We start from the raw sequence: 72,089 nt of genomic DNA, 5'->3' as shown, positions 1-72,089 counted from the left end.
CACAGCTTACTCCTATGTCAGGGGTCCCCAAACTTTTTACATAGGGGACCAGTTCACTGTCCCTCAGACCATTGGAGGGCCAGACTATAAAAAAAACCCAACTATGAACTAATCCCTATGCACACTGCTCATATCTTATTTTAAAGTAAAAAAACAAAACGGGAACAAATACAATATTTAAAATAAAGAACAAGTAAATTTAAATCAACAAACTGACCAGTGTTTCAATGGGAACTATGGGCCTGCTTTTGGCTAATGAGATGGTCAATGTCCGGTTTCATATTTGTCACTGCTAGCCGTAACAAGTGATATGACATGCTTCCGGAGCCGTGATGTGTGCGGCCCATGTCACCAGAGGAAGTAGTACTGTACGTGAGCGACGCTGCACTTTGCGGTGCCGCCACATACAGTACTCCAGGAGTACGGGATGTGGATGCACATCAGTGAGTCATCCTCTCACTGATTACCAATGAAAGAGGTGCCCCTTCTGGAAGTGTGGCGGGGGCCAGATAAATGGCCTCAGGGGCCGCAGTTTGGGGACCCTTGTCCTATATTAACAGTACTCCATTAAAGTAACAGAATACAACTGAAGAGCTCCACTTTTCAGACCCCATTTAGGACGTCTAGAGGGAAACCCAAATACAATAAGGAGACAAAAACAAGCACACAAAAAACTTTAGCCTCTGACACCTGCAGCTACAGCAAACATTGCATACAACTTAACTTCTTGCCACATAAGCATAAAACCTCACACTCAATGACGATGTACCTCTGTTCCTTTAACCCAGCACATCACATCCAGCTTTTGGCAAAATGTGCAAGACGCACTGCATGACAAGGAACCCATTTTGAAGAGACAAAGCTAGCAACAGAACTGGACACAGATATGAGAGAGATTAAATAACTGTGTGCTGTAGTGGAAAAAGTGAACAATGTGCAGGAACAGATGTGTCCTACCAGAAGAAAAAGGGAGATACTAGAGAATCAGAAGAAAATGTTATGAATCAAAAACACTGTATCAATAATAAACATCAATCATTAGGTCAGTGACTTAAGTAACAGGTTTAATTTAAAGTTTTTTGTTTCAAAGTTTGTAAGTGTCCGAGAATTTAATATTTATTCTACTCATTAATTTTGAAGTAAAATCAAAGTTTAGAGTTATAAGAATTTCAACTTTCTTTTATTTTGTTTATAGGTCCTAAAGCTACTAGTTAACATTCTTTCTCTTCCCACATAAACATTTTTTTTTCTATGTCAAGTGTTAATAGTTTGGTTAGGCTTTAATTTTGATTTGAAGTCTTTATCTGGCTCTCTGACTACAAGAAAAAGTTCACCATGCCAAAATTGTGATTAACTTTATGGATGCAAGGGAATTATGGAAATGCATCATGCAAAATGCCTACTTGCCAAAATTATTCTATGACCTTGCGCTTAGGCTGAGCTTTAAATAATTCAGTGATGTATTGAATGAATAAATTTGTATTGCTTGTTACTCTAAACAGTCATGCATTCACTATTCCTTGCCATTTTTAATAAAGCCTACTTTTCTAATATTCATGAAATATTGCATTTCAATTAAATTACATAGGTTTTGAGAAAATAGTTTGCCCTAAGCTGTTTAGTGTTGACACCAACTGTCATTTGCCTTTGCTTTGGTATAATGCCCAAGAAGGCTTTGAGTGCAACTAATGCAAAGCACTGTCACTCTCTAATGAGATACTTTTTGATCATGGATGACACACCACTGTCGGAGAAACAGAATACTGAACTCTAACAATATTTTGTTTATGAAGGATATGACATATCAAAATATGCAGATGTTCAAAATAAACTTTTGATAATTTAGTGAAAATTGTAAGTATATATTGTCCTAATTCTCCTGAATACCAAGCATATGCATGTAAATATATTTTTCTTAAAATATTCCTTTGTCTCTTCCTCACATTTCCTATCATGATAATGCATAAATAAGTGGACAGAGAAAACTAGTGGGTTTTTGGATTACTGTATTAATTATCTTTTAAAAACTACAAACTCACACAGCTTTTACCTTTTACTAACCTGTTGAATCTGCTTAGTATTTTTGTCCTGACATCAATCGATTTCTCAAATAGTTTTTTATCTACTCTGATTATTTGTTACCGAGTCAGGGCATTCACTTGGGGGAAAAATGACATTTTATAACTAGAAATAGTAGCGATAGTCATTCTGGTTCTTAGTTCTGGTGCTTTTAACATATTATTATATATTTAATTATATTACACTTTCTTAATAAACTGGACTTATTTTGACAGTATCATATTTTAGTTACTTTTAAGCCTAGTGGAAATCTAATCACTATTCCCTAAAAAGAAACAATACAAAATTGAAATATATACTTTATACTTAGAATACCATGAATTAACATTACCTACATATTTATAACCACTTTCTTGTTGTCTTTTATTTAAAAAATTCACACTATATACTATATTACCACTAGGCTGATAGCTTTGAATCATTTTACATTGAAATTATTGGCATTTTCATAACAAAGCATTCCTTTCAAGTATCCTCTCATTCACCTAAACTCTATTCTATGAAAGCAGGTGGTTTTAGGCAACTGGGATTTGATGCCACAAAAGAATTTTAAATCTATTCCACTGCAGAGGGCTTAGAAAAAGACAGAATCAGCCCCAGGAATTTTGGAAAGCATTTTCATTTTCTTACAAAAAGCAAAGAAAAATAACCCTATTTATTTATTCTGTTTAATTCATTTGATCTGCCCTGTAGAATCCATGACAAACAGGGTAGCTTCAGGTAGCCCAGACTACCATAATGCCACTCATTTCCTTTTGTGCTAATACACAATCGTGTAGTGAAATATAGTGCAAAATAAGACCTATCGAATGGTGTTTAACTTTTGTTCAGGGAGGTTTTTAAAAATTATCTCATTAACCTAGACAGCCATTTTCCTCAGTTTCTATGAAAAAAAAGACTCATCTCTAATCATACAAAGAGGAAGATGTGAAGGTGGCCTCTGGGATTCTCTCCTCTGGTGTACCTGTGTGTATGACTTCCACTTCTCAAAGATGGAGGGCAACCTGTGAATTGGAATAAAAGCTCCTTCAATTATTACTTTTTATGACAAAAATGCTGATGGAGTCACCCCATGATTAACCATGAAGACTGTACCTCAGACACGGCAGAGGCTGCCCCATAGTGAGAGCAGGAAGCAGCGAGGTTATGAGCTGAGAGCCACCCACAGCAGACACTCGGGAGGAGAACAGAGACTTCATTCCCACAGTTGCTGCGAATTGAGTTTTGTCAACAACTAAATGAGCTTGAGGGACACCAATGTTAGGTGAGATCACTGCCCTATACGATGTATGTCTGGTAAGACTTGGAGCAAAACCCCCAGCCTAATCCATGCCGCTTCCTTACCTTCAAAAGCAATGAGATTAATGTGTGCTTTGAAGTGTGAACTTTGTGGTGATTTGTTATTCTGTGGTAAAAAAAATGAGGAAGTATATGAGGATTTAAATTTGAACATTTAAAAAATGATAAATATTTTTGGATGTATTTATCAATCTATTACATATTTAATATGTACAACATACAGGGTGGGGCAAAAGTAGGTTTACACACTGCTGTATTAAAAACAGTGCCCTTGTTTTCTTTAATCCTATAGCCCTGGAAAATCTCTCATTTTGCTAAGTAAAGACTTTATTACTGTGTCTTTTGAGGAACTAAGAAAAAAAAGATTATATAGATCAATTTTATGAGCCAAACATGAATATTATCACCGTTCTAGCAGCACGGTTTTGAATGATGTGAATTACTGTTAATGATGGTAACATCTTACAATTCAGTTATAAATAGGTAAATGAAGTAAGTTTCCAATGTGAATATTCATACCCCTGTTTGACAGGAACCTTATTCAAGATTTTTAGTTTAATTTTTAACTGCCATATTTCAATAGTTCTAATGGTGAACAACAAAATGGATGGCCACTTGTCCTGTCAAGTAACATAATGAAATGATCCATTCACTCTCGGGCAGTTTCCTGGCAGGAGTGGCGGAGGGCTGAGGTTCCATCCCCTGTGATTTATCAAGTAGTACTTCCCTTCCCACTTCCCACCTCTCTCCTCCCCAGGAAAAAGTGGACTCTGCCAATTGGACACACATACACACACACACACACACACACGCACACACACACACTAACACACATACACACACACGGAAAACAAGGAACAATATGTAATTTAAAAGGAATGTCTTCTAATTATACTGGAATGCAAAACAACTAAATCTACTTTTTTCTTTCTTTTATTTATTTATTTTTTTGTATTTTTTCAAAGTCAGAAGTGGGGAGACAGTCAGACAGAATCCCACATGCCCACCAGGGGGCGATGCTTTGCCCATTTGTGGCATTGCTCCTTTGCAGCTGGAGCCATTCTAGCACCTGAGGCAGAGGCCATGGAGCCATCCTCACTACCCGGGCCAACTTTGCTCCAGTGGAGCCTTGGCTGTGGGAGGGGGAGAGAGAGAGAGAGAGAGAGAGAGAGAGAGAGAGATAAAGGAGAGGGGGAAGGGTGGAGAAGCAGAAGGGAGTTTCTCCTGTGTGCCCTGACCGGGAATCAAACCTGGGACTTACACACACCCAGCCGAAGCTCTACCGCTGAGTCAAACAGCCAGGACTAAAGCTACTTTTATCAACATACTTCTCCCCTTTATATGTTATGGTTGAAATTCCTTATTTCATTAAACACTGGCAACACATTAAACAGTTATTCCTTCCTCTATGTATTTTATGCTCAGGTCTCTGTCAATATGTCTGCTATCTTTTAAACAACAATACACCCAGAGAAGCCCCTTTCTAGGTTAAAATAAAAGAGAATATACCAATGTTTATCTTCTATAGCATTTATTAGTGCTTTTTGATTTGTATAATAATAAAAATTTTTTAAAGTCTTCATAATTTTATTTTCAATTTATGATACATTTAGCTTAGCTATATAAATGAATTTTATAAGACTCGTGTTGGATTTAAGTATGTATTAATTGCAATTCTTATTTTGAAGTAAATTTGACCACTTTTTTTGCTTACATCATCAATAAACTTAACATGTTATTGTTTATTCACATTAAAATTGATATTAAGAATATATATCTAGTAATATAAAATATTTGTATTTATTTAAAATATTCTTTTACCTTTATTTATTGATTTAAGAAAATTAAAGAGCTTGCTTCTTTTTCCTCAAAAGCTGGGTTTTAAACAATGCAGTAAAATAACTTTCTCAGGTAATTATGTAATGCTTGTTTGAGCAACTTGGAAAATGAATAACATAAAGTCTACCTCAACATTTTTGCATGACATTATCCAATATGTTGACTGCCATTCACCAATAATATCACATATAACTCTATTACCTACCACTGGCTTCAATTCCGGCTGTTATTACTTACTCTCACATTCTGCAGTCATCTATTATATAATTCAGTAGATCTCACCCAACACATTTGAAAGATTTCCCTTTCACCCAGGCCCTTGATTGACAATTCCTGGTTTTTATTAGGAATGGACTCATTTGTATGTAAAATATGTATTCTGTAACATCCGATTGCTTGCATGGAAATTTTAAACAAGCAAGAATCGACATAATTTTGTCCCCATTTTGCCTGACAAGTTCTGGATGTTGCACACATTGAGGAAATTTTCAGGGAATTTTTTTGTGAGTATGACTATTTTTAAAGTATTTGGAATTCTGTGTCTTCAACAAAACCCAAAAGAATTAGTTTAAAAGAGAAAATATCAAAGCAGGGGCCCCCTGAATTATTTGATTTTGAGGCTTGAAGGTAAGCGTAAGCAAGGGACGGATGACAAATCTGCTCCCAGCTGTTCCTCTGCACGCTGAGTAGCCCATTTCATAACATGGAAGCGAAAGGTTGGATGCCTTCTGTTGACAGTTAAAAAACACAATCAACAAAGCTTGCAGCTGGGGCAGACAGACTGCAGAAATCACTTACTTTCTAGTATTTTAATGTTTTGTTCTTATAGTCTTCTTATATTGTTACAATTTAGAAAATATGCCTCATTTTTCATTCTAGCAAATGAGAGGTTCATTGGCAATAACTGCAACCTAGACTACATTTCTGAAACAACAGAAGGCAATGCCTAAATCATGAGTATTTTCACCATTTTTGTATGGTTGCAAAAATAAAGATTGTTACTCTGGTCTTTGGGTGATAATTGTATTAACTGAAAAGGTCAGAGCTGGACTTAGTAGCACTAAGTTAACATGGTCTTGAAAGTTCAGAAAGATGATGACTAACTATGAGAATAAAATGAAATTGTGTATGATTTGGGAAGAACACAGTTGATAAATAGCATAATTACGTTAAATGTGTTAAAAATGTAGGATCTGTTACACTTTTAACAGTTTGGACAGGCTTTAAAAATCTGGGGATTCATAGGGGGAAGCAACAATTACAGTTCAACAACTAATTAATTGAACTGCCAAAACTGATGAAGGCTTAACTTCCAATATAATTCTCAAATAGGATATGAAGTAACACAAAGAACAATTGGATAACTTATAGAAACAGTAAAGAAAATAAACTCGAAATGCTTTAAGATTTCATTGATTCCTTCTAAAACTTAAAGACTAATTTCAGAATATTGAATAGGTTACTTTCATGTCAATCAAACCAAGACCCTCTTTCTATCTGTGTGTGTGTGTAAAACAATGAAGGATAATTGTGATGAAGTCATCACAGCCTTCAACTACTGATTATATCCTGAAGAAAGAACTAAAACTGAAATTTTCCATCTGTGGAAGTAAAAAGATATAATCCGTATCACTGACCCATAACCATGTAGGTATTTTTGAGTTGTGTGATCACTATGTTACCTAGAAATGTTTGCAAAATTGCTTTCAATTTGTTACATGTTCTGGAAGCCCTCTGATTACCATGATCATCATGGAAAAGGAGTTCAGGGTTTATAATTCTATCAAATTCTACAGATTAGGTAGAGCTAGGTTGTCAAGTTCCAACTCCTTCATGCTTGAGTATCAAATCAAAATTTATAAACAGCTACTTTATTTTTATTTTATTTTATTTATTTATTTTTTATAAATAAATTTTTATTAATTTTAATGGGGTGACATCAATAAATCAGTGTACATATATTCAAAGAAAACATGTCTAGGTTATCTTGTCATTCAATTATGTTGCATACCCATCACCCAAAGTCAGTTTGTCCTCCGTCACCTTCTATCTAGTTTTCTTTGTGCCCCTCCCCCTCCCCTCTCCCTCCTCCCCTCTCCCTCCTTCCCCCCCCCCAAGCTACTTTATTTTTAAAACAAGAAATCTTAATTAGTCAAAAATATATATGTAAAAATATGTGAAAAATAGAACTAGAGGTCATCACTTTGTTTATTGTTTTAGTAGGAGATCTTCCTTACCAATGAGGTTTTCTTTATTAGACACAAATTATTTGTAAGTTAGTTTTTGTCTGTTTGTTTATTTATTCCTCTTGAATTGTTAAAGGCTTTCATGATGATAAAGATATGTAGATATTCTGTTCAAGTAGTATGCTAATTATAAAACAAAGTGAGTAAAGGTGCAACAGGTTAATTTAGAGAAGAGAAACTGTAATAGTGACATGAAACTTCTCAATTAACAATACATTTCTTCTTAAATTATAGGTAAATGCTTATAATTAAGTTATTATGTAAAGTAAAACTTTGAGTAAACAAATAGTCACTGCCATAGAATATTTCAGTTAGTAAAATTACTCTATTGTCATTAATCAGTTGCTACTAAGTACACTGGAGAATGTGGGGGGCAAAAAAAAGCATAAGCTTTGTGTTTCAAACTCAGAGATTAAAGGGTTGAGTAGCAAAAAAGAGTTTCTATGATTGTGCTAAACAATCAGATTTCCTGTAGCTGCAAGGCTGCTATTTCTGACTATCACACACAGTCTAAATTTGTGAGGGACTGAATCATAATACAAATGTAATTTATAACTTGTTACAGTTTAATATTAGTTTTAATTCCCACAGCTTCTTCCTGCCTCTAGACCTAAAATCAGATTCAAGTACCACCACTGGTACCAGAGGGAAAGGTAAAAAGTGTGACCCATGAGAAGGTACAAATACACACCAAAAATAGAAATATTGTATCAAATTACATCAATAGAAATGTAGAACAAATGCATTGGTGTTCTGGAATAAAGTTTTGAGTTAGAATGAAAGAAACACAATGCTGTCTCAGGCTACAGTCATTAATAGGGAACACTACAAGACATTCTAAGTTTAATATGTCAGCCAGGGTGAATGAGAAATGTTCTAACAATTTGCTTGTCATGTTGAGCAATACCTACACTCAAAGTTAACCTATATTAAGTGAATTAAAAAGCTGTAAATTCCTTGGGATGTCATAAAGATATCCAGAGGATTTGAGATATTTCAGTGTTAGAGTGGATTTATCATTCAATTCTCCTAAATTATGTCCCTTCGAAAACTTCAGAGACTATTGGGTTATGAAGACTTTGGTAAGTATATTTGTAATGGGAGTTCCAACATTCTCAAAAGTCTGTTTTGGCTCTTGTCTGTAGGTCAGAAGTTGTAGTACAAAATTCTGCCATTGAACTACCTGCCTCCTTGAATTTAATTCAGATGATCAGTACCTCGGTGACGAAAGCTGGAGGCAATTTTAACTGTTAAAGGTAAAGGAGTTGTGACTACTTTAAAGATAAGTAAGTACAATAAGTAATAATGACATGTCCTACAGCACTTGGCATTAGTTAACTAATCATGGTGCCCCTAAAATTGAGTTAGATAGCACCTTACTGAAACTTTTCTGATTTTTAAGTGGAAAAGCTCTCATGCTGTTGAACAGGAGAAGTATGGCTAACTCACTGCAATGAAAAGTCACTGTCCCTTAATATTACGAGATTTAAGACAATGCACAGCACAGAGATTCTTGAATAAAGAGAAAGCTTGTCTTCTTGAGGAAGTAACCTTCTACACTGACAAAAATTATGATGTAAATCTTTCCTCTGCCTTCCACTAAGGGACCTGACATTATTAAACAGGATGGTTTTGTGCTGAGGAAGTGGAAAAATTAAAAATATCCATATTTGGGGATACCTGATACTGTTCTAAACTGAGATCCCAAATGTCACTATAATCCACTGGTCAGAATAGAGACTTATAGAAAGTCAGGAAATCAAAAGAGCTTGGTCTGACTCTACCTAATTGTGAGACCAGTGGGACTCTGACTGTAATCTGTGGTCATTTCCTAGTTGTAATGCATAATTAGAATAAATATACCCAGCAGCGAACAGAATTTTCTAATCCACAGAGTAGAGCTGTTATGGCAGTAAAAACCAAATATATCTTATTGTGTATACATATGTACACAAATTTCCCCTTTCCCTCCTATACTACCCCACCATCAACAAATGTATAGAAGTTAAATATGCCATAAATTACTCACTTTGTTAAAATTTGACAATGAATTCCAATGAGAAAAGTGAGAGTTTATAGTTCAGAATCTCAGTTTAAAGCATGGCATTAGTTACTAAAGTTACTAATACAACTTCAGATTTTTTACTCTTGTGGAGGAAGAAATAAAGAGATGTTAGGTTCTGAAATATCTTGTTTTTGTTAATCTTGCAATTTTTATGATCATATGAATATAAGAAAAATGTATGTTAGGCAATCAGATGACTTTTCTTTTTATAATGGACATTTAATTTTCTCTGTGGCCTACCTTGCATTTATTCCCTCTTCCTGATTGACTTATGTGGAATGACATTGGTCTCATTGTCAAGGTTGGTGGGCTACATCATGTTACCTTCTTTCTCGGTGACAAAAAAAAAGCCAGACATATTGCTCAAGCTTGATCAATTAGAGCATTCCCCTGGGATATAAACTCTCTATGAAGTGACAAAAGAAACTGAAAATTAGAAAGTGGCCTTTGGCCTCATGAGAAAGGTTTCCATGCTTCCTGCTTTCTAGCCCATGAAGTTGTTTGTTTTCTGACATACTTCTAAGCTGGGATTTTACATTTTCATAGGTGTGAGCTCACCATATAATTTGTTTGAAAATGACTCCAGTTGGAACCATTGCTTACAACTAACAGAACCTTTTTTGGAATAGATACTCTTTCTTTCCACCCTTAGGAGACTTGTTAGGTCCTCAAGTGACAGAATCAAAGAATAGCACCTTTGCCTAATGATGGAAATACCTTCTCCATTATGTGTATTGGATTGTATGGCCTCTGAGCTTTAATATTTAGCCTTGGAATGTGAGTGCATTTTCATAGAGGCAAACAGACACACATACACACAAAAGGAGATGCAAGGTTATGCTTGTGGGTTCTCTCAAGAATCATGGCAATGTAGTTGGAGGGTTGTCACAGGAAGGGGGATGTCATCATTTTAAACTGATGGAGAATTCACCAGGAGACACAGATACTATGTCAAAAGCTGGTATGGACTATTAATAGAACCTCAATTCCCTATGATTCTCTAGGTGGTATTCTTATTTGTATATGGATAAAAACATTTGGTTCATAGCTAAGAGTTATACAGAAGATACCAGGTTAAGAACAGTCTCTCCTCAGAGATAAAGAAAGGAAGAGGGAAAGAACAAAAAACATCTTGGCAAAGTAATGAAACAGTCAGAGCCCAGGGGAAAACCCAGCTTCCCCAAATGAGACAGCAAGAAAACATGCCAGAGACACAGGGGAAATATGCCAAGATAACATATTTTCTCTGAGGAATAGAGTCTGTAAGGAAACACAAATTTAACTTGGGAAAATAACTGAAAATAAAATCGGAAGCAATAAAGAGACAAAAGATAATGAGAAGAAGGTAGAGAGAAGAGAAAAAAAGGTAAGATTTCATTTATGTATGGATCTTGGCCTTTTTCTGAATATATTTGATACTTTTTGTTCTAAAATCTTAATGTTCACAAAAATTTCAATTATTCATATATATGACTTTAGTATTCTCTTATTATATAGTGAATTACTGATGATGATTAAAAAGTTTATTATTAATCACAAATCTACACTAGAGTCACGACTCAGATAGTAGCAGCGCAAAGTTCCCAAAGTGACTTGAGTGTTATAATGCACTTTTTGTGTACGAAATATGGTCTTATTATGATATCACTGGTTTGTCTTTGTTTAACATGTCATCTCACCACTTAAAAGGCAAACTAGAGAAACAACATTTATAATTAGGAGAAAAAAAACTTACCCCAAAATTCCAATAACAAGATAAAATATAGAGATAAAACTTTAATACCCAGCATGATTTTAAATGTAAAGTTGTATATAGAGTTGCACTTACAAAATAACAAAATTCAATTCCTATAAAGTATTGCAACCTTTTCTTAAAATATTTTAGAACAATCAACCAAAAGAGCAGAGAGCACATTAGTTTTCCCAAAAGGCTCATTACCATTATGGATACTTTATAACGGAGTAGATACTTTGACCAAGATATATTTATTAAGGTAAGCATTAATTTTTTAGTACACTTTTATGAGAATTGGTGAAGTCATTAAAAAAACCATTAAAATATTTAGAAGATCAGGTTTGTATAAATGCAATTTTACTAATGGGTATTGCAGCATTTTAAAAAGGATAACCCAATAAATATTTAGAAAAAGATGGGGAAATGATTCTACTGACATTTAAGTTACTAGCTAATGAATACTATAATAAAATCTGGCAATTACATATTTTCCTATTTAAATAAAATGACATGATCTAAAAGTATTAAATTATAACATTACATTTTCATATTTTTGGAAAATGAGCAAGTATTTTCCAGCTGAAATTCAAAAGTCTTTTCATAATTTTATGTTTATGAATAATCACAATAGTGGGAGAAACAGGAAGCATTCAGATATGAACTCATTTTCATACTGTTCAACCTATTGATCAGATAAATGCAGGATTGCTGCTGAAACATATCAAAAGGCATCCACCTTTAAAAATTATGCTTCTTTTCCAATACATTATCTGAAATGACAAAATGCTTTTGAAACACTAACGTCCTCATGCATTATGATCTGGGCTAGGTCAAGTGGCGGAACAGGGAACAAAGATATCTCTCTAATGCCATATTGAAAAATGTGTGAAAGAAAAGATGATAAAAGTTATTCAGCAACTTCTTTTTTTCCAGTTTCTCGGTCCATTTGTTTGTTCTTTGAAAATATCAGAGGTAAGACAAATATTCATCACTTCTTTTGTTTGTTTGAAAAAATATATAATGTTAAAAATACTTTCTTGTTTAACAGTCTAATTTATATCACAAGTAGTGGTGGAAAATTCCTAAGCCGTTATCATTTTCTACAGGCTTTAACTTTCCGCCACTGAGATGAAGGTAATTGATGGCACACTAGCATTTTCAGGTTAAAAGTTTTGGAAAACAGGTCAGTGATACAAGCATTTTATTTCTGGACTGCCTTTCTTCTTCTTCTACATACCTGCTGTGTTTTTTAACATAAAAGATATATAAAATAAGGTTAACTTAAATTAAAAATAGCCTGGATAAAATTAGCTACCTTATTGTAAATGTTATCATTATTCAAGATATAATTTTTTCTCATACATACTACATAAATAAATCTTGCTGGTTGATACAAACTGATTTATATTCCCAAAATTCGTATATATTGAAACCCTAACTTATAGTACCTTAGAATGTGACTGTATTTGGAGACAGGACATTTAAAAAAGTACTTACGTTAAAATGTGGTCCTTGCCTGACCAAGGGGTGGCACAGTGGATAGCATGTCAGACTGAGATGCGGAGGACCCAGGTTCAAAACCCTGAGGTTGCCGGCTTGAGAGCGGGTTCATCTGGTTTAAGCAAGGCTCACCAGCTTGAGCCTGAGGTCACTGGTTTGAGCAAGGGTTCACTTGTTCTGCTGTAGTCCCTCAGTCAAGGCACGTATGAGAAAGTAATCAATGAACAACTAAGGTGCCACAATGAAGAATTGATGCTTCTCATCTCTCTCCCTTCCTGTCTGTCTGTCCTTATCTGTCCCTCTCTCTTAGACTATTTGACTGGTGTCTTTATAAGCAGAGATTAAGACACACAGAAAGTGACACCAGGAATGCCAAGCACAGAGAAGATCAGTTGAAGACACAGAGAAAAGGAGCCCCATTTGCAAGCCAAGGAGAGAGGCTTCCAGCGAAAACACACCTTCATCTCAAACCTTTAGCCTCCAAAACTGGGAGCAAAATGCTTTTCTATTGTTTAAGCCAACCAGATTGTAACATTTTATTGTGGCAGCTCTATCAAAGTAATATACCCGTGCAAGGAATTTTTCTTGTATTTATCTGTTTTATTTTGCTTTTGTCAGCCATGAAAAAAAAGTTTTTCTTGTAATGAATCAGATATGACCAGTCTCAAAGATTAACTTAATCATGACATCTAATATGTTGAGTCTTATATTTTTTGTAAACGAGCTTGAGGCAATGATATTGCATGAAACTGTGAAAAGTAAGTCTTACGTAAGATTCAATATGGGCAAACAGAATCTTTTGAGTGAGTTTCAATGAGTGTCTTCTAGTTAAGGACACTGGACTAGTTAAGTCCAGTTCTAAAGACTCATTAATTTAGCAGACCTTACAAAATGATATATGTAATAAATATACTTAGTTTCTATTAAATCAGCTTAATAAGATTGTTTTTACACCTTTTAATCTCTTTATGACATAGAAAGTAAGACTGCAGAATGGTACAGGAACATTTATTATACAATTGAAATGCAAACTGTACATAACGGTTACCCACTATTTTGCTCAACCATAATTTTTATATAATTTGTTAGAAAAATCTAGTTTATTTATGTCAAGTTAGAGGTATTTGGGTGATTTTTAATTTTAGAAGATGAAATGAGAACAATGCATTGCTAAGAGCTGCTAAAGAGGTTTGATGTTCAAAGATTATTGGTCAAAGAGCTTGCTTCTAATGAGCTGTATGACCTTGAGCAATTCACTTCATCTTATTGACTTTGTACCTATACAAATGAAGTCGTTAGAATTATTCTGAAATTCATACAGCTCTAAAATTCTATGATGGTTTGATATACAATATTAAAGTTGGGTTAATTATTTTTTAAGTTGAAATTTGAAAGCCATGTGTTTGTGTTGTTTGTATTGTTCAAAATTTAAATTATAATCACTGTTTTCATCACTTGATTATTCTTTTAAAAAGAACATGAGAAGATTTCAATCAATACTGTCTTCAGGTGTGAGGGGGATCACTGTGGCAGTAACTGATGGCCAAGCTAACTCAAGACGGGCGATCAGTTAGAGAATGATGTTAATAATTTTTCACTTCCTAGGGATATATGCTGAGGAAGATCATCTTCAATGACAACACTAATGTTCCTGCAATAGGTTAATCGGGATAACTTTATTTATTTATTTATTTATTTATTTTTATTGTATTTTTCTGAAGTGAGAAGCGGGGAGGCAGAGAGACAAACTCTCTCATGTGCCCGACCGGGATCTTCCATGCATGCCCACCAGGGGGTGATGCTCTTCCCTTTGGGGGCATTGCTCCATTGCAATGGGAGCCATTCTAGTGCCTGAGGCAGAGGCCATGGAGCCATCCTCAGCACCTGGGCCAACTTTTGCTCCAATGGAGCCTTGGCTGGGGGAGGAGAAGAGAGAGACAGAGAGAAAGTAAAGGGGGAAGGGTGGAGAAGCAAATGGGCACTCCTCCTGTGTACCCTGGCTGGGAATTAAACCTGAAACTTCCACATGCTGGGCTGATGCTCTACTGCTGAGCTAGCCAGCCAGGGCTGGGATAACTTGCTTTTTATTAATGTGTTAGGAACCTACTATATATCCTTCAAAAGCAATGAAATAAGAAGACTGGTGAGAGCCAAATGTGGAGGTCCCTGGTAATTCATTTGTTTTCCCCTTTTGATAGTTTAGCCTAACTGAAGATATGGCTTAGATTAACTGACTATACCATTCAGGGTAGTTCTCAGTGCTCTTATGTAGAACTTGTTTGTATTCACTCTCCATAGTGTTTCTTCTTCTTTTTTTATTTTTATTTTTTTTGCATTTTTCCAAAGCTGGAAACGGGGAGGCAGTCAGACGGACTCCCGCATGCACCCGACTGGGATCCACCCGGCATGCCCACCAGGGGGCGATGCTCTGTGGCGACCAAAACCATTCTAGCGCCTGAGGTAGAGGCCATGGAGCCATCCTCAGTGCCCGGGCCAACTTTGCTCCAATGGACCCTTGGCTGTGGGAGGGGAAGAGAGAGACAGAGAGGAAGGAGAGGGGGAGGGGTGGAAAAGCAGATGGGCGCTTCTCTTGTGTGCCCTTGGCCAGGAATCGAACCCGGGACTCCTGCACGCCAGGCCGATGCTCTACCTCTAAGCCAACCAGCCAGGGCCCATAGTGTTTCTTTTATTATTTAATATCCTCTTATATTTTATTTATTACTAGAGAAGCTAGGTTTTCCTTAGTATCTCTTATGTCAACCCTGTGCATGCATGACGTGGTTTGTAAGAAGAACCTGTTCTCTTTGAAAAGACTCTCAGTCCCGAAAAGCCGAAACTCATATTCAAGTTTAATATAGTTTTATTCACAGAGAAGCTCTTATGTGTAATAACTTAAATGATATTATGTGAGTTAATTACATTTAAGTTTCTATAGCCTGTACAGATTTCAGGTTTATGAGAAGAAATAGCACACTACTCTCCACAATTTCTGAAGTTCATTGCCATCCGCAGGAAGAGCTTTATTAAAAGATTACAATCAAAATATTAAAAAATATTTTAGAGAACTAATTTAAAACTCTTGAAAGTACTTTTGTCTCCAAAAAGAATTTATAAAGTGAAAAATTTGAGTTCTTAAATAAATGTAATTAAAAATTACAACTATTGTGTTACAATGTAGGAACATGTCTGACAAATTTTTATGAATTTAGAGCAAAAATCAACTTTGGGCAAGTTTAAAAAATCTCCAGTGTTATTATTTAAAAGGTGTTACAATTTCATTTATAAAGATGAGTTATTGGCCCTGGCCAATTGGCTCAGTGGCAGAGCGTCGGCCTGGCGTGCAGAAGTCACGGGTTCGATTCCCGGCCAGGGCACAGAGGAGAGGCACCCATCTGTTTCTCCACCCCTCCCCCTCTCCACCCCTCCCCCTCTCCTTCCTCTCTGTCTCTCTCTTTCCCTCCCGCAGCCAAGGCTCCATTGGAGCAAAGGTGGCCTGGGCGCTGGGGATGGCTCCTCTGCCTCAGGCGCTAGACTGGCTCTGGTTGCAACAGAGCAATGCCTGGATGGGCAGGGCATCGCCCCCTGTTGGGCGTGCCGGGTGGATCCCGGTCGGGCGCATGCAGGAGTCTGACTGCCTTCCTGTTTCCAGCTTCAGAAAAAAAAAAAAAAAGGATGAGTTATTAAAACTAATATAATATTATCTATGTAGACCTAAAAAAACTTCATTGTAATTACATAATTATTATTTTTTTTTACAGAGATAGGGAGTCAGAGAGAGGGACAGATAGGGACAGACAGACAGACAGGAATGGAGAGAGATGAGAAGCATCAATCATCAGTTTTTTGTTGTGACACCTTAGTTGTTCATTGATTGCTTTCTCATATGTGACTTGACCACAGGCCTTCAGCAGACTGAGTAACCCCTTGTTTGAGCCAGTGATCTTGGGTCCAAGCTGGTGAGCTTTTGCTCAAACCAGGTGAGCCTGTGCTCAAGCTGGCAACCTCGGGGTCTCGAACCTGAGTCTTCCACATCCCAGTCTGATGCTCTATCCACTGCGCCACCACCTGGTCGGGCCTAATTACTTAATTGTTGGGGGACAATTACTTGTATTCATATTTTAATTTGCTTGATCATAGTTAATTTCATCATTATGTTGATCAATTAAAAAGATACAAAGGGCTGATAGAACTATGGAAAATCTTCACCATTGCTATACAGTTTTAAGTATTTAAGATGGCAAAATTCTAATTGAGATAAAAAGTTTTTGACAACTAGGGAAAAACTGATTAATACTCTTTTGTCATTTGCTATCACTTATCTATATACACAGTTTCTTGTCAATTTAGACTCTGGGAATGTGAATGACCTTGTAAAAGCTCAGTAAGCCAGTGGGCGCAACAAATGTAAGCCCAAAACTTATGTTAATGGAAGGAAGCTCTACTTTATCATCATAAGATTTGAATATATTTGTCTTTGAGGTATTTCATAAACTTAATATTTAATATCATCCTTAAGATGTATATATTTAACTAATCTGAATAGAACTATGAAACAATAGAGAACTTTTCTCCTTGCCCTACATTGATGCTTAGATAGCTTTATAATTTAACTAAGGCTGCTATGAAATTACTATATTTTTCTATGTGTGCCCTTGATAAAGATTATCAGGAAATACTAGAGAAATGAAGAGCACTGAAGCTGTGTGCTTATTATTAATATAATAGTATAAAAATTATTATAATCATCATTTTACTGCATTTTATATATTTTAACTATTGTAAGTTCATAAATACACAATAAGAAGGCAGGTTAAAATCAGTAATAATGCTCGTTCTGAAAATGTATTTTGCATATTATCCTCCAGATTTCTTAATAAATAAATAATAAAAATACAGAAACACCATTTTATACATGCTATTTTGTACCTTTTATACATACTGTATCATGGTAATATCTTATGCCAACAAAAGTATTTATACAAAATAAGTTAATGTGATGCCAATTAAATATAAACTATATTTGTATCATATAGGTTTGCTGAAATTCATATGTAATCACTTATTATAAAATATTTTTACTCTTCCCAAATGTGACTTTTATCACTGATGCTATGAAATATCTTAGACTTGTATTTTTTGTGCACAACTGTATTTATTTCTGGGATCAGATAGTGTGCTCATCTTTATGATTTTTTGATACATATTTTGTAAATACCCTCCAGGCTTTATAATGTTTAATTTACTAGAACAATCAGGTTCAACATATGGCCTCCTGTTCACAGATGTATAATAAATGGCATTTATAAGTTCTATTATATCTGAGAATTCTACCATATGTAAGTTGTCATTATAAAGTTAGCATTTCTATGCATTTTTCATGTAACAGTGATTTCCTATAAATAAAAAATTTTCTTCCCCCCCAAATGAGCTTTTACAGAAGAAATCGTCAATTGTTACTTTATCTCATTTAATATTTGTGCTCAGTATAGCGAAATTGCAGTGTACTTTAAAATATTCATTTCAGGTTTAAGGCTGTAATCAGGAGTTTTGATAGCCAGATGTTCTTTCTGTTCAGCAAGAATATAATTGACAGTTAACTTGGAATCTTGCACTTGTGCTAGATTGTTTTTCAAAATCTACAGTGATAATGAGGACAAGCGTAACAATGCCAATTACCTGTTACTTCCAATATCACCAACAGGAAAAAAAAATGTACTAGGAATGTGAAGACTTGAAAAAAATAATAAAGACTTATTGGAGAAAATCCTCACTAAGTGGCTTCCACTTAAAAAAGATTTGTGAGCATCTTAAGTGAGAGTGCATGAAGAAAAGATCCTTGAATCATATCTTTAGGTCAAAATTAATGTTATTTCTCTCTGTGCTGACTAGATAATTGGAAAAAAAATTCCAACTAACAGACCCCTGAAGTTATGTCATTTTCATTTTCTTTAGAAGACATAAGTGAGGTGTAGCCTTGAAAAAAATTGACACATGCTAGAGGGTGCAATAATTTATTAAAATGGTAACTATCTGTAATAATGACAGAACCTTATTATCAGGAAAGCATCAGATAAACTTCTAAAAATTCTTTTGGTTTAATCCTGATCCCCTTGAAAAAGAAAATAATTGTATAGAGGCATCTTCAAAGGACACTACAACAATTGTCTAGACTCTTTACTGCCCAATTCTTCTGACATATGTTATTGTTCATTTACACACATACCTTGTAATTACATCAAAAGTATTGTTTTGCACTTTTTTTCAAGTGAAAAATGAAATAATGCAAGTATGTTTTATCAAAACAATTATTTAAATCAGCAACAGTCTGTTATTAATTTTGAAGATTCGTAAATAAAACCAAAATAAAAACAAAACCATTAAAATTCAAGTTGCTTCCCCAGTAATATTAAACCCATTTCATCCATAAACAGTGGCAGTTGCTTAGGAAGGACTAATGGACACATCCATTTGTATGAATCCCAATTAGATCACTGGTCCTAAGCCCTTTCATTATCCATGAACCCAATTTAGTTCAAAGAAAATAGTTATTCTTAGCAGAAGAAAAAAAACTTAGTTTATTTGCAAATAATCAGAGAAATGGTTACGAGAACAAGCCAGGCTTCTAGTTTCCCATTGCCACGGAGTCAAGGAACCAGAGTCTGAGTGATAAAAAAGTGTCTTTTATTCAGATTACTTGCAACCAGAGAAGGCAGGGGACTTATATCCAAAATAACTGCCTCTCCAGTCTCAGCTGCCTGGTCAGTTTCTATCTGAAGAGGTTAGTGATTTATACAGAGCATGCAGTTGGTCACGTCAGAGTGTGCGGGAGGTGGGAGAAAGGTCTGCTGGAGTACCTCCCTGGAATGTCCTTCTGACGCTTGGCCTTTCACGTTGCTCTGTAATTGCTGGGCTCTTGATGTCTCTGGGAACTTTCTGCAAGAGAACTTCCTGTATTTCTTAGGCACAAAATAAAAATTAAGGTTTATGAACTAAGCTTCTACTTATCTACAGTGTCTTAACTCCTGACAGTAAATTCTGTAACTCAGCCCTTATAAAAATTATTATAATTTAACCCCTTACGAAACCAGGACAGGGGTTTATGTTTACAATTGATGTGTTTTATTCAGGAAAGATATACTTGTCATAGAGCATTGGTAGCAGTCACATAGTGATGAAGTTCTATTCTCACTATTTTATATCACTGCCACAATAAATTAAAAAGCCTACAAATCAAATTTGTTCAGCTGAAAATATTTTGTTTTATAATACCGAAAGAATATTTTAAAGATATAATTACTGAGGTTTAAAAAAATATTCATGTGAGTCTTGTCAATATTTTCCAACTGAAAAAGAACAAAGGCTGACTGGAATTTTTAAAATCTTTCATGACCAAAGTAAATGCCAATTTAAAGTATAAATTAATCATTATAAAAATGATGATGTAAAGAAAATGTCAGAAGGTTTTATAGACTCTTAAAGTTAGTGATGAGTAGCACCTTAGCTTATATCTGCATTTGAAAGAATATATCTCACAAGAGAGATATTAAAATCATTAAGATGACTGACATGTGCTAAATAATGTGCCTTCATTTTTCTGTGCTCAATCGTGGCTCTTCTTTCTCTGCAGGAACCGGAAAAACCTTAGAGGAAGGAATTGTCCTTAAAGAAGACGGGTGCAGCTTTGGCGTCGTGTTCAGGAAGAATAGCATCTCAGAAACCTCTCTTGTATTAATCTTAGGTGAATGTAGGACTCTGTTTATAGATTTTCAGTTACATTTTTCCCCACCTGATTCGGGGGTTCAGGCAAAAAGTTTCCTCCTCATTCCCTTTACTAGGTAAGAATTTATTTATTTATTTATTATTTATTTATTTATTTACTTACTTACTTATTCATTTTAGAGAAGAGAGAGAGACAGAGAGAGAAAGAGAAGGGGGGAGGAGCAGGGAACATCAACTCCCATATGAGCCTTGACCAGGCAAGCCCAGGGTTTTGAACTGGCGATCTCAGCATTCCAGGTCGATACTTTATCCACTGCGCCACCACAGGTCAGGCAAGATGTATGATTTTTATAGCCTAGCTTTATGCAAGAATATCAATGTAAGCCTCCATCATTAACAGACCTGTCTCTGGCCATGCAAACCCAAAATTAAATGTACCAACACTGATTTTTGTTTCTTTTTTATAACTGGCTCTCACGCTGGTCTTCACCATTTTTTTTAACTCAAATATCTCCAGGATGGGGCAAAAGTAGGTTTACTGTTATGAGTACATAAAACATAGAATTTATTAATGATCATATTATTTTCCATACTAACAACTGTAAACCTACTTTTACCCTAACTTGTATTTAATAGGAGCATCTCATCTAGAATTATAGATATTTTATAATAGAATACTTTTCATACAATACACACTTTTTTTTCTTTTGATATAATGCATGTCTTGTTAAATGCAGACTTCCTCTCTTAAAACAGCTTTAAAAAATGAAAATGTCTATTGGATTATTGTTTCCTCTAAAACATTTGTTGCAAAAGTCACTTGCTGCTGCTCATAAGCATGGCCTGTCTTTACTTTTGCTTATGAAGTTTGTAGTAACAGCAGGAGATTTAAATTAAGTTTCAGTGAGTCCTCTTATTATGAGAACTTCACCAGATATTCAATCCTTTTCAATACATTTCAAACTTCCATTTTAGCAGAAAACACATAAAGTTAACATAAAAAAGATGTTTGTTCTTATTCCAGAAGAAATATTTACCACATAGAAAAAAAGCCATTTAGATCACAAAAATGTAAAAATTTTCATAGATAATTTATATTTAATTAACCAACTCATCCAGAAAGGTATTGCAGAAATAATATATGGACATAAATTATATCTGTCTCACTAGAAAGAAAGATGCCTGTAGGATATTCTCAGTTAATTTCCATATCTGATAGCCTATAAATGTAAGATGAATTGCAATAAAAATGCAAGTCATATGGGTGAGCTTTTATATAATATATCAATGATGGATTAAACAAATTTAATACAAAAATAAGACAGCCCCTCCAGGTTTAGAATATGCTATATTAGATTAACCAGGGAACTGCTAGAAATATACATGAAAAATAAGAAGTGTATCTCAAAGGAACTAAGTTGGAAGGTATTTTAAAATTTCCTGAATATTACAAATGAATTAATTTTATAAAAACAGTGAAGCCATGGACAGTTGGCTCAGATGTAGAGCATCAACCTGGGTGTGGAAGTCCCAGGTTCAAAACCCGGTCAGGGAACACAGGAGAAGTGACCATCTGCTTTTCCACCTCTCCCATTTCTCCTCTCTCTCTCTTTCCCTCCTGCAGTCATGGCTCAAATGGTTTGAACATGTTGGCCCCAGGCACTGAGGATGGGTCCATGGCCTCACCTCACATGCTAAAGTAGCTTGGTTGTAGAGCAATGGAGCAAGCCTCAGGTGGGCTAAGCATGCCCCACAGAGAGCTTACCCAGTGGATCCCAGTTGGGATGCTAGCAGGAGTCTGTCTGCTTCCCCACCTCCCACTTAAAAAAAAAGAAATAAATAATTATTACACAGTAGTAGAAAAAAATATTAATAAATTGAATGTTGAATAATAAACTTCAAAGAGAAAGAACTATTGTTAGGGTGAAATAGCAATTAAATAAAACCAAAATCAATACCCAGATTTTCTGCACTTTTCTATCATAATCCGAAATGTCGAGGATACATATTCTCCCATTAATTATATATATATAATATATATATATGTATTTACATAACTATAGAGAAACATGTACACCATTTTTATTTCTAAATTTAAAAATTATTCATATAGTAATTTTTATTACACACATAAATGTAAACCATTTCTAAATCATTTTTACCTCAATCTTAAAAATATAAACATAACAGATTAAAATGGTAATGTAATATCTCCTTGAGTAGTTAAACTGATGCTAAACTGATGTTTTTAAAAGACAGTTTTTTGCAAATTTTAGTTTTAGAAGACAAAAAAATAATAGAAGAAAAATAGAACAGAAAAACAAGAGGAAAATATATGGAATCAATTCTATTTCCATGACAGACTTCCTTTTTCTACTGTCTTGTCTGTCTTTGCATCATTCAGAAGTTCTCAGTACACTTCATAATATTCCCCTCCTGCACACGTAGATGGTACTAAAGCAGGGGATCCTTGGCCTAAGACACAGTTCTGATCATGCGACAGTGATATAGCCCGAATTTGGTGTAAGTCAAAACACATCCTCGCCTAAGTCACTTACCTATCCTAACACAGTTGTAAAATCATAATCTAGAACATAAAAATACAACTAAGCCACAAGAAAAGGAAAAGAACATAAATATACAGCACTATACACAGCACTGTGTATTCTTCCACTGTGTGCAACCAAACTAGTTCACCCACGTAAGTCCGTAAGTACAGCCCTAACGGTGTAAGCCAAAACACTCATGTCTCAATTTTTTAAAAATTTTTATGGGAGTGAGCATTGTAAACTTGAAAAGTCATAAGTCGAGACTGTTATAACCCTAGGACCCCCTGCATAATCCTTAAGAATACAGAACATGTTCTCTTTACTGTAGCTAGCATTAGTAAATAATAATTGATTGGTTGGAGGATCCTGAGCCCCCCGTGAGTTAAGGAATATATCCTCTAAGCCTCTCTTTTGCCAGCCAGGGAACAGCTGCTCCTTTAAATGGCGCTGCAGGCCAGGGTTAGGGAAAGGAAACAGCGCAAGCTACAGTATCTAAAATTTACCCCATTCCACCTTTTTTTTTCTTCGAAATTAGAAGTAGGGTGGCAGTCAGACTCCTCCATGCGCCCAACCGGATCCACCTGGCATGCCCACCAGGGGGCGATACTCTGCCCATATGGGGCTTTGCTCTGTTGTGGCTGGAGCCATTCTAGCTCCTGAGGCGGAGCCATCCTCAGCGCCTGGGCTAACTGCTTCAATAGAGCCTTAGCTGTGGTAGGGGAAGAGAGAGATAGAGAGAAAGGAGAAGAGGAAGGGTGGAGAAGTGAATGGGTGCTTCTCCTATGTGCCCTGGCCGGGAATCAAACCCTGGACTTCCACACTCCAGGCCAACACTCTACCGGTAAGCCAACCGGTCAGGGCCATTTTTTAGAAAAACTATTTTTTTTATTGGTTTTAGAGAGAAAGGAAGAGAAATATAGACTTATTGTTTTATGTGTTTATGCCTTCATTAGTTGATTTCTGTAAAACTCGGTATATAAGAACTATGCTCTAATCAACTGAGCTACCTGGCCAGGGCCAACCCCATGTTATTCTTTACTCTAGTGAAAATAAAATTGTGCACCTGAAACCTATATAATTTTGTTAACCAGTGTCACCTCCATAAGTTTAATAAAAAGGAAAATATATTGTTTCCTCAGGTAGGTTATTTTCATCCTGATTTTTCAACATCTCTTTTGTAAGAATGTCACATGTAGGCTTCTTTCTAGGATCTTTTGCAAAATATTTTTTTAGATATACCAATAGCCTAAACTAGGCTTATTTTTCATCACCCTCAAAGATTTCTAAATATTTTCCCTCAGTGCTACCTTCCACAGCACTGAGTATATTCTTATGGTGCTGGCAATGGGGTAGAGACAGAGGCGGATTTGATGGCGGGCGCACTGAGCGCGCACCCTGAGCCCTGACATCTGAAGGGCCCTGCAAAACCCCGACTTTACACTGTTTTCTAATGACACCAAGTTTGGTTTCATATGGGCAATTTTAACATTAATAGTACATAATATTTTTTATTTATAAAAATGTGCCTAACATGTATTTTTATTTTCCCCGTCTCTCTCTCTCTCTCTCTCTCTCTTTTTTTTTTCTGAAGCTGAAAATGGGGAGAGACAGTCAGACAGACTCCCGCATACGCCCAACCGGGATCCAGCCGGCACGCCCACCAGGGGGCGATGCTCTGCCCCTCCGGGGCGTCGCTCTGTCGCAACCAGAGCCACTCCAGCACCTGGGGCAGAGGCCAAAGAACCATCCCCAGCTCCCGGGCCATCCTTGCTCCAATGGAGCCTCGGCTGCGGGAGGGGAAGAGAGAGACAGAGAGGAAGGAGAGGGGGAGAGGGGGAGGGGTGGAGAAGCAGATGGGCGCATCTCCTGTGTTCCCTGGCCGGGAATCGAACCGGGACTTCTGCATGCCAGGCCGACGCTCTACCACTGAGCCAACGGGCCAGGGCCTCTCTCTCTCTTTTTTTTTTAAGGAGCCCAATATTTCCTTCTGTGCCTGAGGCCTCAACCAACCTTAATCTGCCTCTGGGTAGAGATACACCTGTATCTCCAAGAAGCTCTCTGTATCTCACTATTTTATTCTGTAACATAAGCAAAATTCCCTAGAAAAGGAAAGGTTAAGATTCACTGGGGTCATTTTCTCTCTCTCCCTCCGTCTCTCTCTCTCTCTCTCTCCTTTTTTAAAAAATATTTATTTTATTTATTTTTTATTAAATCAGAAGCCAGGAAGGAGAGACAGACTCCTGCATGTGTCCGATAGGGATCCACCTGGCAAGCCTACTAGGGGGATGCTCTGTCCATATGGGGCGTTGCTCCGTTTCTCAGCAACCAAGTTCTGCTTAGTATCTGAGGTCAAGGCCATGGAGCCATCCTCAATGCCTGGGCCAACTCACTCCAATCCAATCATGGCTGCAAGAGGGGAGAGAGAAAGAGAAGGAGAGAAAAGAGAGGAAGAAGAGTGGAGAAGCAGACAAGCTTTTCTCCTGTGTACCCTGATTGGAAATTGAACCCTGGACATCCCACACTAGGCTGGCACTCTACTGAGCCAGCCAGCCAAGGCCGCCTCTGGGTAGAGATACACCTGTATCTCCAAGAAGCTCTCTGTATCCCACTATTTCATTCTGTAACATAAGCAAAATTCCAGATCTTCTCTTTTAATCCAGATCTAGAGTTGTCAAAATTTGGCCTTCAATGCCTGACCAGGGGGTGGTGCATTGGATAGAGCATCGGACTGGGATGCGGAGGACTGATGTTCAAGACCCAAGGTGCCAGCTTGAGCGTGGGCTCATCTAGTTTGAGCAGAGCTCACCAGCTTGGACCCAAGGTCACTGGCTTGAGCAAGGAGTTACTCGGTCTGCTAAAGGCCGGCGGTCAAGGCACATGTGAGAAAGCAATCAATGAACAACTAAGGTGTCGCAACGAAAAACTGATGATTGATACTTTTCATCTCTCTCCGTTCCTGTCTGTCTGTCCCTATTCATCTCTGTCTCTGTAAAAAAAAAAAAAAAGGAAAAATATAATAAAAATTGTCCTTCATCACATCACCAGGACTGTTAAAGCACAGACTCTTGAACCCCACCTAGAGTTTCTTATTCAGTAGGTCTGTGCTAGGGCTTTAATTTGAATCACTGAAAAGGCCTCAGGCCACGTGGTAATTTTGCGGCTGGTCCAGGGACCACACAGGGAACCATCTTATGTGACTTAATTCACTGCAAGGTTTTTCTACCTCTTTTATCAGTTATATCAGTGATTTTTAACTGGCGCCACAAGGGATTTTAAAACATGCAGTACCTTACTATTTATTTAGTCAGGCGCACTGTCTTCTTTTCCCTTAGATTGTCAAATAAAAAATGAAAACAACCAAGCAACAATAGCTGTCATATATGAATGAATCAAAATTACACCTATTTTTTTTGTCATATCGATACAAAATATATATATATTTGGTGTGCCACAGAATTTTAGTAATTAGTTCATGTGGGCCGTGAGATGGAAAAGGTAGAAAATTGCTGAATTATATAATATAGCAAAAGGAACCACAGGACTGTAAGTTAAATCAGATTTCCCTACAACAAAAATATTTTATGTTGCCTTACTACTTTAACTTTTAACACTTTTAAAATTGTTACTAAGGTAACTCCTTTACACTAAGACCATCATCATTTGTGTTAGTGTAGGCAATTACTGAATCCCATACTCTTAATTCAAGCTTCTTTATTATGAGAAAGTAGACAGTTTTTAATAATGATGCCTAAATTTTTAGTAATAAAGCCTAAATTAATGGGAAATGCATTTTGAGTATAGACTGAGCAAAGTGTGAGCAGTATTCTTAGGAATTAATAGTATCTATTAAGTTCCTATCTAGTACAGCTATTAAGATATCTTTCCATCCTCTCTCCTTATTTCAAAAATAAAGTTGCTATAGAAGTAATTATCTGAGTTTAATAGCTAACATTATTTGCACTACGTACTGAGATAAATATTTCTTGACACACACATAATATGTATAAATAAGATGCTATAATATACTAAAATTATGCTAGTTGGAAAAAATATATTAGGAAACTTAAAGAAAATTCAGCATTGAAAGAAAATTCAGCATTGTATTAATGTATGTCATTACATATTTGCATATTTTTATTAAATATATAGGTGGATAAATAAAATACATCTGGAAGCATATATATGTCAACTTGTTAAATAATGCCAAATGTCCATAAATGTTTTTAAAATACTTGTAACTTTATATTATTTTTGTGTGGGTATGTCTTTAATGAGACCATTGTCATATACATATATTTAATAAAATACTAACATTCAATGTAAGTTTGCAACAGAGCCTATCAATGTTGGCAAGGAGTTATAATAATATTTTGGTATAACTTCCGGTTACTGAATTTGATCTGAGATCTAGTCAATCTAGTTGCCACAAAGCAATTATTGCCTTTAAAAACAGTGAACATATTCAAATTGTTTAAAAATAATTAAGATAGCCTATAAATCCATCAAAGAAAAATGGATTAAAATTTTTTTTATGTCTTGATTGGTTAAAGTGTTTTTATTTCTTTACCCTACATAATGTTATTAAAATTTTCATGTAACAGGAAGAAAATAACATCAATCTATAGAAGAGAGAATTCATATGAATCAATAAAAATTTCATCTTCTCCCTGAGTCATGTCAGTATACAGCGGGCTAAACATCAAAAGCTCACAACAGGGAAAAGTAATTAAACATTTAAGTAAATCTATTGGCTCTTTCTAAGTTAATAATGACTTCATAAATTTAAGGAAATTAAGTAAATATTTTTATTGATATGTATTATTTCATGTCATATATCTTCATATATGTATGTGAGTAGTCCTATTTTAATTGTTTATATATTCATTATCTCTTCACACAATATATAACTTTGTATAAAATATAGAAAAACAGACAGATTAAAATAAAATCATTTGATATAATATAAATTATCAACTGCTATAATTTATTTTTAAACTTATAAGTAAATATTCCAGAGTTCTGTTTTTCACATTTAAGAGTTTAGAAAACGGCAGTTTGTAACTATTGTGGGAGATAATGCAGAGGAGGAAATCAGCTTGAACAGACTGTTGATTTTTACTAAGTCTTTTAAAAAAATGGAAACAAGTGAGTTTTTTGACTTTTTATAAGCTGTGGGGAAAAACAGCATAACTTCATGCTAGTATATTTTGTAATAGCCTGGAGTGACTTTTCTATTTGTATTTTATTATCTTACCTATATTACTAGAAAGAATGTCTCTTTGGTCTTTAAAAGGCGATGTTAAATGCAGTTTCCTTGAAGAAAACTGCTTCTCTTGTTCTTTGGGAGTACTCTGAATATCTCATTTGAGAGGAAAAAAAAATTTATTGAGTCTGTTTTTATTTGTTCAAAAAAACTGTACTGTAATTTTCAGTTTATAAGCTTCTCCAAATAAGTCAGGCTGGCCATAGTCAGTATATGAAATGTTCACCTCAAATATAAAATAGCCACTTATTTTACCAGCAAAATGTGGTTTCATCAGGATTAGCAGAGAATTGCAATCCAGGACAAGCAAGCTATTGCAAACCATAGGCAATATCGAAGTGACAAAGGGAAGGTTAGCTTTTATTAGGTTTTAGGATAAAATTGTGGCAGGTTGTTTTCAAGAAAAGTTCAGCAGAGGCCAAGAGCTTGAGGTTGTGGGTGTTTCTCATTTGCTGCAAGAGGTGGTTGGTGTATTGCTGGGTCAGCGAGGGATCTTCCTTCTTTGCTTAAAAGCAGATGAAATTCCTATGTGAGAAATGTCCTCCTATTAAATAATTCTTCTCTGCTTTCTTCCTGTTGGTTGTGTAAGAGTAGCGAGGAAGGGCAAGTGAAAGAGATCCCCCTTCAGGGTTCCTTGACTCCAATTTAAATGTAGTTTTCTTTGTTTTCACAGGAGACACATCTGAAATTAAATAAAAAAATAAAAATCAACAAACAAGCTCTTAAGATTCCATGTACCGTTAAAAATCAAAATTCAACTAAATGGATTTAAAGCTCTAATTGGCATTACGGAACAATTCAGTGTTTTGATCTGCCGAACCAGGCTGTTGCCTCCCCTTGGACCCTTGGAGCATTTCATCTGGACTCCGAGTAGTTTCTGCCACAACACTCATTATCATAGGAATTTAAATATTTAAATTGATGCTAAAGTAGGACAATATTTGGAAGCTTCCATATTTTGAACAGTCTATGATTTTTGAAACATATAATTAGATTTAATTAAAACACATCTATTTTCAGTAAAATAGCATATAGCATATAACAAATTCTCTGTCAGTGTGATTTGTTTATTTGCATAATTAACTAAAGGAGAAAACTTAGGTATGGAATATTGTATAATTATTTTGAATTTACTCTCAAATATATTTAGGAAATTTTAATCGAGGATATGTTTTTCAATAGAAACCTACCTTTAGAATTATCTGTAATCAAATCACAAAAAGCTCATCACAATTACTAAAGATTAAAATAAATTCTATACAAATGAAATTCTGAAGAATACAGTGAAGAAATAGAGTCACTATAGTCAAGCTGCTACATTACCTCAATTGAATAGGTTGAATTATGAAGGACATATTCTATTCTTGTTTTAACTAGCTTGAGAACCTAACCTTTTTAACTTTCCTCTTCTGCATAAATTCCTGGATCAGACCTCATGATAACTCTCTGATCAACCTCTGAAAAACTCCCAGATCCCAACAACCTGACATCCACTAACCAGACCTCATTGAGCCCATCTTTCAGACCACCTGACATCCATTATCTAGAAATCCTGACATCTGATTGCTAACCATCTGAACCAATCCTAAGGGTAAGAATGCAGGATTGTTTAGTTTTGAGAATTCATCTTTGATTATAAGAAAGTTCTGATTTAATATTCAAAACTTTAGAAAAGTTTCTACATGAAACTTTTCATTCTTCTTCTACATGCCTTGGGGTTTTTGTCTAATTGTCATTCTGGTTTGCAAACCATAAGGCCCTTTACTAAATCTTTATCATTTATTTCTGACCAAAGCCTCCTGGTTCATTTATGCTCAGTTGACAATTCTGACTTTGTGTGTTATTAAGAAACACACACATTTTTGATACAAATGAAATCTAAGTATGATTTATTTTTGTTTTATCCCTACACTATATTTAAGTTACTTTATTCCAGAAGATTGGCTGGCATTAAGTAATAGTCTGAAATAAAATATACTAAGTATCTGTAGCCACGTTTCTCCTTACCATTTCAACATTTTTATTCTGTTTCCTGATCCATTTAACACTCACATGATATATAAGATAATGAAGACTACCTAGAATACATACAGTGTTACCATCAAATCTTTGATTTTGTCCCCGTTAGTGTTTAAGTAAACCTAGATAATCTTGTTTGTATGAGGCAAAGATCAATAAGGAAAATTAATAATTAAATTGCTTATTCAAAGTTAAACAAGATTCTAAACAATGGAAAAAATGGCAATTAATAAATCATATATATTGGTGCTCAGTTAAAAATGAAAATAATGCTACATTGATTTACAAATCTATTATTTCCTAAGATAGCTCATCTTCATATAAACAAATAATTTTAATGTAAAAATCTCTTAAAAATATTTTAGTTCATAAAAAGATTAATGGGAAAACCACCTAATATAAAACTATGAAACAGTGACTAATATGTAAAGGAAGTATAGCTAAATATAGTTTAATTATTAAATTACATGTTCAATATTTAATTTATTTGTTTCATTGTTATTGTTATAAATAAAACTTTTAACTTTATATTTCTAGATTATGGCAGAATAAATATCCAAAGACTTGTAAGGAATTACAAGCCTCTGAATTCAGCAATAATGAGAAAGCTTGAGTTTATAAACATAAGTAAATTTCAGTACATGCCACGACCTTCCTGGTTACATCCTTTATCATGGTGGTTCCCAACCCCCAGGCTACAGACCAGTACTGGTCTGTGGGCCATTTGGTACTGGTCTACAGAAAAAGAATAAATAACTTACATTATTTCCGTTTTATGTATATTTAAGTGTGAATGATGTTTTATTTTTTAAAAATGCCAGATTCCCTCTGTTACATCGATCTAAGACGCACTCTTGACATTTGTCTCGGTCACGCGATACATTTATCCATCCTACCCTAAAGGCCGGTCCGTGAAAATATTTTTTGACATTAAACCGGTCCGTGCCCCCCAAAAAATTGGGGGCCACTGCTTTATCAGATTCACAAATTGCTTGCATTTTAGCTAATTTGCCTTATTTTTCTATTTTTTATCTATCATCGGTCTATAATATCATATATAGCATTTATATAATATATACATATATATAAAAATTATATTTCTAAATATTGAGATCAAGTTGTAGATAACATGATGCTTCAATGTGACCCTTTATCTTAACCCTAAATTTCCCCATGTGAACATTCTAAGAGGACATTCTCATAAATAATTACAAAATAATTAACCACAGGAAACAAATATTTTACATTATTATCGCATCTGTACTCCACCAAATGAGGTAAAATTCAGTATAAAAAAATCAAGAAATTGCGATTTAAACTATGATGAGACTTTAGAATATAAACTTAAAAACTTTCTTACATGAAAATATCATTAAGTATACATTTATCAAGTTTATTCAATTAAAAATGAGAATAAGCAGATTTTTTATTTTTTAATCAGTTCTCAAGTGCGATTTTTTGGCATACTATCAGATAGTTCATAGCTGCTAATATTTCCACTCAAGATAAAAGCCTATTAAATCTGTAAGGTCTCAATTTTCCCATTAACGATTCTTCCTATCCCATGGGTGTGCATAAATCAATAGGTTCTACTTGTTCACAGATGGAAATTTACTAGCCTTTGATAGCTACCAGCAGCTAAAAGAAGAGAGAATACTTGACTGTTAACTCACTTGTATCTTCAAACAAATGGTCTGTCTGTAGTCATTTAAGTATTCTTTATGGTTTTGCTGCTATATTTATTTCACCCCCAAAAATTAATCCCAGAATAACTCCAATGTGCTTTATAGCTGTAGAAAGAACTCAGTCATTTTGCGCTATTTGTACATAATGCAAGAGTATAAAAGCTGTTTACTTTTAATCAATAATGATTATACTGCTTAATTTAAATAACAAAATAAATCATGTCAGTTAACATTTATTCAAAATAATTTGAAAGTCAAATAAGCCTTCAAAAATGTGCATTTAAAGGATTTCATAAATCTGGAGTAATACCCTATCCCTAATATGGATATAATTTTCCCTTACATTTTTAAAAACCACCTCCTCACTAACCAAAACAAAACAAAACTCAAAAATTCATAATCACTCTGTTTTTGTAGAGTCAACAAAAAGATACTTTCTCCCATATGTTCATAAACATATTTTTCTTTCTCAAGATAGCTTATCAATAAAAAATCTTTATTTCCTCCTTTGAGTAAGTTAGAAAGCAAGTTCCCTAACTTAAACCCAATATTGTACAAGCAGCAACTGAAGAATCATATTGTAGACCTCCAAAAAAATATCTTGTTGCTTATAGAAAAAGAAGGAAAAAAAATTTAGAATAAATGGAAACTAGAACATTAACATATCAGTGAGTAACAATTTTTAAAAGCTACCACCATAAAAACCAAGCAAATAAAAATCTCATTTGATTGTCTAGGAATATATTTCTGATTTTTTCAGTGATAACATAAAAATATTAGATACATTTCATGTTCTGATAATGCAAGCTAATCAGGTCTGGCCTAGAATAATGTGAATCATTAATGATTGTGTACAAGCAGCAACTGAAGAATCATATTGCAGACCTCCAAAAGAATATCTTGTTGCTTATAGAAAGGAAAAAAAAATTGAGAATAATGGGAGCAAGAACATTAACATATCAGTGAGTAACAATTTTTAAAAGCTACCACCACAAAAATCAAGCAAATACAAATCTCACTTGATTGTTTTGAAATATATGTCTGATTTTTCCAATTATGACATAAAATATTAGATAGATTTCACATTCTGATAATGCAAGCCAGTCAGGTCTGGCCTAGAGTGATGTGAATCATTAACATGTGAGATTTTCTGAAGGGAGGAACGAGTAAATCGTTCAGCATTCTGGTAGTGTATAAGACAGCAGCCGATCCTAGCTCTCCGCCTTTCATCACCCCAAACCTGAATTCATATGTCAAACACCAAGAAGCTTGTAGACTAAGCTTTAGAAAAGTGTCCCTTTTTTTTTATTTTACCCTTGTAATAACTTTAATAGATAAAATGGCTTCTCAAAAATCTCCACTGAATGTATTCCAACATTAAAATAATTTAATTCCCCTTTAATCTTAGTGTCTTGTTCTGCAAACACCTAGACACACATTCTAACTGCTAACCAACCTAAACTGTAAGTGAAAAATGATCAGGCAATTCAAATTCAGTTATACCAAGGAACTTCGGACAAACCTGGGAAAGAAGAAAAGAAAAATTGTTGGCTGCTTTCCAGTTACAATGCTTCCTTAATCTTTAAACATATGTCCTCGCTAAGCTGTCAGTAGCAGAGCGTGATGAAACAAAGATAATATTGTTCCTTTCCTGTGGAATCACTTATGCAGGTTATAACAAGGAAAATGAACCAACCGTGAAATCTTCTGCAGTCTTAAAACTCATATTGTGTTATGAGAAGTTCTTCAGGCTTTCTGTTTTCTAATGTCATAGAAACTAAGTGCAGAAGGCCATCCATATCAATATTATGAGTGTCAGGACACTTGAAGTGACCCTCTCTTTGACAACCTAAAGGTTTGAGTAAAATGTATTTTTAAATGATAAGTTAGCAAAATAGTATGTAATTTTCAGTCATAAGAAAAAAAAAAGCAAGACCATGAAGTCAAGGATGAGGAAACATAAGCATCAGCCTTTGTTCTGAGGCCATACACAAAATGAGTGAAATTAAAATTTGGCGTTCAAGTTTCCCAAGATGTGAAGAAAAGGAGATGAAGATTAAGGCTTAGGTTAAAAGTCTGATAAAAAGTCCTCCTTCTACAAATCTGTGATCCCAAACAACCTTCTGTCAATGTTCGACAAAACAGAACTGCTCCCTGTCTTAGAGGAAGCCAAGACAAATCAATTATAAACCTAGGTGCTGGGCGGTAAATAAGGTACTTTACTGAGTGAGATTTGGAGACTAGGTCATCTGACAAAGGTCAAGCTGAGAATGTATTTACCTAATTAAAATACCAAGTTGTTTTGAAGCAGAGCCTCTTTAGATTTAAAGCACATTCAAAATCTATTTAAAGGACACATCTGAGAAACATATTTATAAATCAAGCGAATAGTAAATGAACAGATACAGAAGTATTAAAAGCGGTGGTCGGCTGTGGCCTTGAGCCTCACTGCACATCTCTTGAGTGTGCCAGAACGCGTGGTGTGTGTATCTCCTTACACCAAGCTGTTTCTGTAGTGTCACAGGCAATTGGTTATGTCTTGGCGACCACACCAGGATGACCCTGTAAATGCCTACTCCTCAGAGGCAGGAGGGAAGAGGAGGAACTTGTCCTGATTGTTTCTTGCTTATTGGTTTTCTGCTGGTTGCTCAAAAAATGCTTAGCCTTTGGCTACCAGATTTGTAATGCAAATTTCAGCAAGTGCAGTTGTTATCTTAACCTAAAACATGTTGCCCTAGGGAAGGTGGAGCTTGTGAGGATGGAAACATCTCAGACTCCTTCACAGGTCATCTCAATGCTGCTGACAAGAAGTGAAATGGATTTAAAAAAAATAAACTCGATTGCTGTGGAAAAAGGGCACTTTGTGACGAGAAGGTCTTCCCATAGGGCCCGGCCCAATCAAGCTCGAGTCTTCCTGGACGCCCATACCTCTCCTGCGATCCAGTCCTAATTCAGTCTCTGTCCGTAACTGCTGTGAGGACAGCCAGCGAAAGAAGTCTTGTTTTGTGTGACTCAGAGGAGGGTAAATCTTTCCTTTAAGAAAGCAGACGCCACGGTCTGAGGAAGCCCACGTAGGGGAAGAAACAGGCTGACATTGAAGCCACACCGCCACGGACCGCCCAGACCACATTGGGCCAGCACTTGGCTGGTCAGCTTCTGAGTCAGCATCTGAGTCAGCATCCGAGTCAGCGTCCGAGTCACCCACTCCGGCTTCTGCCAAGCTTTACTGACCACCCTGTGACTCCTCCAGTTGACATCACTGAGAACAGAAGTTGACCCTGCTGAATCCTATTTAAATTGTAAAGTTTTTTTGCAAGTGAATGATTGTTATTGTATTATATTAAGCCACTCAATCTTGAGATTTTTTTCTTGCTTTTCTTTTAAACTAAACTTTATTTTTAGATAATTACATATTCACATGGAATTATAAAAACGATATGAAGCGATCTCATCCATCCTTAACACAGTTTCTCCTAAAGGTAGCAGCTGGATAAACTATATCACTTTCACAACCAGTATATTGACCGTGATACAGACGAGAGAGAGAACTTTTCTGAAGAAACTGGTAAGATCTTGTTGAATCATGATTGAAGTTTCAGTCATCATCATGGCAGGTCTTACGGATTCTTACGGAGGAGTCGGAATGAAATGGCCAATCTCTTTAGAAATACTCAGTCTCATGAGTACCACAGGAGGCGGGTGCAGACCTGGATGCAAACTCCTGAACAATGAAGTTGATGTGCGCATCTTTACTGTGAGTGTGAACGCGTATCTCTCAGCACACTAACTTGTTGTATGGCCACTGCTGCTTGCTCCCCTCCCAGCATCAAGGAGATAGGTCTGTGGTCTCCCACCCCAACAGTGCCACAAAGTAAGACACGCCCTTCAGGAAATATGTCTCTACAGGGATGGTGCCAGTTATCCCAGCAACAGATGCTTTATCTTCAGAAAGGCAGCCGATTGCCTGACCAGGCAGTGGTGTAGTGGATAGAGCGTCGGACTGGGATGCGGAGGACCCAGGTTTGAGACCCTGACCTCACCAGCTTGAGCGCAGGCTCATCTGGTGTGTGCAAAGCTCACCAGCTTGAGCCCAAGGATGCTGGCTCCAGCAAGGGGTCACTCAGTCTGCTATAGCCCCCCAGTCAAGGCACATATGAGAAAGCAATCAGTGAACAAACAACTAAGGATCCACAACAAAGAACTGATGCTGCTTATCTCTCTCTCTTCCTGTCTGTATGTCACTCTCTCTGTCTCTGTCAAAAAGAAAGAAAAAAAAGGCAGCCGATTACAGCGTTAAGTATTTATTTCCTGGATTGAACAGGATTTTCTTTCTCTCTCTTGGGAAAAAAAAAAAAAAAAAATTGCTCACTGAAGCCCACACAACCAAAATGGTTAGTGAATACCCACCAACTTTACCATGGGGAATGATGCCTGAGATCCAAGTTCAATGCTTTTCCTGCCTGGACACCCACTGCTTATCTCCAGGGGAGTTCTTACCTTCAATCTCACATTGGAATTTTTTGCAGACGGTACTCCCAATTGTACCAGTTTTGTAGAGATATCCTTCTGGGACGGAACCCCTTGAGTCCAGGGATCTGTAAAGCATTTAACTTCTTTTAACCACTAATTCATTCATTCCCTAAGAGTTAAGCTTAAAGTACAATGCCATAGGTATAGCTAAATTTTAAGAGTTTTTTCTTACTATTTCAACAACTTTTTCCTGGGACTAGGAAATAACCATCAATAGATTCAGTGGTTTATAGTTTTGGTGATTGTTTTACCTTTAGATTAGAAGACAAAGTATACTTTATATAATATGCACTTCATATGGTATATACTGCTTAAAAGATTTAGTAGTAAATGTGGTAATTCATGCATATAATGTGTATTAATAGCTACACACAGAAAATAATATGTTGCTACAGTGAACCATTAATTACTTTATCATTAATAGATAATTTTATAACTGAGAAAAATGAATTTATCTTCCAAAGAATATGGAAATAATCTTGTTCATAAAGAAAATTATTTTAAGATAATATTAATTTTTAATTTTTTTATTAGGTTACTCTACCTTCAATATCTTTTGAACCAATTAACAATAATTTATTCTAAAATTTATTATTGCAATACAAAGCCAAGTATAATAAACAGATTGTTTCATTTGTACTAATTAGGGCAATTTTAACACACTACTGATACTGCTAGATAGCAATTTCATATTAGTAATAATGAGATGCCAAAATTAAGTAGCAGAAGAATTTTAATTCACAATTAGAAGGTAAATGAGCAAAAGTTTACAAATGATTAAAGTTTTTAATTCCTTTTAAAATTTATCTGTTTTAGTTTTGGGATTTTAGTGTTTCAATTTAATGTGCCATGTATTGAAATAATAAGATTATAAAGGATATGTATTATGATTTTTAATAGTTATACTGAAATATATTGCAAAATGAGACGGAATCCAGCTAAACATTAAAATGGTTAACCAGATGAACTATCTGGTTCTCAGAATAAATGACAGTTCATAGATCATTCACTACACTTTCAGAATGACAAACAGAAATTAAAATGATTTCAAACTAAGCAATAATTTGAAAGACTTGGAAGGTGCTATTAGCACTATATGTTGGAAAAGCAACAGAAAAAAATGGTTAATTCAATAGAATTTTACAAGTATTATTTCTACGAGAAAGTAAAATTTTATGAAAAAGTATTTACTGATTTACCTTTCTTTTTATCACTGACTATAATATTTAACATTACATCATGAACTTAAATAAAATAAGAAATATAACAAATGGTACATTCTCTCTCATTTAAAAATATTCTATTTTTCTCTCTATTGTTTAGAACTCGAAACCACTGAAATAGTTGCTTGTCCATGAATTATCCAATGGGCACTCTGAAAAATGTAAAAGTTCCTTTTTTGTGACAGAGACAGAGAGAGACAGAGAGAGGGGACAGACAGACAGGAAGGGAAAGAGAGAAACATCAATTCTTGGTTGTGGCTCCTTAGTCTTCTTAGTTGTTCATTGATTGCTTTCTCATATGTGCCTTGACTGGGTGCTACAGCAGAACAAGTGACCCCTTGCTCAAGCCAGCGACCTTGGGTTCAAGCCAGTGACCATGGGGTCGTGTCTATGATCCTACGCTCAAGCCAGTGACCCTGCGCTAAAGCTGGTGAGCCCGCACTCAAGCTGGATGAGTGAACACTCAAGCCAGAGACCTCGGGGTTTCAAACCTGAGTCCTCTGCATCCCAGTTCAACGCATATCTACTGTGCCACTGCCTGGTCATGCTAACGGCTCTTTTATTTTTACAGTAGTATTCCTGTAAATATTTTCCTCTTTTCTCCTGCTCTCTACCTACCTTCATAACAGTCATTCAGCCATTTATAATCACCATTTGGTGTATAGCACACTGCTACATTGCAAAAACAGTATTGAATACATGAAAGTAGTAATTTATGCTGTAAACTCTACCTATTAATAAGGTATAATTAATGGTGAAAGAAAATATAAAATGCACAGTACAAATAAGAGAATGTAGCCATTCCTCCTGATCCCTAGCCACCTAGCAAAGCTCTCTCCTTGAGAAGATATGCTGGTCTTGCTGGGACTATTGCAGGAGCCTTCTTACTAGTCAACCAACAATATTTCTCTTTTGTAAAGTTTATTTTTATTGATTTTTAGAGAAAGAATGGGAGAGAGTGAGAGAGAAAGGAATATCAGCTCCTGTATGTGCCCTGCTGGGAATCAAACCAGCAACCTCTGCGCTTCTGGACAATGCTCTAAATAATTGAGCTATCCATCCAGAAACAATACTGTCTTTTTAGAAGTTACAGACTGCATAATATATTTTCAAAGCCAAATATTTAGAATAATAAGTAAATTCTTGATAAAAAATATGCTAGTATTTTCAAAAGATGCATCCATTATTTCCCTTGAGCACAGATAGTTCATTATGAATTCTCCACATTTTTAATCTTTGCAAATGCTCAATTTAATTTTGATTAAAGTTCAGAATTCCTCCTGATTTGTATAGCAAATACTCTAATCTTCCAAGTGTTCTTTTCCTTAAAATTTAACAGCCTATTTCAAGCTCTGGTCAACTTCTACTCTGGATCCAAACTGGCCAACTAAGGAAAATGTCTTTTGATAGTTAGCTTCAATACAACTCCAGACTTATTCTTTCACTAGTCTTTTTTATATTAACATGTGTTTTTATATTCCATTTTACTTAATATTTATGCAATATTATAATTTATTTTTTCTAGAATATAATCATGTTCATAATTTGTTTATTCATAGTAGTCAACAATTATTAAACAGAAGTTATAATCTTAATTTATTCAAAATAAGATGACCACTATATTTCTATTGTGTATTCATTGTTTACTTTAAAATTTAATATCATCTATTTTCTCTAAATTTCCAAGTCCACATGGTTTAGTTTCAATATTTATTAATGTATAAATGGATGACTCTTTTGCTGAATCCTATTTGCTTGTTCTACTTTTACATGAATTTTCAGAATCAATAAACTAGTTGTAGTATTATTAAGCAATTTTCTTAACCCAAGCTATTTAGTATAATGTATCATACCTGTAAAAATATTTCTATAGCACTCAATTAAGCCTATTAAATAAATCTATGTTGCTTATCTAGTCAATGCTCTCTATACATGCTTTATTTTTCAAATTAATTAATTAATTAATTTTTTTTTTTTTTTTTTTTTACACAGACAGAGAGAGTCAGAGAGAGGGATAGATAGGGACAGACAGACAGGAATGGAGAGAGATGAGAAGCATAGTTTTTTGTTGCAACACCTTAGTTGTTCATTGATTGCTTTCTCATATGTGCCCTGACCGTGGGCCTTCAATAGACCAAGTGACCCCTTGCTCGAGCTGGTGACCTTAGGTCCAAGCTGGTGAGCTTTGCTCAAACCAGATGAGCCCACACTCAAGCTGGTGACCTCAGGGTCTTGAACCTGGGTCCTCCACATCCCAGTCTGACGCTTTATCCACTGTGCCACCGCCTGGTCAGGCTATACATGCTTTATACATGTTCATCCTCTATACATTCTCCTCCACCTAATAAATTTATATCAAGCATTTAAGGTTCAAATCTTTCTCTTCCACTAATTAGATTTTTTCATGAGCATTGTTGAAGCAAGACAGTACATTGCTCTTCTTATAAGAAAATTGAAATTTAATCATACTTGCAAATCAGTATTTTGATGTCTCTTTTACACATGTGCATTTTTATTTTCCCTTTGTGCACTTTTCTTTCTGGTATATTCTTTGCCCATTTCTCCACATGTCTAAGCCTTGTTAATCATTCTACACAAAGCTTATGGGCTACCTTTTATTCAAAAGATCAAATTAGATATCTTGTCTTTGTACCTCCAGATCATTCTCTGGGTATTTCCTACCTTGTTTGTATAGTGTGTCACTATGGTCTATTTACTGGCTGACCTTTTCTGCTAGAACTAATATTCTAATTACTGGGTACATAGTATCATTTATTGCAGTATTGAGCTTGCTATTCTATATGGGTTAAATAAATGTTTTTTGAATCAAGTCACCTATGGAAATTTCCCAGTCGCTCCATAGCATTTTAAAATCTCAGATGAAAGAAGACTATATCACTGATACACTAAGATATTATAAAGATGTAAGCTTTGGAGTAAGACAGTTTGTGTTAGAAACCTAGTTCTGCTATTTACAAACTGTGTTACCTTTGGCAAGTTATAGCATACTTTGTTATCTTCATTATCCTCATCTTCAACATAAAATTTCTTCTATTCACCCAAATTGCTGTAAGCATGAGAAATAATACAGGTAAAATGCCTAGTATAGTGAAACACATTTTACAATAATATTATTAGGTACAGTAGCTAATGGTAACAACAAGTATAATTTTCTCTCCTACATAATACTTTAAAAAGTCATAAATAGCCCTGGCCGGTTGGCTCAGTGGTAGAGCGTGGGCCTGGCGTGCAGAAGTCCCGGGTTCGATTCCTGGCCAGGGCACACAGGAGAAGCGCCCATCTGCTTCTCCACCCCTCCCCCTCTCCTTCCTCTCTGTCTCTCTCTTCCCCTCCCGCAGCTGAGGCTCCATTGGAGCAAAGATGGCCCGGGAGCTGGGGATGGCTCCTTGGCCTCTGCCCCAGTCGCTAGAGTGGCTCTGGTCACAACAGAGCGATGCCCAGGAGGGGCAGAGCATCGCCCCCTGGTGGGCAGAGCGTTGCTCCCTGGTGGGCGTGCAGGGTGGATCCCGGTTGGGCGCATGCGGGAGTCTGTCTGTCTCTCCCCGCTTCCAGCTTCAGAAAAATACAAAAAAAAAAAAAAGTCACAAATAATGCAAGGATTAGTAAATAATTAGGAATTTGAAATTCAGTTGGGCTAAATAAATAAAAATTCTATGTTTAGATCCAATACAACTTGAAATAGTACAAATAGGACAGAGGCTGATACAGGATATCTATAATTTTTCATAAAGAGGTGGGAAAACTTTTATGAATATATGCTAAATATGCACCATGCAACAGGCTCTGAGTTACGTGCTGGAGAATGTGGTGAAGGTGGCAGTAGGAAGGACAGAGTTACCATATTAATGTTACAGCCCACTGGAAAAGATAGGTATCAATTCATTGCATGTTGTTATGTAAGTGTGATTATGCTTAATGATATGAAGGAAGAGGGAACAATTTTACAATAGATGAAATAAGGAAAATTGGTTCTAGTCAGCAGAGTCAAAGAACTCTTTCCTTAGGGAAGGTGCACTGAAAGGGGAGATTTGATGGCACTGGCTAAGTAAACAGGAGAATTACCACCATGTGGTGGAAACAGTGTAGGGAGGCAGCGCCACCTTTGGAAAGCAGCAACTCATAAAGTTCACCGTGCTCTCCTCAAAACTATTTAAGTTCTTGGGAGACTTCAAGGTCTCCAGTGTGGAGCCTGACACAGGATCTGTGCCTCTTCTCTGACTTTGTTGGCCATGGGTCGCCCAGATGTCCCAAAGAACTGTGGAATTTCCGCCTGTGAGGTTGGTACAGTAGCCCATGGCTTGTCCAGGTTCTAAGAGGCATCTTGAAGAACAATTATTCTGTTGGCCTGGACAAAATTTCTTTCATGAGAAGATGGTGTGATAATGAGTGCCAAAATAGTGCCCCATGATAGTTTGGTGTGGATAAAATTGTTTATAATAGATGAGAGACTCATAAAGAAATATTTTTGTGAGCTTCGTACACACTAGAGACAGCCCTGTGTTGTGGTCTAGTTGTGGGAGTTGGTTTGGTGCACTAAAGGAACTCAAGACAAGTGTGGCTGGAACATGAAATTAAAAAGATCAATGATATATAAATGAATTAGGGATTTAGAATATTTATAGCAATCTATTTAATTAACTTAATTTCAATTGATTTTTATATATTAAAATTTTAATTTCTCAACTAGTAATTATATTACTAAAAGGTGTGATTTGGTGAACATAAATCACTTTATAGTAATTTTGACAAATTTTTAAACTTTAAATTATATGCAGTATTTTATTATAACAAGATTTAAAAGATACAATACATATTTGAGTTTAATTGTACAATATTCTTTTGAACATTAAAAATTTGCCTACTATCAGGTTTTTAATTATATTGAGTTAAATGCGAATAAAATGACCATTTAGAGCAATCCATACTTGTCCAGATATACACTGCCAGAAATCACACTGCTTTAGTTAGGCTTGCACTGCTGGGGCCAGCTGTTTTTAAGAACTCAAAGAAAAATTCACCAAAAGTTTCCTGTCATACATTCCTGAGAAAGCAGTAAAAGTATTTTCATTTGGCTCTAGAGTAAACTTTATTGCCCATAACTAAAGCAAGGTCAAATTAATGCAATGTCTCTAACCTCAGGTAGCAGGGTCTCTTAAGAGTCCTCATTGCCAGCTTCCATTATTTCATGCCAGGTCATTCAGACTGCCATATGCTAGCATGACACTGCTCACTTTAGAGCTCTTCCAACTTGGTAGGCACACTATGGAGAAATCAAGTGATCCAACACTTTCAAAAGGAAAGAAAAAAAAAACACAATAAGTATAGTTTACAATTTATAGCTATTTATTTTTTATTTGTGTAATTTTCATCATTTTAACATGTTTTTTAGCAATGGATAGATAACATGTCTTCCAATAATACATAACAAAAACAATCATGTAAAATTTGAATAACCAATTTGATATAGAATACTTCCCTCAACAGTGGCAGGTAATGCATTTTTGTCAAGTCATCTTGGAGGATATATGCCAAAAGTATCATATATCCTACCATAAAATATCAACAAATTTTATAGAATAAGTATCTAGATAGCTGGTCAAAATATAAACATATAAGATTGAAATAGAAAACAATAAGATAAAATCACTTCAAAATAAAAAATAAAATGGCCATCTCAATATTCGTAAGTCAAAATGTCATAATGACATTTGACAGATAGCAAATAAAGTATATATAAAGTATATGAGATACCTATGAAGTACAGATTAGAAGACATTTTACCTTAAACTTTTACATGAGAAAGTAGTAACACTGAAAATTTATAAGATACACCTTTATGAACTTACTGCATTGCATGTTTATCTGTACAATGCAGTAAGTTCTTAGATATGTATCTTATAAATTCTCAGTGTTGGAGTGGTGGGTACAGAATGCTATATACAGATGATGTATTATAGATCTGTACTCCTGAAAGCTGTATAATTTTATTAACTTATGTCAACCCAATAAAAATAGAAAATTTCTAAAAATTTTCAATAGAAATTTTTTTAAAAAACTTATGAAAGAGGATGGAATTGGTAAGCATGAAATACATGAAATGCAGACAATAGGGTGGCAATAGTCAGAGGGAAAAGGAGTATAGAGGGATTCTATATTATAATTTTTATATCTCTCACTATTTTTATGAGACAAAAATATTAACAATTTAGTTAGAAAATATTAGCAAAACATAACATTAGCATAGCTTTAAAATATCAGAGTAGACTTTGATAAATATGTATTGGAGAGAAACTGTATTCTTTTCTTTTCTAGAAATATATTATTTATTTATATTAATCTACAAAACATTGGACAGATTATATATTCTTTTTTTATTTTTATTTTATTTATTTTTTTGGGGGGGGTGACATCAATAAATCAGGGTACATATATTCAAAGAAAACATTTCCAGGTTATCTTGTTATTTAGCTCTGTTGCATATCCATCACCCAAAGAGAGATCGTCCTCCATCACCCTCTATCCAGTTTTCTTTGTACCCCTCCCTCTCTCCCTCCCCCTCCCCCTCCCCTCTCCCTCCTTCCCTCCCCCCAACCCCTGTAACCACCATATTCCTGTCCATGTCTCTTAGTCTCGCTTTTATGTCCCATCACTGTATGGAATCCTGCAGTTCTTGTTTTTTTCTGATTCACTTATTTCACTCCGCATAATGTTATCAAGATTCCACCATTCTGCAGTAAGTGATCCGATGTCAATTCTTCTAGATGAATAGTATACCATGGTGTATATGTGTCCCATCTTCTTTATCCAGTCTTCTATTTTTTTTTTACAGTGATTAAAAGTCTATAAGCAAACTCTTGGCCAATACATCAAGAATCCATAAAAGAGTAGTGTCCTTAACATGTTCACCAAGTCCAAGTTGGCCTCATCACCAAGCCAAATCCCTGAAAAAATGCAACCCAACCACAGTTCAGTCTGTTAGGAGCTGTCACAGGGAGCAGGAGTCCAGGAAAAGTCCACATCCAGGAAAAGTCCACATGGCACTGGAATTGTTGTCACCATTCTATACTTTGCAGCTCATGTCCAAGTCCCAGTGACCGCTGCTTCTAGCTGGTTATGGTTCAGGTAGACTGGAAAAGCCATTTGCAGCATGTGTGGAGATGGAGCTTCTGTTCTCCTCTGCCTGGATAGATGAGACCAGGTTTCTTTTCCCTGGAGCTTTGCGACAGTCTTGGTGTGGCTTCTTCAGTGTTCCTTGGTTGAAGAGTCCTCTTAGTTTAGTCCAAAGTTGGTTTTTCCAGATGATAGTTCTTAAAATTAGTTTGTAATTCACTTTGGTTCTGGGAGGTAGATGTTGGTACGTCCGCCTACTCCAGCGCCATCTTGTCTCTCTTGAAACTGTATTCTTAAACTACTGCCAAAATGAGTATTTCAACAGAAATGTCTAACACAAAACAAACATGAACATAATGACAAATGCAATCATCAAATCTACAACTGTGCTGGAAAACACATTCTCACAGACAAGCACACAAAGCAGGTATACACATAAGATCAGTGAGTATATAGAATATTTAACAACACAGTGAACATCTATGATCACATATAAAATCCTGAACTCCAAATTTAAAGTTGCGCATCTTTATAAATATACGTCAAATTTTATTTGAAATATATTTATTATGATGATTAACAGATATCACTGCTTATTAGGACTTTTTTGCATCTAGCGGATAAGTACTTTTAAACATGTTTTAATTAAATACATTCACATTGTCATTTGAATACCAACTGTACTCAGTTGTACTTTGTTAGGGAAGAAACAATTCCTCTTTTCTAGCAGAAGAAAGGAAGGACAGGCCAGGGACATAAAACAGATGTCATTATCTAGCAGTTGAAAGTTGAAGAACATCCTACATAATAGTTTCTATTTCCTTTCTTATAGAAATAATATAGTTAACTTACTGAGATCAGAAAGTGTCTTTGAGCATTTGACCATGAGAGAAAATGAATAAGGTGTTATGGAGGAGAAATTCAGCTATGAGGCCATAATTCAGGGTGGATAATCTATATATTACATATATCACACACATTAATGCCAAACTGTAACATGAATGGGAAAATTTAGCACCAATTATCAAAATATTAGTTTCAACTTAGAATTATAATTATCAGTTCAACAACTGACAGAAATTAGGAATGGGAGGAAAAACATAGAAATACCATGGATCATGAAAGAAATGGCCCTTTATCATAAGGATGGATGAACAAAGTTCTCGATGTAACAATGGAGGTGGGTAGTGTGGTTAGGAGAATGTTAAACTAATTTTACAGTGTCCACTGAAATGGTTTTGTGTCCTAGAGTATTTCTTCAACATATTGCATGAAAATGTCCAAGCCTTGGAGATTGGTAGGCAAGGAGTTCAATATTGGGGGATTCAGAACAGATTAAATACCCTGTTGAGGTCAGAGCAACCAGTAGATCTTTCATTTTGAAACTGGGCATAGGTAAAATGGTAAAACAATGTGGCTCTTCTATGACGTCTTATATACTTAATGCACCTGTATTTTAAGTTCAGAGGGGCCCATGTAAGAATGATGTCTATAAAGGATATGTGTGTGTGTGTGTGTGTGTCATAAAATTAGCACATGGAGATAATTCTAATAAAATTAATGTTTGCTGACTATATTTCTGTGAGAATCACATTGCCAAATTATCCACAGACTAGAGAAAAAGAGACTATAAATATTTGAGACATAAAACTTTCCTTGTGTCAAAACAGTGATAGGCCAGATATAAACCAAAACAAACAAACAAACAAAAAGAACAAAACAACCTACTCAGCTCCCAAGATGGTCATTGTCTTTCCTCATCTTCTCATTGTAATTTTCAAGAAGATGAGAGGAAAAAAAAATCTCCAAGAAGCAAGAGACATGGAGAATAAATAATAGGACAGCTAATTTTTTAGGGGACCAAATTAAACATAAAAGAACAGTTTATTTGGCAAGAATATCTTGTATATCAAACATGCTCTCATTACTCTTTACCTGCACTCTCTATAAATGAGAGATCTGGCTAAAAAGAATATAAAAATGCCTTGCAAATAGAAAATTTTCAAGAAATTTGAGAGGATAAGGTTTGAGCACAGAAGTGGTAGGTTGGATGTCTTGCCCTGAACTCAGTGTCTGGGTGGTTAGAAGTCAGCCTACATTCAGCTGAGTGCATGATTGCCTTCCTTAAGTTCTAATTACAACCACCTGGGAATCGCCCTTTCTTCTCCTACCTGATACTTCTCTGAATTAGAGCAGGTGTTGTTTCCCTTAATAGCATAGAGCTAGAGCAATCACCCTGTTGTGCCCATCTATAGTGATGATTCTGATCATTTAAACTAAGGCTGTACTTTGATTATAGTTGAGTCTAGACAGAATTAAGTCAGATTACAGATATAGGTATGCATATATGTATATACATATATATACACACACATGTGTAATATTTTTTAAATGACACATTGACTCTTGGACATTCTGCCCTGACTGGGGTTGAACATATGAACTCTGGCACACTGGGTGGAGGATGTATCCATTGACTTACCTGTCCAGGGCCTGAATTCTTTTCAAAGTATGATCTAGGTTTTGAATATACATAGATGATAAAAAAACAATCCCTTAGATCGCTATTTAAGAAAAGAGATGTTCTTGGGCCAAAAATGGCTACTTACAATTCTTAGTGTTAAAAAATAATCTTAGTTGTTTTCTGGAAGAAGTGATAACCAAAATAAACTAACATTTAACATGTATACATGTGAACAGGAGTGGAGGTAAGGCAGTGTGTGGTTAAAAGAAGCATGAGAGATTAAGAGAAAGTTTTTAGCTCAGAAGAAGCAAAAATAGGCCATAAGGAATGCAGAGATCCAGATAGAAGTAAGAAAGAAGGGTTTCTGGTGATTACAGAATGTATTTACTTTATCTTGATGAATTTATGAAAATAGTAAGAGATTTAAAACAAGATGGGTATACAACATAATCAACAGTTCAAATGCTATAGAAATGTTTATCTGAAACCTATGTACTCATTGATCAATATCACCATGTTAAAGTTAATATTTTAAATAAAATTTAAAAGTTATATAAAAAAGAAACCTAATCTATAACTGGAAGTATATCAGTGGTGGCCAAGGGCTGAGAAGGACAGCATGGAATTGATTGGAAGGGGCAGGAGAGACGCTGGTGGTGTGAGAGAAACGTTCTATAAGTGGACTTGAGTATTGATTCACAAATACTTGCATTTGTCAGTGTCATCACACTGCACACATGAAGTGAGTACATTTTATTGATGTAAATTATACCTCAATAAATTTTATTTTAAAAGAGAAATGAAGACTCTCAGTAACTTTGTTCTATTAAAACAGAAGCATCTGGCAAGAGAGAAGAGGCTTCTCATAAGTGAGCCTAACGGCCATCTCTACTTAGACAGAGGTCACAGTGTTTGGCTTAGGACCAAAACAAAGATAAATCTCTTCAGGGAGAAATAAGTGCTTTAGATGTCAGACCAGAGTACTAAGAGTCCTGGGACATGACTGCATTTAAGGTCTGATTTAGAACATGAGGAAGCTTAGAAAGCTATCTGAATCTCAAAGCCTCGTTCTTAAATGCTGGAAGCATAATACATTTTGGAGAAATATGCTAAAACAGCTAACAATTTTTATTATATTAGATATTCTTTAAAAGTTCATTTCTTCAATGGAATATTTAAATTGGAAAATATGTTTTTATCTTTTTGTGTTTATGTGTTAGTGTTCACCCCTGATTGTGGTTAGAAGTACTTTTAAGAACAGATTCTAAATTCCTCAGGACATGTTCTTAGATTAATAGCTTTGAGTTCTACTCTATTTTTCTATGGGCCACACTGAGGGTATATTTTATATTATTTATATAAACCAGAATTCCCAAAACCATACTTACCTTGGGTGATGCCTTCTAATATGTAACTTTTTTATTCTAACCATATTCTTTTATTTTAATTTTTAAAAATCTCTTCTATTTTTATTTTAATTATAAGTAATTATGATTTACCCATTCTCTAAATCCTTGCTATGTTAATTTCTCAGCTGTTAATGAATCGCAGAGTATGCTTTGAAAGTAATCTCCTAGAAGGGCCTACATTACTCATTTATTCCCTACTCTCATGTAATGAGAAAAATAAGAAGACCCTAGGAAAAGTGAGATTAGAATGCCTTTCAGCGTTAAAGACAAGCTTCAAGAGGCCTTTCGAAATCAGAAATAATGATTTTCCTATATCCTGAGATACCAGATGCTGCCAAATGTGTGAGCTTCTCCTTATAACTCTGCTCCTCTGTGGAAAGTCTCAGAATGTAACCACCACACAGAGAAGTACTGGAACCTGAATTTCATGGATCAGCATTGAGGATGAGACTTCCTTATGGAGACAAGTCAATTTTATGAAAGAAATTTTTCTTGTCAAAAGACATTCATCAACTATTAGTTGAAAGACGTTTTCAGGTTGTCCTAAAAATATATACATCAATCTCTTAGATATTTGTAATTCAAAAAGTATTTTGATCTTGACCAACAAAATATCATACTTTAGAACAGTTGAAAGAGTATGTTAACTGTTGGTATTTGCTATACATCATTGCCAAAAAATATCTTATAAAATATTGTTCATTATAAAATCTTGACATAATTCATTCACTAATGTCATTTAGGGACATTAAAATGAGGCTCCAGAAGTGTATATAGCTCAGACATGTTTAAGGTGAACTCTGGAATTTATTTTTAACATTTGATTTATCATAAAATTCAAAACATGAGGTTAATTTTTAAAATCATTTGAAAGATCATGATTTTATTTATTTATTTATTTATTTATGTATGTATTTATTTATTTTCTGTATTTTTCCAAAGCCAGAAACGGGGAGGCAGTCAGACAGACTCCCGCATGTGCCCGACCAGGATCTACCCAGCATGCCCACCAGGGGGCGATGCTCTGCCCATCCGGGGGGTCACTCTGTTGCAACCAGAGCCACTCTAGCACCTGAGGCAGAGGCCACAGAGCCATCCTCAGCGCCCAGGCCAACTTTGCTCCAATGGAGCCTTGGCTGTGGGAGGGGAAGAGAGAGACAGAGAGGAAGGAGAGGGGGAGGGGTGGAGAAGTAGATAGGTGCTTTTCTTGTGTGCCCTGGCTGGGAATTGAACCAGGGACTCCTGCACGCCAGGCCGATGCTCTACCATTGAGCCAATTGGCCAGGGCCAGATCATGGTTTTATATTTAACATTATGTACATGGTTGTAATCATCGCTTGAAAGAAGCAGAAGGTGAATTTATTTGCTTGATAAGACTCATCATGATCAGACATAACCTGATAATTAGACACTGATCATACCAAGAATATACTTTATTTCACCTTCCTTATGAACCTTTTGTGACTTTCATTGACCTTAGCTATTGACTTGACTGAAAAGCCCATAGAAACCATTTTAAAGTTTATTTGACACTAGTTTTTATATTAAAGGCTTAGTAAAATTTAAATTAAATATATCTACAAAGCCTTTAGATACAACATGTGTTTAAAGACAATAGCCTCTGGGCAAAGAAAAATAATCCTTTGCCTGCCTGCCAAATCATATTACTGTCAAAACTTGAATGGAGGAAGCAGCCCAATTACTCACTTGCGATAGCTTACAGATGGAATTCGGAAAATTACTTAATTTTTTTTACTTCAATTCATTAGATGTAAAGATTTCATATGACAAGATGATGCAGCTTTGCTGTTATTGTCTACCTGCTATGTCAACCTATTTTATAAAACACAATGATTTACTTCAATAGTGAATGGGGTTTAGCTTGATTTTTAAGGAATCATATTCTTAGTTTTAGAGTATCCTTATTATAGGATCCATCTTTAGTGAGGAAAATATAATAATAGTAATCATCATCATCATCATTGTCACCCAGTCTTTTGAGTCTTACTGAGCCCCAGATGATGTTGCTTTGGGTGGAGGAGGTGGGCCATGCCCTTTCTTTTTGCCTAATAAAACCACTGAGCAAGGTCATTGCTAAAGGCGTGCAGGACATAGTGGGAATATTTATTATTGTTCTTGAATTATAAAGGCATACTTTTATACTCTAAATGCACTTTTGATGGGTGTATGTCAACTTTATTCTTAATTAATTAAAATGTTTAGGATGGGTTAATAGAGCCAATAATGTATGGATTTCTGGTGTGCATGGGAATCCTATTATTACTGTAACATAAAATACTTGGTTCGTAACCCCTTCCTGCCCCTCCTCCACCCACCGACCAATTCCCTCAGTTCATATTCTATCAAACAATCTTTTGGATTTTTTTGAGTCTGATATTAATAGTATAGAAGAAAAGAATAGTTTTGTTTTAAATTAATTAAAAAACTGTACCTGTTGCCATGCTTATGGGAATACACTTTGCTCTTTTATTTTGAGTTCCCTTAAATCATTTTCTTATTTCACTCACTTACTGGCTTCTCTCACTCACTTGCCTTGAACACTGCTTCTCCATATTATAGATACCAGATTTTTTAGAACATTTCCTAAGATGTCTAAATTACTGTTTCATGAAATATAAGCTTAATTATGAGAATAACACAATGCCAGTTTCTCTCTCTCTCTCTCTCTCTCTCTCTCTCTCTCGTAAGGTTATTTTATATTTCAAACCTAACTTTAAAAATATTTGACCTTTATACATTCAAGTGGGTATAGAAGAATATATAGGCTTCAAAGTCATTACATAGCATAAAGAGAATTGGAATTCTCAACTATTAATGGGGCAATATTTCAAGGATATATGGTAGCCTGTGCTTTAAACATGGCCAAATATGGACAGACTGTCATATTTGTCTCTTCCATGGAAACAGAAAATGTTTAGAATTTAATAGCAAGGCTAATTTCGATTCAGTCAAAAGATGAACTTGAGTAACTATATGTGTTTCAAATTTGAATCTACTTATTGTAAAACTAGTAACTCTCCCTATAAGCTGGTTGTACACATCAGACAACTCTATGGCATATTTTCTCCAAGGGAGAGTTGAGAGAGAGAAAAGAGTAAGCCCTATATGAACCTTAGATTGGGGAGCTAAGGACTCCTGGTGAAAGTGTTTAACTTGACACACTTTAATAGGAAAAGAAAGAATCAAAAATACAGGACGCAACTTGATGTATCAGGGACTAGAAAACAGAAGATGATTTCCAAGAATTTGTATTAATGATTACTGAACTGAGGATGATTTTAAACAGTAGATCAGAATGAAATTTTCATCTTTCTATCCAAAATCTCACCTATTTATTGTTTACTTGAAAATTATGGAGGTAAGGAAAACCATTACCCTGTTTTGTAGGTTAAATAGAATCCTTCTACCACTGCTTTCAACCTTTCTTCATGTTCCACATTTATAATAAGGCTCACAGCAATGCCCTAACCATCTCAGAATAAGCTGAAAAGCTTGTGATGGCTCACAATATGTTCACATTTGCAATATTTTAAGTCATCAATTTAAAAATCATCTCTGAGGATATTACTTCTTAATTGATGAACAATAATTCCTGCATGGATAATTCTTGACATACTTTACCTTGCACATGGTATCTGTAAGTATAACGGTAGTATTTTCCTCACTTTCTCTTCTTTCTGCTGACTTGGAAATACTTTGCTACCAAATAAACTCAAGGAATGAATGCACCATATCCAGAGTGCCACATCTGTTTGGAGAACCCACAAGTTTACTCTAGCAGATAGCTTATCACTTTTGCAGGAGTTATTGAAACATACAACAAAATCTTTGCTTGCAAAATTTGATCTTGGCATGTCCCTGAATTCTAGCAGATTTAAAATAGAGTCTATTGTCAAGTGTATTCAAAGCTGGGGATTAGGTCAGAAAACTAGGAAATGAAAAGGAAACAGTGAATTATATTCCAAGAAGAAGCAAATGGTTTTCCCTTTATAGCTAATATTTCTCTGATTTATAAAACCCAGAAAATATGTATTAATGATAATGAAAGACAAATTCAATGTGGAAATAGCACAAAATTATGTCTTTCAATACATGATTCAATGCTGGTATATTGCTTTCAGTATCTTCTCTCTTTCATCCTGAGATTACAGAGGAGCAGACTGATTTTAATATTCCAGTGCCAATTTTTCTCTCAATATAAGAGAGAAAGAATAAAGAAGTCCACTTTATAATAAGGATAGAAATTCCAAAAATTTATTTGAAACTATGGCTCTAATTTAACTGTGCCCACTGGCTAGCCATCACAGTGACCATATACACTAAGGGTGGATGTTTTAAAAAATAATTTTCTTCTCTTGTTAGCTAAATTGATGACTTAAAGAAGAATAAACAATATGTCCTTTATTATAAAAATTCTTTCTTTTAATACATATAACATTTGAGTGCCTCTTTCTAGAAAAAAATTGCATCCTTTCTCTCTTTCTCTCTCTTTTTTTTTTAGCAAAAGAGACAGAAACAGAGAGAGGGACAAAAAGGGACAGACAGGCAGCAAGGGAGAGAGATGAGAAGCATCAATTCTTCGTTGAGACATCTCAGTTGTTCACTGATTGCTTTCTCATATGTGCCATGATCAGGGGGCTACAGCAGACCGAGTGACCCCTTGTTCAAGCCAGCAACCTTGGACTCAAGCCAGCAACCATGGGGTCATGTCTATGATTCCATGCTCAAGCCAGCTACCTCACGCTCAATCTGGTGAGCTTGTGCTTAAGCCAGCAACCTTGGGGCCTCGAACCTGGATCCTCCACGTCCCAGTTCAAAGCTCTATCCACTGTGCTACCACCTGGGCAGGCAAAAATAAAATAATATTCTCTTAATTCCCATATATTAGGTAGAATTTATTTGTAGTAGTCAAAACTGTGCTATAGATAAGTGTTACCTAATATTATCTTGCTGTTCAAAGTATAGTCATATTGTATCAAAGTCTTACCAAAATAATAAAAAAGGGTTGTAATACTAGGTAAGAATCAAAATAGTCTGTCTTCTGACAAGTTCTTCAGTCAGAACGAATATGATATCAGACATAAATCTGGATCTACATAGAGGAAGGAAACTTCTCAGAAATGGTCAAAAGATGGATGGATCGTGAATATATATTATGAATCTCTCTCACTCGATCTCTCTTTTCTTTTTTTATAAATAACAGCTTAAAACAAAATTTGTAATTAATAGTGTACTGGCTACAGTAGTAATACCAATGCAAGTTGAATTTATAGCAGAAATAAAAGTAAACGTGATGTTTTATTCAGGTGATATATTGGCAGAAAATGTGATTGTCTTCAACAGCAGTAATTCCTTCCTTTCCCCTCCAGGGTGATTTTTGGTAAAATCTGGAGATATTTTTAGTTGAGTTTTGTTGTTACAACTGGAGGACATTCACTGGCATCTAATAAGTACAGGCACACCATGCTGCTGAGCATCCTGCAATGCACAGGATAAAATGAAAAAAAAAAAGCCATTAAAAATAACCTCAAAATATGTTAAATATTTAGAAATAAATTTATCAAAATGTATAAAGACTTGTACAGCAAAAACTACAAATCTTTCCTGTTAGAATTCAAAGAACGTCTTACAGTTTTTTAATATTGTTAAAATATTATTAATATGTTATAATCTAAATTCTAGTTAATATTTTTATAGATTCAATATGACAGCAATCAAAATCATAGTAGGACTTCTATAGAGCATTGTGAGCTAATTCTAAAATGTATATGAATGACAAATAACTTGAACAGCTCAATGATGTTGGCTAAGAAAGACAAATTTGAAAAAGTTACACTACCTGATTTTAAGGTTTACTCTAATTCCACAGAAGACAGATACCATGGCTTTGATGGAAGGCTACCCTTACACATTAATGGAACACAATTGAGAGTCAAGAAATAGATCCACATATATATGATTAATTTTGACAAGGCACTTTGCTCAAAACAAGTCTGTGGAGTTCAAGGTCATAGAAATAGCCTTAAAATATATTTCCAAAAGTATGTTGCTGATATAGTCACTCACAAGATGCTATATGCAATATCTCCAACAAGGCAATACTTGTTTTTAAAATTGGCCAACATTTTTCTCATATAAATAATAATTGTAGTTATTTTAATGTGGGCATAGTTGAAACAGTACCACGAGTCTAAATGAGGAAAGGGTTGCATTTTTAATTTGATGATAAATAGTATTATGGGTCTCAATCATGGAGATATAATGAATATTTTTCTGAGTCTGTCTCCAAATTTTGTATATACATATTTTATATTCATAATCAGTAAAAAGAGCTTTCATCTAGAATACTTGAAAAAAGTATAGGACGTAAAAGAAACACAATGTGTCCTTGATAGTATAATTCAAAGATAAGCACTATTAATAAAAAAGTTAATGCACTTCCAATCTTTTAATCTTAAATTAAATTTAATATTCCATGGGTCAGAAATTAAATACATTCTTAAAAATTAGAAAATTACTTGAGATAATTTTTTCCTCTTATTTTGGAGTCTGAATAATGTGGAGTTGCAGTCTATCTCTGAAATTACTGAAGAAACTTCTCCAAGATCTGTATTTTACCTGTAAATTGTTATTAATATTAACTAGTTCTAAGTGTAGTTGTGAGTATTAAGTGAATGTTTTTAGTACATGCTGTGGGTAGGACTGATATTCTCATAGTCATTCTAATTTTTAATAATTTAAATACTTCTGTATTAGCCATAAATAGTTGTTCTTAAGCCCCAAGGTTAGGTCAACGTATCAGTTGCCTAGAGTTCTCCTTTGAGACCTCTCAGACATTCCCATAGCCTGCCATCAAAGCATTGTAGTTTGTCACATGAAGGGAATTTAGGATCTGGCTTTAGACTACAGCCAGTACATATTCTGGGTATATATGTTACTCAATCCAAATTTGTTAAATATATTTTTTAGCTTCACATTTGTTTTCATTCAGTAGAAATGTTGGTCCTCAGCATAAAGGGTCCAAATTTGTAGTAATATTTTCTTACTTCCAGGATTTGGAAATATTACCACTGCTGCCTGTTTACTTTCTTTAATTGAAGGATGTTACATAATATTAGACTTTATAGCCCTGGCCGGTTGGATCAGTGGTAGAGTGTCGGCCTGGCGTGCAGGAGTCCCAGGTTTGATTCCTGGCCAGGGCACACAGGAGAGGCGCCCATATGCTTCTCCACCCCTCCCCCTCTCCTTTCCTCTCTGTCTCTCTCTTCCCCTCCCGCAGCCAAGGCTCCATTGGAACAAAGTTGACCCAGGCGCTGAGGATGGCTCTATGGCCTCTGCCTCAGGTGATAGAATGGCTCTGGTTGCAACAGAGCAATGCCCCAGATGGGCAGAGCATCGCCCCCTGGTGGGCATGCCGGGTGGATCCCGGTTGGGCGCATGTGGGAGTCTGTCTGACTGCCTCCCCATTTCCAACTTCAGAAAAATACAAAAAAAAATATTAGACTTTATGACTTTCATCTTTCTCCTAAATCAGAATTCTTAATTAGGATTTCTGGACAAAGGAGCAGTGCTCTTCGTTAGTTAGTTTGCTTGCAAAAGGTGTTTCTGTAAGCATGCAATGTGATTATTTGATGACCAAATCACAGTCAGTAGGATCAACCAATTTTCATGCCTTAAAGATGTTAAATCTATTAAGTATCATTTCTGAGCATGGACAGGCTACCTTAAGAAGATAGGAAATCTCCAAGAATAAAAATAAAATGTGTATACTCTCTTTTTTTCCCCACAGGCAAGACAATCACATTTATTAACTTCTTGGTGAGTACTTTACATTAAACAGACTCAATTCACTTGTATTATTCATCTAATCTATTGATGCTGGACATGATAGGAAAACTAAGTAATTCAGTTAAAGCCAACTTTTCCAGTGATGTCACTTAGATGTCAGCTTAAAAAGAACAATTAGGAAATGACTTTATGGACAAACAGCTATATATTAGAGACAGAGAAAAATGTGACAGCTTTCATCTTTCCTAATAATATCTCATTTTTATGTTAATTGAAGGAAAATGAAAGTGAAAGTATTTTGAGAAAAATTAGACTAAAAAATGAAAAATGTCTCCATTTTAAATCAGTACTCTTCAGAATGTATACTTTGAGCCCAATAGAAAATATCATAGTTTTACTCCTAAGGTTTCTTGCTTGAAATAACATTAATAAAATCTAAATTCCTCAAATTTTTCCAGTTTATTCTCTTTCTAAGAATAATATATAACTTGATATCATTCTTGAGATAAGAGTAGGATTTTAGCAATAAAATACAGACAATTGCATAATTGATTTTTTGACTGGATATACTTTATGATATAATAACTCAAAGTGTTTTAATTTTTTTTCTACACAAAGCCAGTATTACTATTTAATTTGGAAAAGTTTCTATACCACAGTGAAAAGTGGCAAAAATTCTAAACACAAATAAAAAATATTCAGTGATTTGGTCAGGTATTATCAAATATAACAAATAATCAGCAGTTTCTAAATGAAATCATAATTTTCCCTACCTTGATTCTTCTCTCCTTGCTTCTTAAACACCTTCTCCTGTTCCCTGAGCACATTTACAAATAAAACCATTCAATTAACTTTATACGGAGGTTCCTTTGTAGGTCGATTAGTTATTAAATAAAAGTGTACTTCTTAGTATAATGTTTTAATTGTCCAAAAATGTTAAAAAATAAAATTAAATAAATGGAGAAAATGGTAATTTCAATAACAAAAAAGGATTTGCCCCTGGGCCATCTTTTTCACTGTAGAACATAAATCTTAGAATATATTTAATATATTTGAAAAGTGCATTAGCTTTTTGAAAATACTGGATACCAAGCACATAATAGCTCTTTCAGATTAAAGAATAGCTATAATCTGAAAGAGCTATTATCACTTTAAAAGGTATTTAATTATTACAAGAATGAGTTCACAAACTGCTGAAAACCACATCTAAAAGCCATTGTATGTCTTATGCTGTGCTTACATTGTCATCAAACAAATAATTATAATATACAATTTTCATGAGATCCCAGAGGCAACACAATATTTAATGAACAAGACATAAAAACACGCTAGGCCCTGGCCGGTTGGCTCAGCGGTAGAGCGTCGGCCTGGCGTGCGGGGGACCCGGGTTCGATTCCCGGCCAGGGCACATAGAAGAAGCACCCATTTGCTTCTCCACCCCCCCCCCTCCTTCCTTTCTGTCTCTCTCTTCCCCTCTCGCAGCCAAGGCTCTATTGGAGCAAAGATGGCCCGGGCGCTGGGGATGGATCCTTGGCCTCTGCCCCAGGCGCTAGAGTGGCTCTGGTCGTGGCAGAGCGACTCCCCAGAGGGGCAGAGCATCGTCCCCTGGTGGGCAGAGCGTCGCCCCTGGTGGGCATGCCGGGTGGATCCCGGTCCGGCGCATGCGGGAATCTGTCTGTCTCTCCCAGTTTCCAGCTTCAGAAAAATACAAAAAAACAACAACAACAAAACACGCTATTTTGCTCTGAAATATTCTACAACATAATTGTTTTAAGCTACCTAATTTAGCTAAAAATAGAACATAAATTATTAAAACTAAACATCCTCACACATTGAAAATGTATGTGCTATGTGTTACCTTATGATAGGGAATTTATTTTGTTCCATTGTAATTATTTGGTTAGGTACTAATCTTCTCTATTAGAATAGGAACTCCTTTAGAACAAGGCAAATGCCCTAATTAATTTTCATATGAAAATCAGAAGAAGAAAGGCTACAGAAAGAACTGGCATTGGCTGAATGCTTCATATGTTTGCACCAGTGTACTGAGCAAAGAAGTGTACTAACTCACTTTATTTTTGTGCTGCATGAGACGTGTTTTTATCAGCATAATATTAAGTAATTGGTCCAATATAACAGAAAGTGTATGCATTGTTTGAGGCTGGAATTTTTCCAGTTCTGGGTGCTACATTTAAAATGCAAGTCTCACCAATTAAGAGAGCATACAGGGAACACAACCAGGATGTTGAGTAGTCTGACAGTGAGAATGAATGAAATATGTTTTTCCAAGGAATGGAATTGATGTGATTTCCCATGTAAGAAAGTTTAAGATTGGCATGAATAGCTCACATGCATATCTATTCTCTGATATCTGTTTAATCTGGATTATAGTCAGTAAAGTTTAAAAATATCAGATCTGATTCAAAACAGAGAAGTGGACTCCCATCTATGCAATGCACTGCTCCAGGAGCTACTAAATTCTAATTCCCTTCCGTAGAGTTATTCTAGGAAAGCTTAAATGAGCATCTATCAAAACTGGAATAAGAGACATTCTTTATGGAGTGGGAGTTGAACAAAAAATGCCCGATATCTCCCTTTTTAACCATAACATTTTGTGATTTTATGATGGCCATTAAAATCTAAAATTTCTACTCTGACCACAACATATTTCAAACTATCTTTGAGAGAGCTAAAATATAGTAAAATTATTGACATAAAAATTATTAGCTAGATCAGGTTCAGCAAACTTTTTTTCTGTAAAGAGCTATTAGCAAATCTATCAAGCTTTGTAGGCCACACAGTCTCTGTCAGAACAACACAAACTATCACTGAAAAGGAACATTAAAAAATAGGTAACAATGAGCCTGGCTGGTTGGCTCAGTGGTAGTATTGGCCCAGCGTGTGGAAGTCCTGGGTTCAATTCCCGGTCAGGGTACACAGGAGAAATGATCATCTGCTTCTCCACTTCTTTCTCTCTCTTACTCTCTCACTCTCTCTCTCTCTCATCCCCTCCTGCAGCCATGGCTCAAATGAGCAAGTTGGCCCTGGGCACTGAGGATCACTCCATGGCCTCTCCTCTGGCACTAAAATAGCTCAGTTGCCAAGCAACGAAGCAGGGCTCCATATGGGTAGAACCTCAGCTCCAGACATTGGGTACATGCAGGAGTCTGTCCCTCTGTCTCCATGCCTCTCACTAGATAAAAAACAAAACAAAAAAAAGGGTGGCAATAGGCATAAATAGGCATGATTATATTCCAATGAAACTGTATACACAAGCATAAGCATCTGAGTAGGTTGATCCATGAACAATAGTTTGTTAACCCAAGCCAGACAATTGTGGCATATAGCACAACTTCCTCAAAACTGGCCACTTCAAGAAATCTTGTTTTAAGCTTGTTTCTGTTATCTAACTTTGACTACTCTGGCCTGAGACACTTTTTATGTTTAAATAAAAATACTTCCCTTAGAATGTCTAAATTTTCTACCACTAATATTTTATGTTTGTGGACTAATATTTAGTTCTTACTATTCATTTGTGTAATTTTAACTTGTATCTCCTCAAGCTGCCATTGATTCATTAATAAAGTTTAGACACTGTTTAAAATGACCAAGATAGAGCCTGAGATTCAAATGAACAAATAACTGATAGGCATTCGTATGAACTAATTCAGAGTTCTGAGACACATGATGTTATGATGGACACAGCCAGCAAAATTGAACATCTGGAGCAGCAATCAAGTGTCTGCGGGAAACAGCAGGGATGAGAGCAGCAGCACATCTGGTGAAACCTACTAAGAGCTCGAAGCCAGAGGAATTCAGTTATCTGAAATAGAGCATGAAGATGCGTAACTTTTATTGGTCTCATTTTGTCAGTGCTGAGCAAGTCAGCCTTCTCTTACACACTTGCAGTTGTCTCTTTGGAACTACAAAATAAAACGGCTGCCCTCCAGGCATTCGCTGACACTATTACTTTTGATGGATTTGCGTTGCCTTGGAGATTTTTAGAAGACCTAAGTGTTGAAAGGATTGATTTATACTTGACATAAAGCTAAGGTTTCTAATATTATTCTGACAGCCTTTATGAGCACTATTTTCTTTTAATGCCTTTATTCATTTGGAAAGAGATTGGCATAGTTGCCTGAAATGGTTTCCAACACTTGAAACTTGTAGTATAATTTTACTCTTTGAGATAAGTCGACAAGCTCTCTTCCATACTTCTAAATATGTGTCTGGCTGAGTTCTATTCATGCCTTGGTTCTCAGCTTTAAAATTACTTCTTCAAAGTGGCCTTTCTTGAGTTCTAAAGTGTATTCCACCTAGATTTATTTATACATACATAAGTGTTTTTATGTATGTGTTTGCATGTTTTGTTTAATATGCATGTCTCTTTCTCTGTGTGTACATATGTGTGCATCTCATTAGACTGTAAGAAAGATTGTCTTTTTTTTTATCTTTTCAAGCACAACACTTAGCATAGAATTCTTGATTTATAGTAGGTTTTCAATAAATAATTGTTTAGCATATACATTTATGATTGAATAAATGAGAATTTTCTTGAAGACAAGATGTGATCAGGAATAATTTCAATTTAACATTGTTTAATAATCTTTATTAAAAGCATAAAAATCACTTCTACAGTTATTTTAGTCATTCTAGCTAAATCTTTACCCTAAGTGAAACTTGTATGATTAACAAGACATTTTTTTAAATATATAATCTTATGTATAGAAAATTAAAATAGCTCTGGCCAGTTGGCTCAGCGGTAGAATGTTGTCCTGGCACATAGAAATTCTGGGTTGGATTCCCAGTCAGGGCACACAGGAAAAGCGACTGTCTGCTTTTCCACCTCTTCCTTTTCTTTCTCTTTCTCTCTCCTCCTCCTGAAGCCATGGCTCAAATGTTTGAGCAAGTTGGCCCCAGGTGCTGAGGATGGCTGCATGGCCTCACCTCAGGTTCTAAAGTAGCTCAGTTGCTGAGCAATGGAGCAGTGGCCCCAGATGGGCAAAGCATCACCTTGTTGGGGGCTTGCCAGGTGGATCCCGATTGGGTCATATGTGGAAGTCTGTCTCTCTGCCTCTCTGTCTCTTACTTAATAATAATAATTTAAAAATTAAAATAATGTAATTTTGTTGATAAAATAAATGAGATTCAAAGTTGATACCCAAGTTTTAATCCCTGGTTTTCTAAATGTAAATTCTGATGGGAATTCCTCCTGAACCCATATCCTTGCATGTACCCACTTTTTCAACTTGCCAGTTGTTTGTGTGTGTGAGTTTATTTGTATGTGCTGAACGAATTTATTTTGGCTCTTCTATAAATTTGATCCACTGTAATTTCTCATCTCTCATTGTATAGTCAGTTCCATTATCAGTGCCTTCCTCTTCAACATTTGCACACTCTCCCTTGCAGAAATAATAAAAAAAAAGCTAGACTTTATGAGAAAAGGCAAGTTCATTGAGTTTCTTCTGCAAGATTCCAAGAGCCAGTTGTAAATTTCAGAATAATGGAGATGATAACTTTGAGAGATAAGTTAATTCAATGAGGAAAGTGGTGGCTATCAATGAAAAATTTTAACATGATGCTCTCCTCACTTTTATATAAAAATATACAAAGAAAATGATGTGAACTTTTATAACTTTTATTCATTTTATGAGCATTTATTGATTTTCTAGTTTAAGTTAGGCATTTTGCTAGGTTGTGGAAACTACTGTAAAAATAAGATATGGTCTCGTGATGGCGAAACTTTTTATAAAAACCATCCACTTTTGCAGTGCTGGTCAACCGGGTACCTCCCGTTCACAAGTGGGCGTTCCAGGTTTCATTGTGGGCGGTAGCGGAGCAACCAAACGGCGGGGCGATTAGCCCACGGTTTTTATATAATAAAAAGATTCGCCATCACGTTCTTAGACCTTGAGGAATTCATAGTCTGAGGAAAAAAATATTTTTCAATATATGGTACATATAATATATGTAAATAGATATATACTGGAATTTCAAAATATTTATATACAATATGTCATATATTTACATACTTACTTGTAATATTTTTATATTGTATATGCTTATTTATTACCATAAAAAAGAATATAGGTAACAGGAATACCTTGTATGTACATATACATGTATAACAGTATTCTTATAATAAATCATATGATATGTGTATATATAAATTTTAAATAAATGTTATATATGTACACTGTAATTCATTCACAAATTTTAAATAATAATTAACCTATAAAGACTTGCATTATATAGACAAGGTTAGGAATAAATATAAAGTACATTTTCTAACGTACTGATAGTATAACTTTGAAAAGTAAAATCAAATCAGTGCCAAACACGAATACTTTCTAAAAGGTTAAATTGTACTGCCAATGTATTAAAGCTGTTGAAAGCTCTTAAAGGTCATCTTTTCATTTGATTTTACTGTTTACTAACCATATTACTGAGGACTATATGATATGCTTCACAGATTGGTAAAAACATTGATCACTATGTGAAAGATAATACACATTAATATTAAGATTGTTATTTAATATTCCTAACTTTAGGTATATAAATAAATAATCAAAGCGAAGTGGCATCCCCAAAATGTACATTGATAATATGTATATATATTAAGTTATATTTGAGTCAAGTTTTCTCACTCTATACATACATTCACACACACAAATACACATTATCACCTTGAAAACAGAAAGGCTGCTGACAGCCAAAAGGCAAACTGACCAAAGTTTCTCTGTGGTTTTGTTGGGAAAACATCTGTGTTAGGCTTGCTTGCTGGTTTACCAGCTGCAAGCACTTTGCTTGATTAGTCTGTGAGCACCTGGCAGTGCCACATATGTATAGTTTAGGTAAGGCTAGGGGTGCTTGCCCTCAGTGTGGATTGGGGATTGCAGATTGCCTGCCTGCCACTGTGAGGGGCCATTTTTGCTGTTCATTTTCCTGAGAAGTGGTTTTCCCTGCCTGTTTGCTCATCCGACATTGCGAGACTCTATTAAATTTGAATGGCCCTACACTTTCTGGCTCCACAGTTTCTCTACTATTTACCTGAATATAATGTGGACCTGCCTGGCTTCAGCCACTGGCATTACATTTATATTTTCTCTCTCTCTCTCTCTGTCTCTCTCTCTCTCCCTCACTCTCTTTTTATGTGAGAGGAGTGAAGAGAGACAAACTCCTGCAAGCGCCCCAACTGGGATTTACCTAGCAACCCTGTCTTGGGCCCATGCTCAAATCAACTGAGCTATTTTTAGCCCCTGAGGCTGATGCTTGGACCAGTTGAGCCAGTAGCTATGGGAGTAGAAGAAGGAGAGAAGGGGGAAGGGAGGAGAGAAGCAGATGGACACTTCTCCTGTGTGCCCTGACCAGAAATCAAACCGCAAATGTCCATACACTGGCCGGGGTGTATTTTATCTCTTAAAGATGCATAGCATTTTAAGTAACTAAACACTGGGAAGTCTTAGAATCAAGAGAATACAATTTATTATAAATAGTTTTTATTATGGATGAAAAATAAAACTATGGGGGTTAGTATTCAGAAGACCTATTCATTATCCATTAGAGCAATTTCTGGAATGTATTGGATATTTGATAAAATTTGTAAAATTAGTTAATGAGTAAAAATGTTATATTACTGTCCTACATATCACTGGGATGATTTCAAAAGCTAAATAAATATTGAAGACCTAAAATAGCTCTTATTTCATTAATTAAACCATTTTTTTCATAGATCCTGGACTAAATTATAAGATTAAAGTAGAGAAAAAAAGAGGGACTATCTATGACCTTATGTTACATAAGGTCATATAGATATATAGATATATATAGACATAGATAGGTAGATGTACAGTAAATATATCAATATATTTCATTATCTATACATATAGACATTGGAAGAATAATTTTAAAAATTCAAAATAATTTATCTTGAAAATAATTTATTATGTGTAAGTTTTTATGTGACCACATCATTTGTTTCCATCTCTTTTGAGTGTACATAAAAAACTAGAGATTATTAGTGACTTAAAATATATATATATATACTCTGCATCTGTTCTCTCAATTGTTTTCTTTTTCTCCTCTTACAAATATGGGTGCACACTCATAAAAACACTCAATAGTGACTATTCCTTGATAGAAAAACAATAAGAAAAAGACATATGCTTTGTAAAAATGGAAAAACATCTCACTTTTAGGGTTCTAAAATAACAAAGGAGGACAACAATATAGAATTAAAATTGAATAGAGATCATTTAGGTGTTTATAATCTGAATCAGAAATATTTTATTTCACTGATATTCTGTTGCTTAGTACTAGAGTTGATCAAAATTGAGCCATTTAAAATTATTGAATAAGTCTCCAGAGTCAAGTAATTCGACTAATCTTTTAAAATAATTTTAATTGAATGTTCTTATTTTATTTCCTTCTTTATGAGCAAATATTTTGTCATAAAATGCTCACAAAGTTGCCAATCTCAATATTGTTTCATCTCTTCAAAGATACTATGCTATCATTATATAAAATGAACATTTTGAAAGGGAGAAACTTACAAAGGAAAGACAGATATTCAATTTTTCTATTTATGATTAAATGTGACTAAATAAATGAAATCGTTGAATGAATAAAAGCCTACATATTCTCGAGAGCTATAACAAAAACCCATTCATACTCACTCATAGCATGCAAAGTAAGTCATTATATGGTCACTAAAAATGAGACCTATTTATATTGTTAATTAAATCCAGTTCATTCAGAGTGAATTCTGATAGAAAATGAGCCACTCAAATGCTTAGATTTCCATCGTATTCATAGAGGTTCTTAAGAGAACTTAGTGATAGACTACGTAAATATATAGAGAATTCTCTTTAAACATACACCGCTCTCAAATTCAAAAAACATTTATCAGGTTGCCCATTATTCTTGTCAAAAAATTTAATTTCTCTTAAGCAGACTCTAAGACAAGGACTTGTGTAAACGAAATTTAGTGGGATGTTTTTTAGGAGCCATGGGTAGAATAATGGGAAAGTGAGTCAGGAAAAAGAAAACAGTCAAGCAAATATGTGAGATCAAATCAAATTACAAAGAGAACAAATTTGGCTAAATTCTACAGGGGACTTTTTGGAGGCAAAGTGAGTCAAACCTGGAGTTCTCATATTGAGTTACAAGGGGTTAGAGTATACCTTGCCCCCCACCTATTCATCATTGGTCAAGCTCTATTCATGGAGGAGAGGAAGATTCTGGGCATGCCCCTTTTTCACAAACACAGACAAAAGCCCCACTGAAAATTTTCTGGGAAGAAGTATCTTTTACAAAGTGTTGCTTGGAGGGCACAGAGCTAGAGTTCTGACTTGGTTTGAAATACAAGTTAGGATGGACAAAACTATCATTTTAGCATTCAAGAAACTTCAAGTCTCCTGGGATAAGTAGACACCAACTCACAGGTGTCTGGAACAAATCTTTTTCCACAAGATTAAACGAAACCTGCCTTGAGATCCAGTCACACATACTGAGTTAGAAGAAAATTAAGGCCCTGGCCGGTTGGCTCAGTGGTAGAGCGTCGGCCTGGCGTGCAGAAGTCCGGGGTTTGATTCCCGGCCAGGGCACACAGGAGAAGCGCCCATCTGCTTCTCCACCCCTCCCCCTCTCCTTCCTCTCTGTCTCTCTCTTCCCCTCCCGCAGCAAGGCTCCATTGGAGCAAAGATGGCCCGGGCACTGGGGATGGCTCCTTGGCCTCTGCCTTTGGTGCTAGAGTGGCTCTGGTTGCGACATAGCAACGCATGCCGGTTGGGTCCCGGTGGGGTGCATGCGGGAGTCTGTCTGACTGTCTCTTCCCGTTTCCAGCTTCAGAAAAAAACAAAAAAACAAAAAAAAAAAAAAAAAAAGAAAATTAAATTTCACAAGTAGTGAGAATCCCTTTGCAGCCCAGTGCTGTGTGTTGGTTCTGAGGAACTTAAAGTATTCTGAGTTTTCAAGAAAGGGCTGACGATTAGTTTATAGTGATTATTAGTGATGTGTTTATTGTCTGGGAATAATGGGCTACATAATTGGCTAGAGCCAGTGCAAATGCGAATTCGGAGACCTTTGTTCAAAAAGCTAGAAACTATACTGTTAAAGTACTAAAATATAAAACTTTTTTTTTCATTTTCCCACCATCCCTCTTTCATACTCGTCACTGTGCTTTTTTTTAAAATGTGTTATTTAGTGTCCTAAGAGAAAAAAATTAAAATTTAAAATTTTCATCATTAATTTTAGTGTTCATCTTCAAAAGTGAAACATCAATTTTAAATGCAAATAGATCATTTAACTCCTAAGCACAATCACTTAAATTATGCAATTCATATTTTATGGCTGTAAGGTCAGTGGATAGAGGGATGGTCACTAGGAACTCAGACCCGCCCACTTTGGTTAGGACCGCCCACAATCAAGCCCGCCAAAGGAAGCTTCCCAGGAACCATTTGGAAAGAAGCGATCATCTGCCAGCCAGTGAAATTTCACCACATCATAGTAGCTCCACTTCCCTAGAGGGGACCCTTTAAATATCTCCCATGCGGTTTAATCCGTGCAACTTCCCTAGCCTCCATCTTTCTTTCCTTGGGGCCAGGGAACCTTGCCGGGTGGGGTGTGCGCTCTGTACTCAAAAGGCCGTTTATTATTCCACACTTTGCGGCTCAGCCCGTTCCTTCATTCTCGGTGGGGAAAAATACCTCATGTTTTGGTGCCGAAAACCGGGAAGGAGTTAGAAGTCTGCAAGGACCACTCCTTTCTCCTCCCCTCCGAGAAAGAACTAGGATCACCGATTTCCAACCCACTTCGGCGCACGGTGCAGTAAGTCCCCTGCCTCCAACTTTCCTCTCAGTTATTTCCTCTGAGACTCCCTGTCCGAAACCGTAGCTACGTCAGGGAACTCTTTTTCCATCCGAGTGAGCGTGTGCTTGTGGAGACCTTCCCAAGCACATCCACTTTCATCCATGGCTGGACATTGAGTTTTTAGGATGCTAATGCTCAGGTCTGACCACTCTGAGAACTGAGGGCAGCTGTGAGCACACAGGAATTTCCCTCCCTAAGGAAGAAGAAACTGTTCTTCTTCTCTGCTGTGGCCAGGCCATAGAACCCACTCAATTAGCCTCCTGAAGGGACCTTTGGTGTTAACACCCTCACCAATTTAACTATCGCCAAAAAAGCTGGGAACTGATTGGAGATCTCTTACATTCATGGCTCCTAATTATTTGTGCACCTGTCCTTAATCTCTGTGCTGCCTGTTCCACTGCGCAGGCCTTTTTCTGGCCAAAGAAACCTCACCTAAAAACCTCCATTCCTAATCTTTCCTTCTCCGCGGACTCCAAACTCTCTCTCCCCTCCCTTCACAAAAACCTGTTTCTTATTCGTCATCTACTACCATCTCTTTCTCCTCCCCTGCTTGCCAGGGGCCCCTCCCTTCACTGTGTTCTCTAGTCCCACCTCTGTCAGGCCTTTTCTCAGCCTGGCATTGGCTCTTACACCGGTTTTCAGGACGTCCAACCCCAATTTTCTTACAGGAAGTTCCTGCTCTGTCTTGCCTTTGGCTACAGCATTTCCTGCAGGATCTGGGTGCCAGGCTCCGCACGAGCCCTCTTCTTATTCCTAATCCCCCAAACCCCTATCCGGAACCTGTGAACATAACATTTAAAGTTTTTAACGGTCCCAACTAGTAGAAACAGGCCTGTTCCGCCAGGCCCCGCATGCAGCAGATGGTAATGCTCCAAACCCCAACTCTTGTGGCAACCCTGAAACCAGCAGAGCCACCAGCAGCTTGCTTTAAGTGTGGCAAGCAGGACCACTGGTCCTGGCAGGGCCCCTGTCAGTGGCTGCCCACTGAGCCCTGCCCTGACTGTAAGCAGCCCAGTCACTGGCGAAGTGAATGCCCCTTTGGGCAACAGGTTTTTTCCTCAGTGCCTCTACGTGGAGGACAAGCCGCCCAAATGGAAGGCCAATCCAGCCAGGTGGGTGCATCGCTCAAACTCCTAGGACATGGCCTGTACTCGGAGAACCCAGGGTTCTGCAGCAAGTGGGTAAGTCAATCCATCTCATTTCTTGTGGACATGGGGGCTGCCTTCTCTGTTTTTGCCTTCATACTCTGGACCTCTAGTTCCCTCACAGGTTTCGGTTATGGGAATGGATGGGACCCCTTTCCTTTCCCCTTTTTATGCCACTCCCGACATGCAGTTCTGCCTCAAGCTTGCCTCCTTTTAGGACCTCTGGCAGTCGGAACCACTGGACTCCATCCATCTCCAGCTCACCAAAAGGCTAGACCCTGCAAAATCCTTTATTACTCCTCTTTTTTTTTTAAATCCTTACAGGACCGCATCTGCGAAGTTTCTCCAGTCACGGCCACACAGATGTTCCTCCTGACACCCCCCAAAGCCACCACCTTCTGATCTCCCCCTCCCCATGATGCCCCTATTCAGCAGGAAGTAGCCAGACAAATAAATGGCGCCCCTTTTTCTATTTAACACAAAAGGCCAGAATGTAAAGTTGGTGGATAGAGGGATGGTCATGTAGGAACTCAGACCCGCCCACTTTGGCTAGGACCGCCCACAATCAAGCCCGCCAAAGGAAGCTTCCCAGGAACCATTTGGAAAGAAGCGACCATCTGCCAGCCAGTGAAATTTCACCACGTCATAGTAGCTCCACTTCCCTAGAGGGACCTTTTAAATATCTCCCACGCGGTTTAATCCGTGCAACTTCCCTAGCCTCCATCTTTCTTTCCTCGAGGCCAGGGAACCTTGCTGGGCAGGGTGTGCGCTCTGTACTCAATAAAGCCGTTTATTATTCCACACTTTGCGGCTGGGCCCCGTTCCTTCATTCTTGGCGGGGAAAAATACCTTACAATGGCCAGCACATGAATATTAATTTTATTCTTTCCAAAAGAATGGAAACACATAATTAACTGAAATATTCATATGTCATTTCTTGATACATACATATTCTACCTACACTCTCTATACCCTGCTACTGAAGAAAAAGTAAAACTAAAAGTCAAAGAAACTATTAGTACACCTATCTTTTTTTCTTCATTTTCAATTTAAAAGATTAGTGAATAGACAAAAGTTTCACCACTAAGGAAACAACATACTAAGGTGTTTTTTTCATACAATACATTAACATTTCTCCGTGTTTGAAGAAATTTTTGGTTCAAATAAAAAGTGCAGTCTCTAGGATGTGTCAGCGCCCTGCTCACTCAGCCATTGACATAACTTCCTCTCCTTATATTTGCTCTGAGATTTGCCGGAACTCTCACACACTGTGGGCCTCATTGGAAGTCTGTGCTCAGGGGATCTCACCAATACTGCATCTGAATAGAATGGCAGGAAACACACTCCATTATTCCATCAGACTTCCCAGAACAAGCACAAAATAAAATTATTAGGAATTCAAGATGGTTCTCCTTCTTGTGTTACCCTGCCAGTCCCTGACAATGAACCCATAATAAGCTTTCTGCCATTTTCCAGACAGGCTCCACATTCTCCACGTTTTCTCTTTTGCTCACACTATTCCTGCTAGCAGGAATGTCCCACCCCTTAATTTCACAATCACTAGATGCCAAAAAGATTGAGCAAGAAATTGGATACAAGCTGTATGAATTCACCAACCAGATAAAGAATATGGATGAGAGACTTGGCACTGAAATCAGATATATGAATATGGTAGACAGGAAATTCAATACCTTGTGAGCTGATAAGAGTGATGACATTGCTGCTTTGGGCTACTGTAGTCATTGCAGTCTAGTTAACTAAAGTAAACCTTTTATTCTTCAGCACAAAAAATGTAAGGGGCCACCAGCTATTACACATGCCAATGATAGAAATAGCTCAGCACCTTTTTGGTAAAGGAAAGCTGCTCTCATTAAAATCACTCAAAGCTCTGAAAAACATCATCAACAAAAAATCAAGATGGCAGCATCAAAGCATTTAACCAAGCACTATGCCTGTTGGAGATCTGGGTTCTGGGCAACCATTCATGTTACACATTCATGAAGCTGGCCCTGTGCCCAACCCTTCTTGTTGATTGATGGTGGATGTATTTGAATCTAACACTAGAATTATATATAAGAATATTGGTCCAAGCTGAGAAACCTAGTATGTTGTCTGGCTTCCCTATGCTTACCTAATAGCCATTCTCCTTGGTGACCTGTCAAGTACTGGATTTTTCTATGAGTGTGAAAGCATAGGAACTACAATATTTACTTGTATGATCTGAAAAATCCTATTCACCTTGCAATCAAACAGGAAATTTTCCAGACTTATTTCTCTCCAAATTAATTCTCTTCTTCATATATAAGATTTGCCTGACCTGTGGTGGCACAGTGGATAAAGCGTCGACCTGGAAATGCTGAGGTCGCCGGTTCGAAACCCTTGGCTTGCCTGGTCAAGGCATATATGGGAGTTGATGCTTCCAGCTCCTCCCCCACTTCTCTCTCTCTGTCTCTCCTCTCTCTTTCTTTCTCCCTCTCCACTCTAAAATGAATAAATAAGAAATAAATAAAAATTAAAAAAAAAAGATTTCTCATAAACCTGCACCATCGCATACCTTAGATCATCATACGACTTAAAAATCTCAGTTTTCTACATTGTGAATAAGAGCTAATTGAAGAATTAGAACTGCCCCTTTAGTTTCTAGAATATTCTGTTTCTAGCCCAGCATACAGATAATAGGCCATAATAATTTTGTATAACTATACAGATTATTGTGATGTAAAAGCACCCTATGTATTAAGAATAAAATCTACACGATCAATAGAAATTTTAAATCATTCAATTATGTCATGGTATCAGCATATCGTGTTTCAAAGATTGTTCAGATTCCATAGAAAGTGTGGGTTAAATATTTCAAGTATTGCTTAAAGTTAGAACGTGCTATGGCATAAGTTCCCCAGGATAAAATCTAAGATTATACCTGCCACACAGCTGAATTATTACAGTTTGCTCCCCTCAGTGTACCAGTTGATAGTAAATTTTAAAGTCCCCTTAGTTGTATGCAAATATGTGTGTGAAACAAAAATAAAAAATAAAAAGTGCTTACACTAGAGGATAAAATGTAAAACACCTAACTGCAGTGATTCAAATCAAATGAACAATATGTATGAACAATAACTTTAGCAAAATTGTAACTATAATGGAGCTTAAATCTAGTTATTATTTGACCCAGCAGTGTGAAAGAAACAGGAAAAAAATATGACTTTCAGAATGATTCAATTCTTGCCATTGTGCTGATGCACCAAAGCTACAAAACACAATGCAAACCTTGAAAACGCTTTGCTAACAAAGCAAGAAACTTAACTACGCCAGCATGTTAATGGTAGAAATCAAGAAAAAAATGTCTGTAAGTCATCAATTAATGTAAAGAGAAAATTAAGCTGTAAACAATAGCTTACTGGTATATTAAAAGGGTGCTTTTTACCTTTGCTTTTTATTTAACCATGCTGCTCTTAGCTTGTCTGTATTAAAAATGTGATTAGCTGAGGTTTTCTGAAAGCCATTGCTCCTC

This window comes from Saccopteryx bilineata, chromosome 1 (genome assembly GCF_036850765.1).
Source record: "Saccopteryx bilineata isolate mSacBil1 chromosome 1, mSacBil1_pri_phased_curated, whole genome shotgun sequence".
In the NCBI taxonomy this organism is placed as follows: domain Eukaryota; kingdom Metazoa; phylum Chordata; class Mammalia; order Chiroptera; family Emballonuridae; genus Saccopteryx; species Saccopteryx bilineata.
This window is presented reverse-complemented; position numbering follows the sequence as displayed.